The sequence below is a fragment of the Castor canadensis genome, chromosome 14 (genome assembly GCF_047511655.1).
Source record: "Castor canadensis chromosome 14, mCasCan1.hap1v2, whole genome shotgun sequence".
NCBI lineage: Eukaryota > Metazoa > Chordata > Mammalia > Rodentia > Castoridae > Castor > Castor canadensis.
The window spans coordinates 3,523,210-3,595,298 of NC_133399.1; the positions used below are offsets into that span (position 1 = coordinate 3,523,210).

Here is a 72,089-nt window from a genome sequence, read left to right on the forward strand (position 1 = left end):
CTGATTCCACAGTTTAGCTATTCTGAACAGAATGCAATAAACATGGGTAGGCATGTATGGATTCACACTACTTTGTGTCTATGCCCATTAGTGGTATAGTGAGGTGCTAAGGTAGATCTACATTCAGTTACCTAAGGAACTTTCATACTGATTTCCATAGTTGTTGCCAAGATTACATTCCCCCTAACAGTGTGTGAAGATTCCTTTTTGCCCACATCCTTACTAGAATTTACTATTTTATCCTGATGATTGCCACTTTGACTGAGTGAGATGGAATCTCAGGGCAGCTTTGATTTGCATTTACTCTACGGCTAAAGATGTAGAGCACTCCTTCATGTATATTAGCAAATTATATTTCTCCCTCTGCAAACTGTGTTCAATTTGTTTGCCCATTGTTAATTGGATTATTTGTTCTATTGCTGTTTATGTTTTTAAGCTCTTGATATATTCTGGATATAAATCCTTTACAGAATAACTGGTGAATTTTCTATCAAATTCTGAGTTGTCTCTTCATTCTGCCAACTTTTTGTTGCACATAAACATTTGATGTACATAAAACTGCTTTTCTAAACTGATTAGGAAAAACAACTGCCCGTTGTCAAATCTTATGAACAATATGATAATGGCTTGCCTAATAGGCATCAAGGATTTTCAAATCATATTATTCAGGACAGTCTGGTAGAATTATGCACATAAACAGGGGGAAACAGAAAAGGAAAATATCCCTGAAGGAGCAGACAGTTGATTATTGATTTTGCAGGCACTGTAAAGAAAAGGAAATCACAAGCACTTTAAAATAAAGGGCAAAAGCCAGGTATAGTGATTCAGGCCATTAATCCCAACACTCCAGAGGCAGGAAGATTGTGAGTTCCAGGCCAGCATGGGATACATGGCAAGACCCTTTCTCAAATAAACAACTAGTCTGAATTAGAAAAATGCATTAAATCACTACTATTACATGCCCAATAATCAATTTATTATAGATTCAAACATGAAAGAAATCAGAGGCAAATAGTTTTGAATGGAGTATGCAGAATATTTATATATATGTAATATATATATATTATATATATATACATAAATAAGGGAAAGTCATGAAGGAACTGAGAAATTAAAATATTAAAGAAATTAAAAGAAAAAACAGAATGGAGGAAAAAATCTGCAAATCATGCAGAACAAGAGAATTTTTGTGCAGAATAAAAATGTATGAACAAGTTGAGCTTGTTCACACTGCATTCTCAGTTACTGAGGAAGTGGAGGAAAGAAAGACAATGACTTTGAGGCCAGCATGGAAAAAGTTGTTGAGTACTTGTCTCAAAACCTATCGTCAGTATCCAAGAACAAAAACAGGGCAGTGAGGGAGCCATTCTTGCACAGGATGATGATGTGACCATGTTCAGAGTGTGTATCTGTGCCAAAAAAGTCAGTTAGGTCAGGGTGCAGATGGAAATGATGAAGTTAAGTGACCCTAACATCAACAACTGCCTCACCCTTCACCCTGAAGTAGGGACCATGAACTGCAGAATCAATGTAATTGATTCAGCCAAGATGATGACATCATCCTCAGTGAACACAACTCCTGTCTATTCTGTTTGTGCCCCTTACTCTGTGATACATTCCAGAATGAACCACTGGTTTGGATACTTACTGCTCCTGGGTGTAGCTTCATGTTCTCAAATTCATTGGCCATATTTAGAATAACTCTTTTGAATTCTTTAAGATTTCAGCCACTTCACTCTCACTACTACTTGTTACTGTGAATTGTTGAACTTTGGAGGAATCATGTTGCCAGGTGTTTTCATATTTCTTGTGCCTCTCTCATGAGGATTTGTGTATCTGAGACCAAATCATTGGTTGGAAGTTTGAGTCACCTGTTGTCTCTCAGCTCAAATATTCTCAACATTTAGACACAATAGTATAAATAGTATACTATTTATAGTATTTATAGTGCTGAGTGCTACACTCAACACTGGATGGGGATCATGGCTTCTCTTGCTTAGGGCAGTGGGCCTAATCACTAATACTGCTGAAACTAAGGAAAATTAGCTTAAAGTCTTACAGAAGGTTATGTTGTCAAATTCTGAACTGCTTTTGAGGCAGGCTAGACATAGATAACGACTGGGATTCTTAAACATACATTACATTTTTTATTATTTTATTATTCATATGTGCATACAAGGCTTGGGTCATTTCTCCCCCTGCCCCCACCCCCTCCCTTACCACCCACTCCACCTCCTCCTTCTCTCCCCCACGCCCTCAATACCTGGCAGAAACTATTTTGCCCTTATCTCTAATTTTGTTGAAGAAAGAGTATAAGCAATAATAGGAAGGAACAGGGTTTTTGCTGATTGAGATAAGGATAGCTATACAGGGAGTTGACTCACATTAATTTCCTGTGTGTGTGTGTTACCTTCTAAGTTAATTCTTTTTGATCTGACCTTTTCTCTAGTTCCTGGTCCCCTTTTCCTATTGGCCTCAGTTGCTCTTAAGGTATCTGCTTTATAAACATACATTACTTAACATGTCAAATTTCAGACTTAGTGCTCTCTCTCTCTTTCTCTTATATGCAGAGTGATCTGTTACCCTATCCCAGGGAGCACCATAATCCCTCTCTACTCACTGGTTATTGGCAATCAGGAACTGCCCAAATTATTGTCCACACACAGGTAACCACAGTTTGAAATGCCTTGAAATAGAGTGTGCTCTCTGCTTCCATCCCACCTGGCTAGATGTGGACAACATTGCTTATGTAACACCTTTCCTTAACTTTTTGTAAACTCTGTTACCTCCCTAACTACATCCTGAGTTCTGTCTGGAGCTTTCTGATGAGACAAAAAGAATATGGCAATCTCCTAATCAGAAACTACAGGAACCTACAATACTTTCATTACAGAAGCTGCCCTTCTTTGTGTTCTGGGAGATGCTGCCTGTGTGGAGCTTTGTAACCTTGTTGTCTACAGAGGTTACCATCTACTCCACACACACCTGGTTTGTGTGCCCACATACCCCTCAATTTGTGTACCCACATGCCACACAGTTTCTGTACTCACAGGTCCCCAGTTTCTTTCTCAATTTCTTCTTTTCTAAATTTTAAAGTACATTATGAAAATATAGTAATGAAACTTAGGAAGTAGGGAACTGGGGATAATGAAGAATGATGGAGAATGTGAAAATAATTAAGACATATTATAAGCACGTATAGAAATGACACAATGAAACTCTCCTCTACAACTAGTAGAAATTAATGACAATGTAAAAAAACAATTAAAATACCCTAAATTCCTGCATGTACATCACAATGTTGCTGAGTCCTCTAACACGTTTCATTAACATTTTTCCACTTAAAAATCTTCTGTGTCTGTGGGCACTGGTGGCTCATGCATGCAATTGTAGCTACTAGAAAGGTAGAGATTGAGAGTACTGAAGTTCAAGGTCAGTCTGGGAAGAAAATTCATGAGATCGCATTTTAAGCAATAGCTGAGAGCAATACTGTGTTTCTTTCATGCCAGCTAGGTGGAAGACTGAGACCAGGCAGACTGCAGTCCAAATCAGCCCAGGAAAATTTTGCGAACTGCATCTTAACACTAAAGGTCAGTGTTGTTGCACACACTTGTCATCCAGCTAATGCAAGAAGCATAAATAAAAGAATGTGATGTTCAAAATAATCAGAGAACTTAGCTTTGCAGAAAGAGACCTCAAATTACAGAATCTTCAGAAAACATTGAGACTAAACCAGCATGAGGAAGCAGGAAATCAAAGAACAATTACAGCCCAGGAAGTGCTGGGACGCTGAGTCACAGAGTTGGGAGAGAGACAAGTATGACAAATGGAGATGGAGAAGGTGGGGCTTTGACAAGTTTGAGAAATTAAAGGAGCACTAGGAGCTCAAGCAGTTAAGGGCTTGGTGGTTGATAGCCCTGCCCTCCATGGTTACAACAAGCCTTAGTGCATGGAGTTCATTATAGAAATAGCACCAAATTCATGGCTTGCAGAGTGATCAGCCTTCAGGCACAGTTTGGTGGCTTTGGGCCTTGTTACCAGATGAAATTGAGAGCAGTGTGCACAGAACCCAGAGCTCACAGACATCCATCAGCCATATTCCTTTTACAGGGAAGGTCACTGTTGGGAAGTGTCTGAAAGAACTAAGATCTACAGGTAGAAGACCTCTGTCCATAGAAGAAAAGGAATTAAAGAGTATGAACACAACATGCTACATCTCTGCAAAACATTAAAAACAAACCTATAAACATGGGAATAGAAAAAGAGAAGAAATGAAATAAAAAAGCACAGAAAGTATATTCAAGAAAATAATAGAAGAAAACTTCCCAAATCTTGAGAAAGAGATGGCAGGCTAATAGGACTCCAAGCAAGACAAGCACAGAACCACTTGTAATATTCCAGCTAAACTGTTACGCATACAGAATAAGGAAAGAATATTGAAAACTACAATAGAGAAGCGCCAAGTCATCCATAAAGACAAACATGTCTGATAAGACATTGCTCGACAGAAAATTTAAAGCAAGGAGAGCATGGTATATTTCAAGACTTGAAAGAAAATAAGTGATAACCAAGATTAATGCACTCAGAAAATTCATCCTTCATGACTGAAGGAGATATTAAAACTTTTTATGATAAACAAAAACCAAAGGAATTCAAGAACACTACAGCAGCACTGCAAAAGATATTTAAAGGAATCCTGCAAACAGAAGAGGAATATAAATAAATCCATGAAATTTTGGGAAAGAATAAATCTCATTAGATGAACAGAAAGCAAATGAGGAGTAAGGAAGAATAAAACTGTACAAAATCAATAGAATGATAGGAATTACTGCATATTCTTCAATAATAACTGAATGTTAATGGTCTCTATTGTCCATCGAAGACACAGACTGGAGGATTGGTTTAGAAAATAAAACCTGTACATATTTTGCCTACAAGAAATTCAGCTCATTAGCAAAACAAATATAGGCTTAGGGGTAAATGGATGGAAAATGATTTTCCAAACAAACAGAACCAGAGAGCAAGCTTATATAAGTACACTCATCTGACAAAGCAAAACTTCAAAACAAAATAATTAGAAGGAGAAAAGATCACTTCATATTGATAAAGGGAACAGAATTTCATCAGGACTTCATAACTATTGTAAACATATACACACTGAAATTTAGAGCACCCAGTTTCACAAGGCAGATGATATTACCCGACATAACAGATAAATCCCAATACAATACTATTGTGTGACTTTAATATACTACTGTCACCACTAGACAGGTCATACAGAAAAAAAATTCATAAAGAAATTTCAGAAATACTTCTACAGATCAAATGGACTTATATATATCACAAAAATCTCCATCCAGCAGCCAGAGAATGCACACTCTTCAAAGCAGCTGGCAGAACTTTCTCTAAAATAGAAAATATCTTACATTATATAAATACAGTAACAAAAATAAATGCCTTATTTTATCACATCATAGTGGAATAAAACTAGAACTCAATTACAAGAGAACTATAGAAGATATCCAAACATAAGGAGAGTGCATACACTCTGAAATGATCTTTGGTTTATCAAAAGATGAGAGAAAATGAAAAAATTCCTAAAAATCAAATCAATATGGAATCATGATTGGATTCCATGGTGGTGAATAGCTGAGGGCCATACAAACCCTGAGCACCATGATTTCAGAAAAACCCTTCAGAGCAGTAGTAGCAAAGATGGGGTAACTCTGATTTTTTTATCCAACTAAATTACTGTCATCACATAGGATCCACATAGGGTTGAATGACTGACCCTTAAAATAGCCTTTTAAGGCACTTAACAGCTGGGGAAGTCCTGGTATGGGCTGGGACCAGAATAGCTGGTGGTTCACCACTGGAAAGCCATTTTTCCCTTTTATTTTCCTTTTCTTTCTCTCATGTCATGGGAAAAACAAAAACACAATGCAGAGAAATGCAGCTGAGAAAACATTTGGATATGACTTATTATAAATAGACACAGACCTCAGAATCCTGGCTGCCCATGCCTTTCCAGAGCTGACCCAACTCCACCTGAGTGAATCTGCAAGTCCGCCAGGTGAGTACAACACATCACCTGCCCTTGAGGAAACCACATAGTCCAGTGTAGCTGGTGGGCAGGTTGGACCTCCTAGACAAAACTGATTGCCATAAACAGAGGGCAAAATTCAGCTCTGCCAGGTGTGGAGTGGGGCAGGATGCTGAACTGACCTCATCTGACTGGTGGTGGGGTGAAACACTGAGCTTAGCTCACGGAAGTGCGGACAAGGTGAAGTGGTGAGCTGTCTTAGCCTGTTGGGGGTGGGACAGAGGCTGTAGTACTGAACTGTACTTTACTGTACTTTAGACAGTAGTGATGTAGTGACACAGCTGACATCTGGTGAAATCAGCAGCATATTTGAACACCTTAGAGAACCTGAGAGTGAGCTGAAAAGTGATCAATCAAAAAGCTCAATTTGTGCTTACCCTGTGAGAAGAGACTGGCAACTGCTCACAAACCAGCTCCTGGTAGGATGTCCTCAGTGAACCCACCTGCACCAGATGGCCCATCCCATCAAGGAAAGCCTGGTCTCAAAATAACCATGCCAATTCCCCACAAAGCTGTCTGATAGGAAGGGGCAACCATCATTGCCACACAGAACAGCACACCAAAGTTAAGAAAGGACAGAGACACTGCAAGGCCAAAAGTGTCAGATTCTGGATTTGAAATCAGAGGAAAGAATCCAGAACTTTCAGCAAACAGATTTTTTTCCTTTTTTTAATTTAGTGGGATTTTTTGTGTTAAATAATATTATTTTTAATTTTTACTTTCCCCATTTACTTTCCTTTCTCTGTATTTACAATCTCTTGCTACCTATCTCCCTCATCCATTCTGTCTAAATATCAATTTGCTTAGCTCTCTCTTGCCCCACTTAGCATTCTTTTCACTGACATTTTTTATTCTCTTTTCTTCCATTCTCTCCACCTTTCATCTCCTTTTCCTCTTCTCCTCCATCTACCTTTACCCACATTACCCCTACCTCCTCCACACTCATCACTAACGAATTTGCAAATTTTTTATTGCTGCTATACCTCCATACCAGGGAACAGTAACAGCACAGCAGCCTAGCTAATAACTAAGCTAGTCAGAGAACAGAAACCAGTCAATGATAGCAGGTGATTAAAACTCCCTACTAACTAATCAACAACACATGAGCAAAGAACAAAATAGAAACATGGGGAGAAAAAGAAGGCAGGGGAACATGACTTCTCAAAATACTAATAATAACATTATAGAAGTTTTAATAGAGAGTGAAGTAGACAGATCCTCAGTTGCTAACCTCAAAAGAATGATGATAAGAAAGTTCAATGCACTGGAAATGCAGCTTAAAAATAACATGCAAAAACAATTCAATAAATATTAAGAGAACATGGATAAAAAACTGGAGAGGACACGGAAATAACTAAAACTCAGGGAGAATGTCCACAAACTCCAAAGTTAAACTAAGGACACTATTAAAAAAGAGGTATATATAATAAAGAAGACAACACAAGATATAAAAGAGTAGTATAACAAAGATATGGAAATTCTGGAGGAAAAAATTAAACACAAATCCTGGATATAAAAAGTCCAATAAATCAAATTTTAAAAAATAGAGTTTAAAGCCACTCCAGCAGGATGAAACAAGCAGATAACAGAATGTCAGGGCTTAAAGACAAAACAGATATCAAAAAAAAAAAAAAGAAAAAGAATTCTAAGGCAAAAGACTCAAGTACTGCAAAAGGAACATGCAAGAATTTGGCAACTCCATCAAAAGAGCAAACCTGCAAATCATGGGCATTGGAGAAAGGAACCAAGCCAAAGAGATACACAATATATTGACCAAAATAATACCAGGAAATTTTCCAAATCTTGAGACAGTGATGCCCATTCAGGTACAGGAAGTCTCCAGGACATGACCAAAGCAAAACCCCTCCACAACATATTATAGTAAAAACTATTAGTGCAGAGAAAAAGGAAAGAATATTGAAGGCTGTAAGAGGAAAAAATTAAATAACATATAAAGGGAAACCCACCAAAATGAGACCAGATTTCTAAACAAAAACCATGACAGCAAGGGCAGAGAGTGAGGTATTTCAGGCACTGAAAGAAAATAACTTTAGCCCTAGAGTACTGTACCCAGAAAAGTTATCATTTGAAATTGAAGGATGAATAAAAACTTTCCATAACACACAGAAAGTAAAATAATACATGACTACTAAACCACCACTACAGAAGATCCTGAAAGGTATCCTACACAGAGAAGATGAAAACAAACATAGCCATGAAAGGATGGAAATTATTAACTATCAAGGGGAGACCAGATAAGTAATCAGAGGGTAGTATAGAATTAGATACACACACACACACACACACACACACACACACACACACACACCCTTACACAGCAAAAACAACTAAGTGGCAGGAATTACCACATACCTCACGTCATACTACATGAAAAAAGACAGAAAAAGATTGCCTCTAAAATCAGGTGAGACAAGGGTGTCCACTCTCTTGTGTCCCACACAAGCTCATCCTAGAAACCTAACTGGGGATGATGGGAAACACAGAAAGGACAAGAGATGGGAGATGCAGGAGACAAAATATCTACAAAACTGGGGCCAGGTGAGCTGGGCACTCAGATGGAGACACACAACGGCCCCCTCCACCTCCAGTGAGTTTATTACATACAGTGGCAAAATGAGAAGGAGCAACAGTTCTCAGGGGAGGCAGTGTGAATTGTAGTTCTCAGTAAGAGGAGGAACCGGTGACTACTTCTCTCTGAACGTAAACATTTTAGGAAAAACAGCTGTGCTGCATCTTGCCCTTTTTTTGCAGCTGGGGCTGTGCCAAACTCAGCCTGCAGTTTATTTGACAGCAATCTGCTATTGTACTCCACTCTCCCCCTTTTATTATTTCTTAAATGCTCCTGATGACTTTTGTCCCCTAGTCGAATGAGTTGTCTTCACACCATGCAGCATCTGACTGAAAAAACAAGAAAACAGGTGACCAATACCAGAAGGAGTGCTTTAAGCAAGTTAAATGGATTGAAACTCTTGAATTCATCCAGAATAGTTTTTGCAATATTAGCTGGAGAATCAACATTACCATAAGCCTTTTGCATGGCCAATATTTATTGCCTTAGTAGCCATAAGTCTACAGTATTGTTTGCTTTACTTGTAAACTTACAGTCATTATATTGAGGCACCAAATGAGTTCCCATGTGCACCGTATCATCTGTAAAGATAGACACAGGATGGCTCTACAAAGTGATAGGGTACACCATTGGCAAGTTGGGCATGAAATTCTACTATGCATTGCCCTGGACAACACCCAACTGTATTGTAATTATGACCAATACCACCAGCAATGTGGCTGTGGGACTTCCAGCCATTTCCAGGCTACCAGTTATCATTGTTGCCATGTCCATTTGTTTCTTAATTTGACCCCAGGTGGGTGGCTCACTGTCCCATGTCTGTCTCACCATCGGCCATTTCCTTGGCCACCCTATGGTTGATGGAGGAGTCAGCTTCAGTGGCTCCTTGTCCCAGGGTGAGTCTTCCAGTCTCACTTTCCTCATCTTTGGGATCAGGGAGTCCGTAAAGCTTGACAAACTGTGATGGTACCCATGCTGTGTGTTCTGCACCTTCAGGAAAAACACAAGCATGCCCTTGACCCCACATCAGGACAGGACTAGGACCATGCCATTTGACAGTCAACATATTTTTCCAAAGAACCTGAAGCCTCACAATCAGTTCCTTTGGCTGTCAATGCCTTTCAGCATGTGTTAAACCCTGTTCTGAGTAGTTAAAAAAATTAAGGGTAGTAAAGCTTTATGCAATTGGATAGCTGGGGGAAGTACCTCATCTCCCCCTTTTAATTTCTTTAATTGCATTTTGAGAGTGGCATGTGCATGTTCCATTATGGCCTGCCCTTGAGGATTGCAAGGAATACCAGTAGTGTAATGTATCTGATAGGCCTCACAGAAAGGCTGGAAAGCAGTTGAGGTATATGCAAGGACACTGTCTATCTTGAGCTTTTGGGGTTTACCCATGGCAGCAAAGGCAGCCAAACAATGAGCAATGACATGCTTAGTGTCTTCACTAGTGGGCACAGAGGCATAGATATAACCTGAATAAGTGTCCACTGACATATGAACATAGCACTGCTGGCCAAAGGAGGGAACATGAGTGACATCCATCTGCCACAAGATTCCAGGCCAAAGGCTCTGGGGGTTAACACCCTCAGGCATTTGTGGCAAACATGTGACACACTGTTTACATGATTTAATGATTTGTGAAGACTGCTCCCTGGTAAGGTGAAATTGCCTATACAAGACTGAAGCATTTTGATAGTACAAAGCATGACTTAAAGTTGGGAAGCTTCTACAGGTGTGGAAGTTTGCATGGGCAAACCCAAAGCAAGCCCAGAGACTAGGTTATCTGCCCAGGCACTACCATCAGTGAGTGGGCTGGGGAGATTAGAATGTGAGCGTAAATGGCTCACAAAACATGGATAAATGCGAGTTTGCACCAGCCTACACAACTGAAAGAAAAGATTAAATAGCTCTTCACTACTAGTATGGCTGATATAAGCATTTTCAATGTGGTTTAAAACACCTACCACATAGTGACTATCACTGTATAGTTTGATAGGTTGTTGTGGAAAGTCCCTGAGGACCATGACAACAGCATACAGCTCCGCCCTTTGAATGGAGGCAAAAACAGTATGTTCAGCCTTATGGCAATCTTTGGTGTAAAGGCACCAGTACCATGCTCAGAAGCATCAGTGAAAATTGTGACATCCTCCCACAGAGGGGAGGATAGAATAATTTTTGGAAAGACAAACACATGAAGGGAGGAAAACTGTAAAAGTCTTGAATGCGGGAGATGTTCTCTGATCTGTCCTGGAAAATTAGCCTGTGAAACTTCCCTAAGTCTGAAAGTTGCCATAACCAATGCTGTCGATCTTTTGAAAATGGGACAATATTACTGGGCTCATGCCCCAGCAATTCACAAGTGCATCCCTTAGCAATCAGCCTAGCTACCAGCACATGATATGGTATAAGAACTTTACCAGGAGAATGACATAAGTGTAACCATTCCAACACCCCCTGCAATTGCCAGAGTGCTCCTGTTGGCACTGATGGAGAGTGTAAAATCAGTAATTCAACAGGTTGCTTTGGATTCCAGCACTGAAGCTGGGCTGTAATAATTGCTCTCTGTACCTTAACCAATGCCTGTCAGGCATCCTCCATAAGTTCTCAAAGTGAGGAAGGACTAGGGTCACCCTTGAGCAGTTGAAAAGGAGGAAATAAGGTGTCGGTGGTAAGTTTTAGAGAGGTTCTGAGCCAATTGATAGCTCCAAGCAGTTTTTGTAAATCATTTAAAGTTTTTAAGTTATCCTTCCTGATCACTACCTTTTGAGGATGGATCAAGCGTCCATCAATAACTTACCCTAAATATTGAGAGACATTTTTTGTTCCTTTTCCAGGACAATGCACAAATCCCAGGCATCCAGATTCTTTGTAAGATCTGCCAATATTAGTAGAAGTGTAAAATCACTGGGATGATTTATCAGAATATCATATGTAATGAAGGACATAAGCTTCTGGATACTTATGGTGTCTATTGCTGCAGCAACAAATTTCTGACACATAGTGGGAATGTTAGACATGCCTTGGGGCAGCACTGTCCAATGAAATCAGTGCCCAAGGCCCTGATGATTTGGTGATGATAAAGTAAATGCAAATTTTTCTGTCTTTTGAATGGAGAGGAATGGCAAAAAAAAAAATAATCTTTAAGATCAAGAATGCAAAGGCAATAATCTAGTAGAATAGCTGTGGGTGAAGGGAAGCCAGGCTGGAGTGCTTCCATTGGGTGCATTACTCTGTTAATAGTTCTTAAATCCTGTAAGAGCCTCCATCTTCCCAACTTTTTTCTAATCACAAAAATTGGAGTGCTCCAAGGGCTATGAGTAGACTCAATATGCCCTGCCTTTAATTGTTCCTCCACTAGATCTGTGGCTGCAGCCAATTTCTCCCCTGTAAAAGGCCACTGGTCCACCCAGACTGGATCAGTTGAGAGCCAAGTGACCTGGGCTGCCTGTTTGAAAGGGGAGTGTTTAATTTGTTGGACCAGGGCCCCTACTGAAAATGCGGCATGGCCTGATATCCTAGCCCTGTCCTTCCTAGATTCTCTAAAGGCTGTACAGCATGTAACCTACCTTGTTGATGTTTTCCCAATCCTCTACATGTTTCAGCCTTGCTGAAACATTTGGTGAGAGACCATGATATTAGGACCGCAGAGTATAATTCCCATACCCTGTAATATATCTCTTTCTCACAGATTGACCAGAAGATTGTCCAAGACATAAGGAGAAAAAGCACTGAGTGTCCCTCTTTATCCCCTCAATGGATCTGCTGAGCACGCTGGAGTGGGGCATGAGTGGCCCCTACCCCCTGAAGATTGGCAGCAGAGGGTTGGCAAAGCCAACTTTTTGGCCAATGTCTAGCAGCAACTACAGAGACATCAGCACCATTATCTAAAAGTCCCCCAAACCATTGTTCATTTAAGAACTAAGTCATTTCTGGCCTATCTTTTGTTACTTGCTGGATCTAGTAGGAATTATTAGAGGAACTGAATCCTCCATCTCTCCACAGGATGTGAGTTAACACCTTGCCTTTCTTCACATTTGGGAGAATAACCAGCTGAGCTATTTTTATCTCCAGGGATACTGCTACAAAGGCACCTGGTGCCTGGATCATTATCTTAATTTTCCCAGTTTAGTCCTTATTAATCACACCTGGATAAACCTGTAATCCCCTTATAGTTGTGCTACTTTTCCCTAATATTAAACCCACTGCACCCTGGAGCAAAGGGCCACAGACACCCATAGGGATAATTTGCACTCCCAAATCAGGTGTTAACATGTATCAGGAGGTGGGACTGAGGTCCAATCCTGTGCTTTCTTGGGTGGTGTGAATGAGGTGTTCAATGCTGGGTATTGGTGAGGAGCCTGCATAGTAATTGCTCCCACTGTTTGACAGGGCTGGGGCAGATCCCGTTGGAAGTTTCCTTGTCCTATAAGAGGTGGCCCATATATATCTGTTTTGGAGTGACATTAATTTGCCCAATGTTTTACCCTCTGACACCAAGGACATATCCCAGGGGGTCAAGCCCTGGGCCCACTGGGAACGGTCAGTGGCCAGGTTATGGGCCCCAAGATACCTAGCTGTAATCAGGGCTAATTCCAACACTCCCTAGCAAAATGTCCCTCTTTTCCACAGGAAAAACATGTTCCTTGTTTTTCTTTCCCCAGGGAGGAACACTTCCTTAAAGGCAGCAGCTAAAGCTATACCCTGGATGTGACTTGGCCTGACATCTGCAAAAATTCTAATCATTTCCTGCAGAGTAGTTCTTTTTCTGTATGGCTGAAGGGCTGTCTTACAGGCCTTGTCAACACTCTCAAAAGCCAGCTGTTTTACCAGTATGTTTCCGGCTTTGGCATCTGCCACTATCCTGCCTGTTTTGTAGTAGGAGTGCCACAAACTCTTGACATGGCTCATCAGGACCTTGGAGAATGCTAGTTAATTCCAAAGCCTTTTCTCCTTTTGTGGGTAATTCCCACCCTGCCCTTGGGCCTGCAATGGCAATCTGTTGATAATCTTAAAATGGATACTGCAATTGATTATCTATGACTTCAAAAGGTCCTCTTCCCAGTGATATACACTCCATGGGCCAAATTATGGTTTGCCTGCTCCTGACATAACTCTATAAAACTTGTTTTCCACAACAAGTAATCACCTGGAGAGATGCATGCATTAGCCAGGCCCATCCAGTCATCTGGAAGCATGGCAGTATCTCCTACCACACTCTGTAATAGACCCAGCATAAATGGCACTGTAGAGCCATACATTGTACAGGCTTGTTTTACCTCCTTAAAGTATTAAATGGAATCTTTTCGTGAAATCTCTGCTGCATGCCAGGGTTGTTAGGGTCTGGTCTCTCAAGCACAGGGTAAAATTTAAAACCAGCAGTATTCACTCCTTGACAATGAGCTGCCTGCAAGGCAGCCTGCAGGGAACTCTTAGCAAGAGTAGGAGGTCTCTTGGCCCATGGAGGTAACCCCAAATGCATGGTTTCCAGTGCTTGATGGGCCAGAGTGTCCTACTGACCTTCATCATCTAACACTAAATCAGAATCCGAATCATCTTTGAACTGAATTTTAATTTTATGTGAAAACTTATCCTCATAAGGTGGGGCTGATTGTTCAGCAGCTCCACCACCCGCAGCATTTTGTTCCCTCAAGGGACACTGCCTCTTACACTCCTGGATGCCTGATTGTAAGGGGTGAATCCCACATCCCATCTTGAATACCGAAGACGAAAATCTTTATGTGAAGGAGTAGGCCTGAAACAATCTTTAATCATAAACCACAAACCAAAAGTAAAAATGGGCATGCTGTCCAGCCTCTCATCCACATATTGCACCCTCAGCCAATCTTCTACCTTGTTCCATGTTTCTAAATTTACAGTGCCCTCCTCAGGGAAGCACTGACAAGTATCCTGTACAAAATCTAAAAACTGTATAAGCTGAAGTGACCTGACTCTGCTTCCTCTAATCTCAAAAATAAAGGCTTTTAAAGCCTGTATATAGAGCTCTTGGTCCTTAGACTCAGGCTGTCCCATGGCTGTATTCAATTCACTCTCCTCCTCAACTTACTTCTTTTCTATTACATCTCATGCAGGTGCATCTCAGAGACTGTCTCCTTGTCTCAGGCTTCAAGATCCCCCCCTGTCCAGGAATCACCTCTTGCATCCTGCACGAGTTTGTCCTAGAAACTTAACTGGGGGGCAACAGGAGATACAGAAAGGACAAAAGACAGAAGACAAAACACGCACAAAGCTGGGGCCAGGTGGGCTGGATGCTCAGATGGAGACACACAACAGCCCCCTCTACCTCCAGTGAGTTTATTACATACAGTGGCAAAATGAGGTGGAGCAAAAATTCTCAGGGAAGGGAGCAAGACATTGTAATTCTCAGGAACAGGAGAAATGTGAGAACAATTCTGTCTAAACATAAACATCTTAGGAAAAACAGCTGTGCTACATCTTGCCCTTTACTGTGGCTGGGGCTGTGCCAAACGCAGCCAGCAGTTTATTGGGTGTAACTGTGCTCCCTCCCTTCTGCAGCTGGGGTCATGCCAAATTCAGCCTGCAGTTTATTTGACACAGCTCTGCTCATGTACTCCACTCTCCACACTCTCCACTCTTATTCAACATAGTCTTGGAATTCCCAGCCAGAGCAATAACACAGGAAGAAGAAATAAATACAAATAAATACAAATGGGGAAGAAAGTAGATAAACTATTCCTATTTGTAGACAACATCCTACACACAAAAGACCCAAAAAACTCCACCAAAAACTCCTAGACTCCAAAAACAGTTTCAGGATACAAAATCAGACTACAACAATCAGTAGTCTTTCTATACATCAACAATGAACACATTGAGAACAATATAGAGAAATCACTCCACTCACAATAGCCTCAAATAAAATACCTAGGAATAAAGTTAACAAAGGCTATGAAAGAGCTACACAAGGAAAACTATAAACTATTGAAGAAAGAAAACAAATAAGAATACAGAAGATAGAAATATCTCCCATGCTCATGGCTCGGTAGAATTAACATAGTGAAAATGGGTATGTTACAAAAAGAAATCTATATGTTCAATGCAATTCCTATCAAAATTCCAATGATATTCATCACAGAAATTGAAAAATAAATCCTAAAGTTCATCTGAAAGCACAAAAGACCAGGAATAGCCAAGGCAATATTCAGCAAAACTAATAAATGTAGAGGTATAACAACACCTAACATTAAACTATACTACAGTCATAGCAATAAAAATAGCATTGTGCTGGTACAAAAGCAGACAAGAAGACTAGTGGAACAGAATAGAAGACACAGCTATGAATCCACATGACTACACCACCTGATTTTGAAAAAAGTGAAAAAAACATATGAGGGAGAAAAGACAACATCTTTAACAAGTGCTGCTGGGAAAACTGAGTATCTGCATGAAGAAAATGGAAACTAGATCCCTGTTTGTTACCCTGTACAAGAATTAAATCAAGGTGGATTAAGAAAATTAATATTTGACCTGATGCATTAAAGCTACTGTAGGAAAAAGCAGGAAATATACTGGAATTAATAGGCACAGGGCTCAACAAGAAAGAGAAAGGATTGACAAATAGGACAGCAAGAAATTTTTAAAGCTTCTGCACACACAAAAAAGAAATGCTCTTCCTTTCTCTGAAGGGCTCCCCTGACTGTCACATCCAACACCTCAAACCAGAAGGAAGCAGTCAGATTGGTCATCTCCCCTTTTCCACTAACAGTAATTATGTTTACCTCTTCAGAAGTGGGATTGAGAGCGCAAAGTATGGGGCAGGGACTTACTAGGCAGGTTAGGTTATGGAAAGGGGACTTAGTGGAATGTACCCAGAGGCAAGGGAAACAGTGTGTGGAGAACCCATGCACGAATGAACTACAGAACCTGAAACATAAAAAAAAAAAGCATACATAGCAGGTGATTTTAATAAGCCAATGCTATTTGTATACAGTGTGTTACAATTGAGGAGGAAGAATTGTTATAAAAATATCAACCAAAGGAGTAGCAAGTGGCTCAGAATTTCTGAGTGCCTGATGTAGGGGTGTTCTGTCTTTCTTTACTTTAATAAACTTCTTTTAAACCTACCACACACTTGTTGTCTGGGCTAATCATTCCAGGACTGACCCTGGGTGCATATCAGAGGAACTCAAGACCAGTATCAGTAGTCCTCATTATAGCCTCACAATAAGCCACATACTTTAAGGAGGAAGAAACACAAATTAAATACTCTCCTGGCCTCAGGCACTGATCTCTAATCCCCATAATAGTCCACAAACAATAGGTCAAGCATCTTGCCAGAGAGGGCAGAAAAACCCAAAACTGTACAAAATCACTGCTAATTATACATCTCACAGGTTCTCTATCAGAACCTTTGTCTCTATCCCTCGTTTTCTCTTATTACAAAATATTGCCCATGAAACACAACAAGGGGATTGGACTTTGAGCACATGATAAAAGCGAGAGCACACAAGGGAGGGGTGAGGATAGGTAAGACACCTAAAAAATTAGCTAGCATTTGTTGCCCTTAACACAGAGAAACTAAAGCAGATAACTTAAAAGCAACTGAGGCCAATAGGAAAAGGGGACCAGGAACTAGAGAAAAGGTTAGATTAAAAAGAATTAACCTAGAAGGTAACACACACGCACAGGAAATTAATGTGAGTCAACTCCCTGTATAGCTATCCTTATCTCAACCAGCAAAAACCCTTGTTCCTTCCTATTATTGCTTATACTCTCTCTTCAACAAAATTAGAGATAAGGGCAAAATAGTTTCTGCTGGGTATTGAGGGGGTGGGGGGGAGAGGGAGGGGGCAGAGTGGGTGGTAAGGGAGGGGGTGGGGGCAGGGGGGAGAAATGACCCAAGCCTTGTATGCACATATGAATAAAAAAAAATATTGCCCAAAACATTCTATTCTTTTTCAAAATACTTCCTAATGAATAATTTTTTAAAAGTACTAAGCTTGAGAAAGAAATAAAACTTCTTCTATTTTTATCTACGTTGTAGGAGCTATGTGACATCACATATTCAGTAGCAATAAACAAGGAAGCATTGATCACAGAACTTAAGGAGACAAATGTGAGGGGAAATAAAATGGCAGAAATGTCTCTGGAAACAAACAACAGAAAAAGCCATGTGGATATAAAGGGAGAGATGACACAATGTAGTGAACAGTTCTAGGAAAGTGTGCACTCAATTATGGAACTCAACCACAATTTGCTGGTGACACATGTGAAGGAGGACCCAGGGCCACAAGTTCAGTTCACATATTTACTGAGGGAATTGTTACATGTGTAAGGGCTCACCGTGAGGGAGGAGTCCTTGGAAAAAGTGTCACTGAGCAAAAGGAGGTTCTCCTGAAAGCAAGGATGAGAGATCACTGGCAGCGGCCTCCAGGGAGAACTCAGGTTCACAGTAGAGCCTGCCAAGGAAAAGGCAACTACAGCAACCAGACTTGGGAGCTGGGCATTTGACTTCTAGTGACTGGCCAAAAGTAGATAGTAATGGTCACACTGGAGTATCATAGGAGATTAAGAACTGAGGAAGGTCTCTCACCAAAGTGGTGAGAAGGCTGGCAAGGAGAAGCACCCAGGAACAGTCCCTTGATACTGGCATACACTGCTTGAATGCAATGGATGTGGAGAGGAGCAGTCTGATGGTCGAGTCCAATGGTCAGCTACTGTAGTGACAACTGGGGGTAGGTTTCTTGGGCATAGTCTGTCCTGCAGTTTAACAGTTTGGTTGCACCTTTGGGTGTTTATGGGTGTTCCCAGTTTGGATGGGTGTGTGCTCAAGCACTCACTTCATGTGCTGGCACATCTTGACATGAGTGAGTCCATATTGTCCATGTTCATGTCATTGAAGTAGAAGTAGTTTTAGATAAAGGACACAAGAAGGCATACTTAGAGCAAAACATTTAGGGAGAAACCAGAGTCACATGTAGCTGTGGAAGGACAGCAGTTTTTCTTCCTAAATAAGGGAGATGAGAAGAAACATTCCAAAGGCAGATGTCTGAAAAGAGAACATTATGGAGATTCCTCAAAAACCTAGAGATAGAATTGCCATATAATACACTGATACCACTCCTGGGTATCTACCTAAAAGAATGTAAGACAGGATACAGTAGAGACATCTGTACACTGGTGTTCATCACAGCACTATTCACAATAGCCAAGCCCTGGAAACAAGCCAGAAACCCTAAAACTTATGTATGGATCATGAAATTGTGCTACATATACACAATGGGGTATAACTCAGCTGCAAGGAATAATGACATGGACTTTGAAGGTAAATGGATGCAATTGAGGACAACACGTTAAGTGAAGTAAGCCAGGATCTGAAAGACACGTTTCCCCTCGTATGGGGAAGATAGATCCAAAGACAAATGAATATACAAAAACAAGCACAATCATATACAAATTCAAATGTAGAACATGTCTGTAACACTGTAACTGGTCTATGGAACTCAGGGAAAGAGGAAAAGGAAAAGAGAAAGAGAAAATATTAGTAATATCGCATACCATAAATGTAAAGGTAGAGGACAGAAGGATGTGTATTGAAAACTCTTGAAAAACAAGGAGGGAGGGAGGCAAAGGAGTAAGGGATAGTATTTGAATGGATTGAACAGACCATAGTAAAGCACCCCCACAGAGGGCATATATTGAGACACTATTTTGAGCATCAACTTAAGCATTTATCACAAGAATCAGGACTGAAAAATAGGCACAATGTGTGTGCAGGGATACTAGTGTGAAGGGGGTACTAGATGGAAGAAAATTAACGTGAGGGCATATGGTTGATGAACTTTAAATACCTGTATGAAACAGAACTGGATAACCTCTTGCAATTGCTTTAAGTGGGGTGGGGAGGGCATTGTGGGGAAAAGATGATAGAAGCAATGTAAATAATGTACAAGTCTAATCAGAATTGTCACTGTGAATCCCCCATATAATGAATATTTCCTAACAAAAATTTATTAAAATAAATAAATGGAAAAATTTTTTAAAAAGAGGCAGATGTCTAAAGGGATACAATACAGACACTTAAAATGAGAATAAAAACAAACTTTCACAGGACAATTAGATAAAATATAGACCCATAAAGTAGAGAGGCACAGCAAACCTATCCAAGATAAACAAAATGGAGTGTCATTGAAATGAGTTATAGCCACAGAAGGTACATGACAGGTTTCAGAGACAGGATGGGCTAATGAGACCCTCTTGGAATGTCCAGCCTGATAAGGATGGGGGGAAAATTCACCAGATGTCAATTAGACAACTAGAACCACAAAGTCTAGAGTAGAGAGGCATGCCTAAATTGGCCTCTCATGAACTTTAGTTATCACATGGCTTAGCTGTGTCACAAAGTCCCATCCATTAGGGTACTTTGCTACCATTTCAACTAACTTTGTGCTTTTTACAATTAACTCCTGATCTGTGGTAAACTTCCTTTAACTATTACCTGCTTTTCCAGCACGTTCAATTATTGAAGGTGCCAGAAAACCAGCCTGGGTCACAACAATCCAGTCTGTGTCAGTTCTACCTCCCCCAACACCCATCCTAGAGAGGTCAGAATATATGATGTCCATTAGGAATGAGAACGTGTTTTTAAGCCTTTGTAAGAAAACAGAGACATGGGAGATGGAAAATGCTAAAATGTTGCTTACAGTGAAAATTGTTAGGGTCACATACAAAGGTGAGGTTCTGATATTAAAAGTGATGGTGATATGACACAAAATGGACATTCAAAGGCTTATTCCTTGTATAACAGAAGGGTCAGTGATGCTACACCAGGCCAGTCACACATATAGGAAGTTTCTTGAGGTACCAAGGAAAGCATCTGCCCAGGAAACTTAACTGAGGTGAACAGGAAGCTATGGTGAGAAGTCACTCCAAAGGGCAGAGGTGTGCATTTTTAAGTCTCCAGGGAGGACAAAGTCTTTAATTACCTTGTGGGCATACTGGACACAAAGGGAAGGAGGATTAAGTGCTATAATCTGTCACTGTAATGAGAAAATAGTCACATATTTCCACTGCACATTTCTGCCTGAAAACACGTGCTCTTGGGCATCCCGATCAACATCAGAAAAAGCAAGAGACAAAATCAATAAATCTTCCACAGTGAGAGAATTATTATGAAAAGGCAATGCACCAGCTCTGAATTGAAAGCAAAAAGAGGAACACCCAGAAAAGCCTTAACTTCCTTCAAAAAAATCCAAAAAACAAGGGCCTGAAAAACTAAGCTGTAATTAGAGAACCCTAACACCCCACTATCGTCTATGTAAGAAAGAACCAGCACTGTTCCCATTGCTGCCTTTCTAATCTCTAACAAGCAAAAACACATGGGCCAAATGCCCATTTTTTGCCTAAAAATATGGTCAGAATTAGTAAATGCAAACAAACAATTTTGAAGGAAATATTTTAAAAATTGTAAATTCATGTCAGCAAAGAAGAGGAGTCTCAGTCAGTATAGAATACAAATTTGATGTATTTGTATGATGATGGCCAAGCTCAGAGAATTGGAATGAGGCAGATGGCCAATTGTTTATCCACGTCATGTTTCAATTCATCCATTTTCAGGCAAAAAAGAAAAATACCAAAAACTGAACTAGAGTTATTTAATGTAAGAAGAAAGTGGAGTTATATGGCACTTATATTCTTCAAAGGATTGAAGAGAAATGAAAATATTTAGTTCAAGCAGTAGAGTGCATAGTTTGCAAGCAGGAAGCCATGATTTCAAACTCAGTCCCACAAAAGAAATGAAGAAAGGAAAGAAGGATGAAAGGAAGGAATAAAGGAAGGAAGAAGAGAAGGAAGAATGAAAAGCATATTGTGTACAACCAGAGATGTGGATGCTGTGTTTCCCAAAGACAAAAGTAAAACCCCCTTTCCTGGCCTTCAACAGATGTCCCAGCATGATGACAACAGCAATTGCTGAATAGTATTCCCTAAAGTGTATCAGTCCCCAATGATGATCAGAGAAATTCAATGATTGGACTCTAATCCAACAAGCTCTTCTCCCAGTGAGAAAACTGTCCTTTTATACCTTAATATGTATCAGAGACTAAATCACACTTTAGTAACTTTAACATTGTGACCTAAATTAACTGTCCAAAGCAGAAATCCTTTTCCAAGGGGACTACTTAAATGTTGCTTGCAAATCCTGACCTTCACTGATTTTCTCCATAGGCTTACAGTTCAGTCTGACTCCAGGATGACTATCCATCAAACCAAAACAGTGTAGAAAAATACTCCCATGACAAAGAGTTATAACCCCAGAACAGAACTCTCAACCTTATATACACAGAGGTCACCTGTTGTCAATTACACTGCAGCTTTTCACAGGGAACATTCTTTCTCAGATAATTTCACACATTGATTTTTATATATTTATATCAATTAAGGTGTATGCTACATCTAAGAATATGGTGTATATTTGTGAACATTCCATATGATCATAAAGACTGGTTACTCTTCACTTGTTTGTTGATAAATTCTACAGCTGAATTCAGTTGGCTGATAATTTTGAGTAAAAATTTTATATGGGTAGTAATGGGATTTGAACTCAGGACTTCATGCTTGCTAGATAAGGGTTCTACCAAAAGCCCAAAGTTGAATTTTTTCATTACTGATTTTTTCTGCCTTCTTGATCTATTACTTACTGGTGTCTAGAAATGAAATTGTTGGTAGTTGTTTTTCTTTGCAGTACTAGAAGTTTTTGTTGACATATAATTTCTTACATTGTGTAAGTGCATACATACTAATGACTGTTATGACCTTGTGGAGAACTGTGTTATGACCATATGTTCCCAGTATCTCTTGTAATATTAGTTTATTTAATCTTACCTTGGGTGAAATTTAGAAGAATTACAATTTACTTTTCATTAGTGTTGAGTGCACAAATCAATACACTGAAAGTACTGGTGTGTGTTTAAGGTCATATTTTAAGTGTTTGTGCAGAGTTTTAGGTAATAAGGTTGTGTAAGTTTACAATATAAAGCGCATTTTGAAATGTTCATACATATTGCCTGGCCAAATGGAGTTTATATGGATTACCTCACTAATGTCTGAAGGTGAGAATACATAATATCTACTCCATTAGTGATCTGAAGGAGTACAACACATTTTAACTCTACTCACCATGTTATCCAATACATTTCTTCAACTTATTCCTAAGAAAATGAAATTTTTATCTGTTGACCAAAAACTCCACTCATCCACACTGTCCTTGTTTCAAATGGTTGTCTTGTACACAGCACAAGATTTGATCATGGCTTATAATCTACTATGTATTTTCTTTGTTGTATTTATATAATTCAGATTTAAAGGGACTATTGACACAGATGGATATCTAGCACATTTCTAAAGATTTCTATTTGTTTTACTTGTTTTGGTTGATTTAAAACTTTCCATATATTTCTACCTTCTCGTTTTAATTGTGGTCTGTCCATATTCCATTTGGGCTTCCATGTTAGGATACCAAATAAACTGTTTTCCTTTTTTATTTTCATATCCTTTGAAATGCATGTTTATATTTTATATCAATACAATTTTCCTTTGTTGACTTCCATTCCTACGTGTGAATGATATGGAATGAAACAAAGCCTTGTGCCCGGGAGGCAAGCTTTCCATTTTGAGAGAGTCTCACTAAAAAGCCCAGGTCAACATCTAACTCTTGATCTTTCTGCCTCAGCCTCCCCATGAAATTGGTATTGCAAGTATACACTACCTTAAGAGAGTGCTTCCACAAATTTCTTATATGCACTATTAATGATATTTTATGACTGCTACATTATCATATGATGTATGTACTTGCCCTGTACATACATGAAATAATGCAAATGTGAGAAAAAACACAGTCATCCTTAAACTTATAAATATTTTATGGTTTTAACAGGTATACAGGTCTACAAGCATTAAGAGGTATAAGCAGTGTCTAAAAGGGTGAAGAGATATTAAGGTGATAGTACTTTTAAAAATACAGCACGTATAATATTTATCTAAGTGTAAAATAAGACATATAGCCCCAACAAAGAAATTGTGGTAACAATACCTCCTGCTGTCATTCCCAAACTATGCTGATGGAATACAATAAACCTGGATTTTGATAGCACTCAGATATTCCAGTGTAGTTTACAGTATCTTTTACCTCCCAGAATGATGTCCATTTGGATGGTGGATACCTTGACACTTTCATATTTGAACAGCAAATACAAAACCATATTTTTCTCTTTTCTAGAGGTTCACAGACTCTCTTTGTTCAGGACACATTAATGTTGACATTCACTCTTTTGATGCTTATAGGTATACTGTGTGCACTTGCTAATATAAGATTCAGGACTTATTTCAGATAGATGAAGAGGTAAAACTTCACTATCATCTAAATCTTTTTCATTACCTAAATGTAGATCTCCTGCCATATTTTATCTGGCATTGGATACTGTCATTGCTTCCCTGATAGAAAGGCTTCCAGCATTAATGATAGCAAAAGCTGTGGCACATGCTATTGAAACATTAGTTTTATTATTGGTCTCAGCACCATTTGAGCTCCTTTCATCCAAGTCACCAGAGAAAAGAGTATTACTAAAGCTACGGTATGCTCAGAATACAACAGAACTGCTACAATGATCCACAGCAATATGGGTTTTAACTTCTGTTGTCAAATTGTATTAAACCCACACCCTTTATAGATTGAAATAAGATATCTGAAGATTTGCCTTCAATTAGATGAATCACATACAAGCTGTGTAGAGTGCAAACACACAGAATTAATACTCACGAAACACTGTGCTCCTAATACACATTTGGAAATACTAATTTGTGCAAATCTGGTGATTATATGATTTTGAGAAAAGTGAAGTAGTGAAAAAGTTATTAAAATCCTGTTCATGAGATAGAAATGAAAGCAACAAAAAAAAAGTCCATGGTGGCAGGTGACACAGTATACAAGCTAGGGTGTGTGTCCACCTTCTATATGGAAAGTCAGTGTGTAAGTGGTGAGAATGTCCTCATTGATAAATTCATGACCACATTAGGAGCCTCTTTATCTTTGGTCTGCAGCTGCTCAGGTGTACATGAAAGCAGTGGGGGCCCTGCAAACTATCCTACATGAGGCATTGTTGATCATGATTCTCTATACAGTATAACACTAAGTCATCATTGTGCAATGGTTGAGTTTTAAAGCATGTTACATGTGATCTTTAATTCAGACATGACACTTTGTGACCTGAAACTTTTCCTTACTTTTATGCAGAATCATCTATACAGCATTCCTTTAAAATTATTCAAGGATTTAAAAATTACCACTTTATATATGGACTTTTAATTCTGCTTTGTATGGAGTGAGTGATGCAGTATGTACTGGATCCCAATTCAGAAAATGTTGTGACCAAGTACGCAATGTGTGCCCATTATGGGTTTCTCATATGGGTGGAGTGACAGTTCAGCAAATCAACTCTGTTTTCCCCATGGAAACATCAAAGGATGTATTAATGCTTCAAGGTCAATGTCTGGGTACAAGTTGAGATGAGCAACAGACCAATTTTATTATTTTGAGGGATAGTTTTATTTTTTGCAGAGGAGATATGCTTCATTGTCAACACAGGATTTTTAAGTTTGTTTTCTTTTTCCTTTGGAAGTACTGAGGTTTGAATTCAGAGACTCATGCATCATAGGCTGGTACTCTACCACTTTAGCAACACACCCAGCCATATTTGCTTTAGTTTCTTTTTCAGGTTGGGTCTTTCACTTTTTTCAAACATGCCTTGGACCACAATCCTGTTAACTCCCTTCCCCCATGTATATGGAATAATATGCATAAACAATCATACCTGCCTGTGTTTTGAGATAGGATGTCACCAAGTTTTTTCCCATTCTGACCTCAAACCAATAATACTCCCACTTCTGTCTCCGAACCACTGGAAATACAGACATTTGCCACAACTCCTGCAAATTAGAAGTCTTTTGATAATGGTAGCTTGGAACATTTTTTAAATGTCCACAAAGCACAATGTCTATCTTGTTGTCCCCTGTTGTTAGTTACATATGGTTAAACCTTTCTTTTCTGGTAGTAGTAAGGGTGAACACAGATTAGTCCATTTACTAAGTAGGCTCTCTACCATGTGAGACACAATTTAATAAATTTTAAGTTGTAATTAGACCTAATCTGTGATGATGGATTAATCCACTAGTAGAATTTTTTTTTACTATAAAGTTGTTTGAAAACAGTAAAGACTGTGAAATACACTTACAGAAATGTTGGTGATGAACACCTATGTTCATGCACCTGTGGTTCACACATAAACTCATACATACTTGAGAGGCTGAGATAAGGAGGACCATCACTCAATGCCAGCTCTACAAATAGATCATGACACTTTATCTTAGCAATATGGAACCAGAAAATAAGGGCTACCAAAGTGGCTAAAGTGTTTGACTGACTGCCAATAAACATGAGTTACATCGGTAAAGCCAGGGTACTGTCAAAACAAGGACATGTATATGAAAAAGTAAATCAACACAATATCTCAGTAAAAACATGTTTTGTGTTCTGAAATAAAACACAATATAAACAAATAAATGTAAAGAACCTGCAATATGAGGACTTTGGGAAAATACCAAAAATTACCACTTTTCAATGGTACATTAATGAAAATTACTCAAGTGTATAAATTTATACCAAGACAACTGCAACACAATTGATATCAATCACGACTCCAACACAGTTTTAAATCAAAATTAAAATATTTTATCAACTTACCTAAGAGTACCCATTAAACTCGAGTACAATTGCTTTAAAAACAACTTAAAGAAGCTAAGTTCCTTTTATTGAGATGTTGTTTTTTGAAACATGGTGTTGCTACTGTTATCAGCTTCAGCAATCTTTGTATTACAGGTTCCCATGCAGCTGGGCTTATAGGCAGGCACCAGGAAAAGAAGCAGGAAGATATATTTAGAGCAAAAATTAGAAACACATAGTCCTCAAGTCTTTAAGAATGAAACAGACCCCATACACCTCTAGCTAATGCCTGTAGTTCTAGCTGTTCCAGAAGTTGAGATCAGGAGGATTGTGGTTACAGGCCATCCTGATCCAATACTTCATGACAACAAATCTCCAAAACAACAGAGGAAAACGGATTGGAGGTGTGGCTCAATCCTTACAGTCCCTGCTTTGAAAGAATGAAGTTCTCAGTCAACTTTTCTCTCCTTACCATCTTCTATCACATCTGTGGAGGAAATCAAGCTATATAAAGAAACTTCACACTGTTGCTAATAGAACTTTGATAAGATATGGATGCACATGAGTTACAGAGAGTTACTTCAAGCTGCAAAAAGGAAATGGGAATTATCGAAGGCTTACCCTCACTGCTTCCAAACATAGAGCTATTGTACACTGTGATATCTTTCATGCTTTTGTCAAAAATGGTGATAAGAGAAAATGTTTTCACGTGGCTTTCAAATGAAATGTTTGTGACTGTGTGAATTATATCATTTGCTTGAAATACAGTCACCTTCACTAGGCTAACATCTATAGGTTTTCACTCCAGTGTGAGGACTTTCATGATTTGATGGTAGTGGCATGAGAGATTTTCCCACCTGGGTTTCATAAATATAGTTTTTGTCCAGTGCAAGTTGATTCAAATATTTTAACATCACTGGTAGTTAAAATTTTCCCCTCATTGCTTACATCCACAGTCTTACAGTCCAGTATGTGTTCTTTATGTTTTTTTAAGGAGACTGGAATGAAGGAGATCTATCCAACAATGATTATATCCATAAGGGTACTCACCAGTGTGAACTCTGCATTTTTGTTAGGCTAGTAGAAGTTTCCAAAGCTTTCTCATATAGTTTCAATCCATATGTTTTCTTTCCAGTTTGAGTTCTTTCATGTACTTGAACGTTAATTTCTAGAGTGTAGGCTTTTCCACATTATTAATGTCCAAGGGTTTCTCTCCAGTGTGTAGGTTTCCCACATTGCTTACATGCATAGGACTACTCTCCATTGTGGGTTCTTTCATGTCTTTGAAGGTTACGGGAAGAACTGTAGGCTTTCCCACATTGCTTACAAATGTAAGGCTTTTCTCCAGTGTGAGTTCTCTCGTGTGTTTGAAGGTTACCAGCTTGAGTGAAGGCTTTCCCACATTGCTTACATCCATAGGGTTTCTCCCCATTGTGTATTCTTTTGTGTACTTTAAGCCTAGAGATATCAGTGAAGGCTTTTCCACATTTCTCACAACCATAGGGTTTCTCTCCAGTATGTATTCTTTCATGTACTTTAAGTTGAGTTGCTTGAATGAAGGCTTTCCCACATTGCTTACATGCATAGGGCTTCTCTCCAGTGTGAGTTCTTTCATGGCATTGAAGGCTCCGAGAACAACTGTAGGCTTTCCCACATTGTTTACATCCATAAGGTTTCTCTCCTGTGTGAGTTCTCTTGTGTGTTTGAAGGATACCAGCTTGAGTGAAGGCTTTCCCACACTGATTGCACCTATAGGGTTTCTCTCCAGTGTGTATTCTTTCATGTACTTTAAGCTTAGAAACATGAATGAAGGCTTTTCCACATTTCTCACAACCATAGGGTTTCACTCCAGTGTGTATTCTTTCATGAAGTTTAAGTTGAGTTGCTTCAATGAAGGCTTTCCCACACTGTTTGCACACATAGGGTTTCTCTCCAGTGTGAGTTCTTTCATGGCTTTGAAGGTTACGAGAACAAGTATAGGCTTTCCCACATTGCTTACATCCATAAGGTTTCTCTCCAGTGTGAGTTCTTTCATGTTTTTTAAGGTAAGTAGTAAGAGTGAAGGCTTTCCCACATTGCTTACATGCGTATAGTTTTTCTCCAGTGTGAGTTCTTTCATGGATTTGAAGGTTACGAGAACAAGTGTATACTTTCTCACATTGCTTACATCCATAAGATTTCTCTCCAGTGTGAGTTCTCTCATGTGTTTGAAGGGTACCTGCTTCAGTGAAGGCTTTCCCACATTGGTTACATCCATAGGATGTGTCTCCAGGAAGAGTTCTTTCATGAATACAAAGGGTATGAGATTGACTGAAGGCTTTCCCACATGGTGTACATCCATGGGCCTTCATTCCATTGTGTATATTTGCCCAGATAAAAAGAGACTTGGGATCAGTGAAAGTTTTCTCACAATTACATGCATAGCACCTGCATGGTATTAGTCTAAGAAGAATTTCATGGTTTACACTATTCTCTGGAGGCTGTTGAAAGGACTCTTCACTCTGAGTACCTTCTTTATGTTCATACAGTCTCTCTAACACATCCACTCTGTTAAAAATGAGATTACCATAGTTATTCTATTAATGCTTTACTAAGAGAAGTATTGGTGTTGTATCATATAGGATTTAAGAACAAAATGTATTAAAGGTTTTGTTGAAGGTATCGAAGACAGCCATTATCAAAATAGTGGTGTTCATATGTCCTGTCACAGTACTATGATATTTGACAACACCAAATTTGATTTACCACATTCAAATACAGTTACAGCACTCACTCAGATGCTCTGGATCAAAAACATGTTTCATTTTTAAATACATGATATGTAACATAAAGAGATAGGTTGAAACATGTGCCAGTCTACACAAGAAAATCCTCTTAACTTCATAAATACATGATACCCACACCATGTAGCAACTCAACACTATATCATTAATAAGTTTTTGTATGGAGTATTTTCTTAATATTCATTCACTGGAAAGTATCTCTGTGCCTTCAGGACATTATACATGTTATATATATAACATATCTTGCATTTTCTAACTTAGGATGCTAAATCAGTTTTGCAGTTTTAGAGAAAAATTCCCTGATTAATCCAATTTCCTGTTGGACATATTGGCTTTACTTCCTTGGTGTTAAAAATTATCTCACTCGCTACAACATACAATATTCACTGCTTCTCTTGTTTATGACAATTACCTCATATTTCTTCTGAGATTTCTGCAGTCCACTTCAATGTTTTGTTTTTCCTCTTTAGTTGCTAAGTTATAGACATAGAGAAATCATTATTGTTTAATCAACATCAAAGAAAGATTTTTGGAAACCCAGCTCTTTTCATGGTATATTTTGATATATATTTACCAAAATGTTCCCTTTTTATACTCCAAGTGAAGCAGCAACACTGATGAGCAAAAACCGCTCACAGTCAGAATAAGGTAATGATGGTGCATTTACCTATATAGGACAGGTTCCTGAAAGTTTCCAGCATCACTTCTCTGTAGAGTTTCTTTTGAGAAGGATCCAAAAAGGTCCACTCTTCCTCAGAGAAGTTCACTGCAACATCCTCAAGGGTCAGTGGCTCCTAAAATGTCACACACACATTTGCAAGAGTTTGTGTAAGTCACAGCACTGTTGGCAGAAACACTCCTCATAAGAAATTGACATGGTGGTATGTTCTCCATACTTTCACTACATGTATCACGTGTATCTCACTTTCCTTATCCATCTGTTCTTACAGGCACTCACATAGTAATTACCACATCTCACTGGAACTATTTGTCACACTGACAGAAGTACATGATCACAACAATTATGCACTGTACAATATGATTCTAGGACTTCTTAGAAATTCCTACCACTTAGAATGTCTTCAGTTGTCCAGAGGCTGAATAATAAGTTAAATACAAAAGAAACAGATCCATGAATAATGGTATCTGGGAACTGCTCTTGGGATGAACTTCAACAATTTGACTGTGAAAAAGGGACAGAGTTCTGCAGCAATTTATGCCCAAAATACTCTACTGTAAATAAAGAATTAACTCCTGTGAAATCTGTGATTATTTGTGCATTTCTGCAATGCTCATCAGAGAGAGGCAATAGGATGAGAACCCAAAATGCACACCCTCTAGCAAATAAAACTTGATATGACAGATTACATTAACACCTCATTAAATTTTTCCCCCTTAGGGAAAGGAGCACATCCTGTGTGATTGCACCAAGAGAAAACATTTGAAATCTTCTTCCTGATTTCTTACACACCAAAAAAAACAAAACAAAAAAGGAAGAATCTGGCCTTTTACATTAATTAACTGAATGATTTTTATTGGATATCCATGTTTCTTAGTGCCACTATGACAATCATTCATACCCCATTATATAACACCATATAAATCTTGGTATGGTCATCCCACTTCCATTGGATGCTGTAATTACTGAATTTTGTTATTACAGTAAAGATCATTTTCTACACAAAGGTACTTGAATGTATTAATTCCAGTATTAGTTACAGAAGCCAATAGCCCTTTTCTTCATTTATCACATTAACGATTGAATTCACTGTTAACATCATAGAGAATGCTGACTCGTAGACTTGGTTAGTGGATCAACATTACTGAATCCTACTGAATCCTACAACATTAATGATGCTGGTTTTGTTTATGAATCTAATCCTATAGACTATTGTGAAAATGCCTTAGCACTAACTAAAACAGATGCATTCACACTCTTAAAAATCTCTATCAGTATGATGACACTTAATGATTCACCAAACCCATGCATATCATACACTAAAGGCAAGCCCAAAGTTCTTTTTCTTTGCAGTGTTTGTTTCAGCTTTCTACCATTCAAGTGTAACCTCCACCCATAAACTAGGAAGGTATTGACAACCCACATACATTCATTAAATGCACCACAACTTTTAAGTTACATAACCCATCAGGAAATCAAGTCTGGAGTTTCAAATAGTTGATCCCACAGAAGGAAAATCATAAACATAAAAACTAAGCCCTTCTTATTACAATCTTTCTAGGAGTCTATCTTGTCCTTCCCCATGCTTCACAAAACATTGAAACATCTTATCCTATTTTTGAGAATTTTTCTGGCTTATCATGTTTTACAGCAACAGCATTGCATTCCCTACAAGTTATTACTGATTCAACTTTCTTGACAGTTTATCTATGCCACCTGAAATTTCATTGTATATCAATTCATCACTTCAGCCTTTGGTCACACCTTGACTTTGACGTTTTCTTGATGTGATATGACTCCAGTATACATCTCTGCTCATTACTGACAACTCTAGTTTCTTTGTATTACTCAGTTCATTTGACTTCCAACCTACAAACTTTACTTAATCCAAGAGTATAATGAGCCTAAGGTTAACTTTCTACACAAATTCAATGATAACTGTTTTATCAATTTACATTTTGATTGCCTAATTTAAACCATATAGAAAAATGAAGATCATAGTAAAGGTACTTCCATCTGTAAACCAGTATGACTAAAATTTTTCACAAAACTCTTAGTTGCTCATACTTTTCAAACATTTGATCTAGAAATTGCCCTGTGAATGCAATGCTTTTGAGTTTCACAAAAAAGAATTTCCTGCAGTTTTGGGGCAGAAACTTGCTATGTATCCTAAGCAATCCTGAAACTCACTCCATGTTCTCTGGGTCAGCCTCAAACTAAAACTCCTTAGTACTGAAATGGGAGGTTTCTAATCATGCACAGCTATTTTCTTTCTACTTTATTCTTCTTAATGTTTTCATGGTTAACTGCCTTAATAATGCTTCTTCCTGTGCTAATTCTCATTAGTTTATATATTTTTGTAATGAGGTTAATTGTTTTCCACAGTTCTAGTGATTGGGACATTGTACAATACTTTATCCAACAGCACACTATACATAATTCTCAAGATGACATGCAGTATTCACCAATGCAGACCCAACACCACATTCCTATCTAAAATATACTCAATACTGGGAACAATGGCAGAAGCATCAGGATTTCCGGGTAAGAATGGGCTATTTATAAAAACCCTGTCTCGAGAAAAACAAACAGAATGACAAAAAAGTACTCCTTAACTAATCTAAAATGATAGACATCATTGTAGGCATGATTTACAATCACACTGCAGCAGAACTGCAAATCAACAGCAGAAACAGAGTTGGAAAACCTCCTAGGAAAGATTGACACCAACTTTAAAATAACACGTATGAAAGGGAAGACTCAAAATACACTTATATATTTCAAACTACATGAAAATGAATGTGCATACTTTAGGCGTTGTAGGTGTAAAAAACATTGCTCACCATTCCTCATCTTGAAATTGGCTTAGGTGGTACTCTGCATCACCTCAACAGCATATATATTCAGAAACCACCAAAAAGAAGCCAGGGAAAAACAAACAAAAATGCTCCTATTGGTCAGGATATTCTAAGGGTTTTAGTAACTCTATCTCAGAACTTGGGACAAAGAGCAAACACAACTTTATTTTGGTGTCACTGGTATTTGAACTCAGAGCCTTATGCACACTAAGCAGGTGCTCTTACTGCTCCACCACTTCAGCCATCCATCCAACCCGTTTTGTTATAGATTTTTCTGAGATATGGTGTCACAAATTATATTCCCGGGGCTGGTTTTCAACCATCATTCTCCTGATCTCTGACTCTGAGTACCTAGGATTACAGGCATAAGCACAATTTTTTTTAATTGTTGTTCTATGGGTACATTATGGCCTTTAACAAAATTCATACAATCTACTATATATATCATATGTAAATTCACCACTTCCATCATTCTTCTTTGTCTCCCCCTTCCCAGATTCCTGGAAGTTTCAACAGGTCTCATTTACATACCTGTGTACACAATATTTGCACTACATTCACTAACCTACACCCTGTCCCCACATCCTGCCCACTTCCACTGATACCAACTCTCTCTCTCTCACACACACACACACACACAGAGAGAGAGGACTTTTGCCACCCTCCTGTTTTCTACTTTTCTAAAAGAAAAAATAAAAGACTTTAGTTTATTTAAGATAGATATAGAGGGAGTTTCCTTGTGACATTTCCACGCATGTGTACTATGTATTACAAACTGAATTGGTTCATCTCCTCTACATTTCTTCTTCCTATCTTGGTCAATTTCTTATGGTGATTTCAACAGAATTAAAATTCCATATTTATTCATGTATACAGAGTACATCAACCATATTCCTTGTCTTAACTTCCTCTTTTTACCCTCCCCCTCTCACATGTGACCAACCTTTAGTGTGACCTGTTTTTCATAATGCTGCTGTACTTATATTACATGTACAATCCTATGAGAGAAATGAAAAACCACATATAAAACAAAATGTGATTTTTGGCCTTCTGAGCCTAACTTCATTTGCAATGATGGTCTGCACTTCCACCAATTTACCTCAAATGACAAACTTCATTCTTTCTTGCAACACAATGTTAAAAAATATACCACAAACCAAAATATATTCAAAAAATAAAAAACATTCATTTTTCAGGTTTTTTTCTTTGAAATACTGGGGTTTGAAATCAGGGCCTCATGCTTGCTAGGTGGGAGCTCTAGCACTTGAGCCACTCTGACAGCCAAAACCAAACCTTTTGATTTTGGCTTCTCATGAATTGTTCACGAACCTCTGTTTCATCATCCCTCTTCCCTTGAAGATCTCAAAATTATCAACAGTACATTCTTCTCTCTTTCCTTGCTTCTCTACTTTCTGGCTAAAAATAGCCTCCAGTCTGATCAGGTGTAGCTACCTTCCATTTCCTGGGTCCTTGAAACACCTTCCATAATCCATTGCCTCTGTAGAGTTTCATAAACTTCATTCTCCTACATTTCACTGTCTACTACTTTCCCTATCTGTATACTCATTGCTCAGTTCAGAAGCAAGGCCCTTCCCAATAAATGTCACCCTTCAAATTCAGGAACATTTTATAAATTCCAAGTCATTTTGTTTTAGTACAATGTTGTTTTCTTCATACATCCTGGAATGGACTGAACATAGAACCCTGCTTGTATTGGACCATGTTCTCTTGCTAATAGCAAAAAAATACCAGTTTCAGAAAATTTTTAAATGAAGTATATATTTTATTTTTGACTTTTGGGTTGAAGGAATGGGATTTCACTCAAGACTTTGCACTTCCAAAGCAGGTGCTCTAATGCATTAGACACAAATCCAGTCCATTAGAATGGTGGAGAGGGTGAAATTCAAGTTTGACAATATTTGATATACTGTAAGAACATCTGTAAATGCCACAGTGTACTCCTACCCAGCACAACAATAAAACAAATCCAGTTCATTTTGCTCTGGTTGTTTTGGAGATGGTGTGACATGAACATTTGCCTGGCTGGCACAGAAACACCATCTTCCCAATCTCAACCTTCCAAGTAATTAGAATTCCAGGCATGATCCACAGGAACAGGGCCAGGGCCAAGGAAATATATCACATGAAGAATTATAAACCACCAGAATGCAGGAATCCCAGGTATTCGAGACTACTAGAGCACTGAAAAAATGTTCACAACTGTAATGTGGGCTACTCAGGAGGCAGAGGTCAGAAGAATCGATGGTAGAAGCCAGCCCCAAGCAAACAGGTCTGGAGACCATATCTCAAAAACACCAATTAATAAAAGTGCTGGTGGTGTGAGTTAAGTGGTAAGAGCACCTAAATAACAAGCTTGAGGGCCTGCGTTCAAACTCCTGTCCTGCAAAAAAAAAAAAGTCAAATACTGCAATATATCACTCTACCAAGTTCTGAATAAAAGTCAAGATCATATCAACATATGCAAAGAAAACTTAAGATGAGAACAACTAGCATATAGGACTAACATATAGAAGGAACAAACAAAACTGCCTTTCTTTAGTTAGGACATCAATCTGCAAAGAAATTTTTCCTAAACCAACAAAAAAAGTCTTAAATTAACAGTGGATTATAGCAAGATTGCATAAAACAGGCTAAATAAATTAAAGCCCACCATTTTTTTACATAGGCCTCATTGTAAACGTCTACAGCATGAGTAGGAAAAGGAATAATTTCACATAACATGAATAATGGACATCACATGTAAACAACACAAAAAACATAAAAATCTGACAGCAATGCTGTTTGATGCCACACAAAAATGAATTGTTTAGGTCTTTCCAAGATTTGACAAACCACACAAGAAGTAAGCATATATTCATGAAAGATATGACAGTCAACACCATCAACATGTAAATATTGCTGGGCATTGGCGGCTCATGCCTGTAACCCTACCTACTTGGGAGTTTGAGAATGGAAGGATCAAAGTTCAAGGCCAGCAACAGGAAAAAAAGGGAAATAGTTCACAAATATCAACCTTCAAATATTACTAGAGGAAAAAATTGGACTGGAGGCATGGCTCTAGTGGTACAGCACCTGACTTGTAAGCAGGAAGCCCTGAATTCAAACTCCTCTCCCATTTAAAAAAAAGAGAAAGAAAATTTTATCCCTCATCCCCATAGAAATGTGAATGAGTGAGTGAACAAACTGAACTACATCCTTACGTGACATCATATGTGCAACAGAATGAGAAAGGAAACCACAAAACCTTTCCCATATACTATTAATGACATATGAATCACATTATTAACTGGGGAAACTTCACAGATGAATGCAAGTAAAACTCAGAAAGATTCAAATCCTGCATCTCAACATGCCTGCCGAGACCTCATTCCATACTGGAAATTCTCCCTCCTTTAACACATGGAATCGCATCTTGAGTCACTATTAAGTTCTGAAAAATGAAAATGTCTTACTCATAATCCCTTCCTTCAGGAAAATGCTTTCATGAGCCTTTTTCTTAGCCTGACTTCCACAGACTGTATTAACAAAAACAAATTACAGTCTGACTGCAGGAATTCTACATATGCCAAAACAATAGCAAAATCACATTAAAAATGGAATGAAAATATGAGAGTATTAATCCCACAGGTAAAGATAAACCTTAGTCATACTGAGAAATTTCAAATGTTCCAAGGCCAAATGCAATTTTTTTGGCAGTGGTTGGGATTGAACTTGGAGTCTCACATTGGCCAGGCAGGCACTCTACCACTGGAGCCAGTCTGCCAGCCTCATAGAATTTTATAACTGAAACAAAAGTATGAAAACAACTCTATTAAGAACAACTATATATAATATTTTGTTAAAGCACATAATATCTGGAGAGATACGGAGTTTGACATGAATAGTATTAAATATGAAGTTGGAAGTAATAGTTTGAGTGTGCATTCAATTGTTACTATGTGATAACTTCAGACTATATAACCAGAAAATGTTCTTCTGCATGGGGATTCAAAGGATGGTTATACTCTTATTTTATCCTGGCATGAAACAAATATTTAAGAATTCCCCTTGCATCCCAACACATCATCATTCTCTCTACTCAGATTCCCACCAATAAAATTGTGATCTCATACGCAAATAATGAAAAAAAATAAATCTTAACTGCTTAAGTAAAGTGCAACTTAAAAAAAAATTTCTATAAAGGGAACAAAAGGGAATCTTCTGAGGAAAGCAGCCTCTTTCATCCACACTTCAGAAGGAGGTTAAACACATTCCTAAGATTAGAGACCAGTTTTACTGATGCTGCCCCCTCCATCGCAGTTTTTCCCATCTTCTTTCTCTTCCTGTTTCCTCCCCCCTAGAAAGCACAGCCCTGCTCCACCTCACCCTGGAGACACCTGCAGACCTTGTAGTTGGGGCTGTCCCTACTACTGCTACACTCCATTCATTAAAGTCAGGATCTCCTTTCATCTGCATTTAAATTTTGAAAACACCATTTAGATGAGGGCCAAGGACACTACTAATGGTGTCAGAGATGCCGAAATCCTCAAACCCTGAATGTCTTCATGAAGTCTACTATTCCCTGTGTAAGAAAAATGATCTTTTCTATCAAAGTATTTGTTACCCTCTTAGATTACTTAATAATTCCTCAGGTCACCATCTCCGGTGACTTGCATGTTTAAAGGGTCTTTGCTTCTTCTTCTGGATTCCTGTATGCCCTAAGCTATCCCCTAAGTCTCTTAGGCAATCGAGGGAGATTGTGAACCTTTGACCTGGACAAATCCCAGGTGAGGGGCAGGTATGACTCAGTCAGGGATATAAGGAGGAGCCATTGTCAGCCATTTCGTGCATGAGTATTTGCTTAGTGGGAGTGAGCACATGCCTTGTCGAGATTTTTTGTCTCTTGTGTGTCTGCTTTTGGCACAAGAGGGTTATTAATTCCAACAATCTGGGGTTCCATCAGGGATATTACATTCCATCTGGGAAAGGAGAGCCTCTGGCCCTTCCCCTGGGAGACGCAACCTGTTGCTTAGCTGCAGTAGCCCAGAGGTTCAGTTGACAGTGGCAACTTCCTGGATCTGTGAATGAACTTGGACTCCAGAATTTCTTGACAACTTGGGTAAAAGAGCTCTGAAGGCAAGAACGGTGGCAATCACATGAATTTTGTGCACAAACATCACAGGGGTGACAAAGTAATGACTTGGTGGTTGGGATATTGGGGCTGTGTGATGTGTGAATCAGATGTGTTGGGTGACACGTGGCAAAAGTGGAGTCCTTGATCCATAGTTCCGAGGTGACCTCATACTATTTAAGCAGATTATATTTTTAAATCTAGTCCAGGTAAGGAGCTTATACTGACCCACAGGCTACCAAAAGGTGCCTCAAGCTCCCATGAAGGAGGTGGGTGGAGATGAACAAAGCAGAAAAAGAATCAGAGTGCAAGAAACCTTCAAGGCAAATGGGGGGGGGGGGTTAAGTTCCTGACAGAGCACAGTCAACCAGAAGGGAGAAATGGGAAATAAAGGCAGCAAAGAGGGGGACCAGAAAACAAAGGCCCAGGATAAAGTGCCCTCTGGGAGTCCCCTAGGGAAGATGTGAAAATACTGGGATGATAGACCCCATGCTATAGGGAAAAAGAAACAAAGAATGGCTAAATACTGTTGTTTTATCTGGACCTAAGAACCATCTTAAAGCCTTTGGTTTTATGGCCAAAATTTGGGTCTGATGAGGACTTGGTCTGTCAACTATTAATTGATCACGTTAACGATAACAGCTCAGTCACTCAAGAGGAGATGGAATATGCCCTCTGTTGGAGACAGAGTCCTGTAGTCCTGTTTCCACTTAAAGAAAAGAAAAAAAGACAAAATGAAAACAAAAAACCCCAAACCCCTTCTAATTGGGATTTACTCTCCTCTCTTTTCCCCCTTATAATCCCACTGCTCCCCCGGTTCAGGTGCCAGAGATGTCCCCCCTACCATGCTGCCAACCCAGGCTTTTGCCTCTTCACCTCCTCCTCCCTAACCCTTCCACCTCCACCCCCTTTCAACTCCTTGCCCTCCAGGCATCCTCCTCTCCACCTCCTCCTCCTCCTAACTCTTCCACCTCCACCCAACTTCAACTCCCTGAACTAAACTTCTTACCTGAAACCCGTCCCTACCACAACTCCAAAAGGACTTAGAGCAGTGGTGTCAGGACACTGAGAATCTACCTTTTCCTCAGTCCCAAGGGGAAAGACCATACTCTCTCTTTCCTCTAAGGAAGGTCCCCCTCAGAAGGGGTGAAATTGGGTTCATAAATGCCAATCTTACCAGCTCCGAGGTCTGAAACTTTTAAATGGAGTTGTGACACCTTCTCAAGGATCCCTTCAGGGTTTCAGAACAGGTTGATCAATTTTTGGGACCACAGATATATACTTGGGTTAAGTTAATGTCTATTTTGAGAATTCTCTTCTTAGGGGACGAAAGAGCCATGATCTGAAGAGCAGCAATTGCCATCTGGGAATGTGAACATCCCCCAGGACACAATGTCCCAGTGGCTGATGTTAAGTTTCTTAACCAAGATCTCCAATGGGATAACAACACCCCAGGGCACCAAGAAAATATGAGGGACTTAAGAGATTTAACAATGAGGGGAACCCAGGAATCAGTGCCATGGTCACAAAACCTCTCTAAAGACTTTAATGTCCAACAAGGAAAGGATGAGGGACTGACTGAGTTCATGAGCTACCTTAAAGACCAGATGAGAAAGTAAGCAGGGATAGACTTAGAAGACCCTTTAGGACAGGGAATGTTAAAATTTCACTTTGTTACAATCAGCTGACCAGATATAGCAAGAAAATTACAAAAACTAGAAAACTGGAAAAATAGATCCATAGAGGAATTATTAGGAGAGGCACAAAAGATATATGTAAGGAGAGAGAAGGAAAAACAAAAACAAAAAAGCAAAGATTATGTTATCCACTATGGAGCAGATTAATAGAGGAAGGTCATATCAGTACCCTATCAGACAGCAGGTTGATAGAGAAAGGCCATACCAATATCCTATTGGACCTTAACTGGCCTGGTCTCCCTAATAGAGGTATAAGAGACCAGAAATCAGAAGATGAAACAAAGAAGAGGGGGAAATAAGTGCTTTAAATGTGGGGAGACTGGATACTTTAAGACAGAATGTCCAGAATGGGAAAGAAAGTGTAGGGAAACTGTACCCTTAATGACCTTTGATGATGAATAGGGAAGTCAGGAGCTCTTTTTTGAAGGGTCCTACTCAGAGCCCTTGATAAATTTAGAAGTAGGACCACAACATGATATTGTCACCTTCCTGACTGACCCAGGCGCTTCCAGATCCTCACTCTGTCTTCTGCCCAGGGACTTAATCTATTCCCCAGAGAGGATACTAATTTCTGGGGTAAAGAGAGAAAGCTTTTCAATTAAAATATTACAAGAAACAAATGTTTATTTCCAAGACAGGACCACTAAGGTACAATTCCTCCTAGTCCCTGAGGCAGGTACCAACCTGTTTGGAAGAGATCTAATGACCCGATTAGGACTCACTTTACATGTAAAAAGGGATAAAATACAAGCTTCCCTAAATCTGCTTACTCCATGGGCCAAAGAACAAATTAAGCCAATAGTCTGTGCTAGAGACAGGAACAGAGGCGGCCTTCAGGTTACACCTATCAAAGTTCAATTAAAGAAGACCAGGGAGGTTGTCAGGAGAAAACAATAACCTGTTCCTATAGAGGGGAGGATAGGTATGAAGTCAGTTATTGAGGGACTGATACAAGATGGGCTCCTTGAAACTTGCATATTTCCTTCAGTACCCCAAGCCTCCCAGTCAAAAAGACAGATGGGTCTTACAGGTTAGTTCAAGACCTTAGAGCTGTCAATCAAGTAGTATGAGCTAAATACCCAGTAGTCCTGAACCCCTCCACTCTTCTCAGCAAAATTCCACATAACTATGAATGGTTTAGTGTAACAGACTTAAAGGATTCATTTTGTGCCTGCCCATTAGATGCAAACAGTTGGGACATATTTGCCTTTGAGTGGGAGAACCCCCACTCAGGATGCAAGCAATGGTACAGGTGGACTGTCCTTCCCCAGGGATTTGCTGACTCCCCTCACCTCTTTGGTCTGATTTTTAGAACAAGTCTTAGAAAAGTTCATGTTAGATTCCCCATATGTGCCTACTCCAATATGTGGATTTACTTTTGCAGGGGATAATCAGGAAGAAGTGATCAACACCACCATTAGCTTTATAAATATCCTGGGAAGCTGGGGACTTCGTATTTCAAAGAATAAGTTACAGCTTGCTGAGACTGAAGTATACAGGTTGCTGAGACTGAAGTAAAATATCTGGGACATTTAATCAGTAAGGGCCAATGAAGGATTGGTCTAGAAAGAATAGAAGGAATTATTGGTCTCCCTCTCCCAGGAACAAAACAAGAATTGAGAAAGTTCCTTGGCTTAGTGGGATGCTACCACTTGTGGATAGATTCATATGCCCTTAAAACTAAATCTTTATATCTCAAATTGACCCAAGAGGGCCCAGAGCCCCTCCTTTGGATCCACAAGGAGAAAGAACAAGTATATTACCTAAAGTAAGCCCTTATCATAGCTCTGGTGCTAGCACTGCCCTCTCTTCAACAGCCCTTTCACCCCTTTGTGAATGTAAATAAGGAAGGTGCCCTTGGGTGCTAACCCATAAACATGGGGACCAACATCAACATGTGGCCTTCTTATCTAAGTTCCTGGATCCCATCACGAGGTTGGCCTGAGTGTATTCAAGCAGTTGCAGCTGCAGGCCACTGAACCGAAAAAAGTAGAGAAATCACCTTTGGGGGAAATCTAATTGTTACCTCTCCCCATCAAGTTAGGACAATCTTAAACCAGAAGGTGGGTAGATGGCTGACAGATTTCAGGACCCTATAGTATGAGGCTACCTTGCTAGAAAAGGATGACCTAACTTTAACTACTGGTGAAGCCCTAAATCCAGGTACTTTCATGGCAGGAGGGCAGGAGGGAGGAGCCCCCAAACATTAGATATTATTGAATATCAAATGAAAGTGAGGCCAGAGCTCAGGGAAACTCCTTTCCAGACTGGGTTCCATTTCTTTGTGGATGGATCTTCTTGGGTAATTGAGGGGAAAAGGCATAACGGATATTCTATAGTAGACGGCGAGGCCATGACTATAACAGAATCAGGCCAACTCCATAACAATTAGTCGGCACAGACTTGTGAATTGTTTGCCCTAAATCAGGCCTTAAAACACCTAAAGGACAAAGAAGGGACCATATACACTGATTCAAAATATGCATTTGGTGTGGTTCACACCTTTGGAAAAATCTGGATGGAATGGGACTTAATCAATAGCAAGGGTCAAGACTTGGTACATGGAGAATTAATTCAACAAATATGAGACAGACTAAAATTACATGAAGAAATAGCCATAGTCCATGCACCAGCAAACCAAAAGGGGGTAAGCTTTGAGAATAGGGAAATTCTTTTGCAGAAGAGATAGCAAAACAGGCTGCTTTTACCTCTGAGGCCCCAGTCTTTTGTCTCATTCTGCACCTCCCTACACCTCATGTCACCCCTATCTTTACCCCATCCAAGGAAGAACTAAAAAAACTTTAACAGTCAGGACTGAACAGGGAAAATGGGTTCTCCTCGATGGGAGGGAAATGATCTCAAAGCCACTAATGAGAGAACTCCTTACTTATCTCCATTAGGGGAGCCACTGGGGACCCTAAGCCATATATGATGCAGTTTTGTGAGCCTATGGGTGTACAGGGATCTATACACTAGTCAAATTATCAGAACAATGTCTTACTTGTCAAAAGATTAACAAGCAAGCTCTCAGACAGAGACCAGCTAGGGGTAGAAACCCCAGGTTGCTACCTTTCCAAAGCATATGGGTAGATTACACTGAAATGCCCAAAATAGGTCATCTTAAATACCTCTTGGTTATTGTAGACTATTTCACTCACTGGGTTGAGGCCATCCCTCTCCCAGAGGCCATTGCTACAAATGTAATTTGGGTTATTACTAGAAAACATAATCCCAAGGTTTGGGGTTATAGAAAATATAGACTCAGACAGGGGGAGTCATTTCAACATCAACATCCTTAAGGAACTTATTAAGGCTCTACAGAGCAAATGGGAATATTATACTCCCTGGCATCCACATTCCTCAGGGAGAGTTGAAAGAATGAATCACTCTTAAAAACCAAATCACTAAATTATTCTTAGAGACCAGATAACCTTAGACTAAATATCTTCCCATAGCACTACTCAGAATTAGGACGGCCCCTCGGAAGGACACTGTCCTCTCCTCCTATTAAATACTTTATGGGCTTCCTTACCTTAGCTCTGTTACTGATTTACCTTCCTTTGAAACAAAAGACTATTTTCTCAGAAATTATATATTTGGATTATCCTCTACTTTACTTTGACTTAGGAAAAGAGGATTGTTAGCACAGGCTCCCACACCAGCCTAGCGATCATGTGCTGGTCCAGACTTGGAAAGAAAATAAGCTTCAGCCAGCTTGGCAAGGACACTTCCTGTTCTGCTGACCACAGAGACAGCCCTCCGGACCACAGAGTGGGGGTGGACTCATCACACATGGATAAAGAAGGCACACCCACCTGACCATAAGGAACAGCGGTACTGTCACATCCAGGCAACACCAAAGTGATTTTAAAAAGACTTTAGTGAAAATATTCTTTCTCTTTCATTTGGGAAATGGTATGCTTATTATTAATGTAACTCAGAGTACCTTTCCCTTAACTGTTGAATTTGATGCATGTCAGGTCCTTTCTTGTGGAGACCTTACATCCCAACTTCAACTCCAAGGATACTCCCTTTATATGTGTCCCATCCCGGGACCCACAGGGAAGCCTGGTATCTGTCTAGAGTGGATGGATGTGGGGTGGAACACTGGATATAAAGGATACACTTCTCCCTTTTTATGAAAATGCTAAGGGCTGGACTGATCCCAGGGCACTGGAAAGACTGATTTCCACCATACATAATAATGGACAGTCTTTTAACTGACTACAGAAGAAATTACAGCTGTTGCAGACACACCCCTCTCCTACTTGTAAAGATAAAAAAATGCAACCCACTTAGATTAGTCATAGAAAACCTTTGGAGTATGACACAGAACCATCTATATTTCATAGATATGGGTTGGGGACAGATGGCTCAGAGACAGACCGGTTAGGTGTCTTTGAGCTCCCTCTAACTCTCAACCCCTCCCAGGTGACACCCAGTTCTACCTCCACTTTAACATTACCTTCATGTTTGTACAAAAATCAAACTCAGGTAACCTTAGAAGTCAAGGACCTAAGACAAACTGTGGCTACTGAAATTGGGTACAGGTATACAAATGCTTGGATGAAATGGATAAAATATTCAGTCTGTACATTAAATAAGACTGATTGCTATGTTTATAGTACTGGGAGACCAGAGTCTCAGGTGGTCCCGTTTTCATTAGGATGGTCCTCAGATCCAGATGGAATGTATCACATGTGGGCTCTGTTTCAGGATGCCAAGGCTTGGGGTAACGAATCCTGCTGGATGCTATAACTACTGTTCCCAGAGGTCAGAGGTCCTGGGGGTCAGTCCCCAAGGACTAGTAGGTCACCCACCATAGATGTCTATTATACCCCATATCTCACCAGACAGGGATGATTGACAACTGTGGGAAACCTGACAGGATGCAGTGAAACCCAGTCTTTCAACAGCCTCGAAAACCAGTCCACACTCTTGGTGGGCAGAGCCAGTGTCTGGTGGTACTACAGAGGACCATTACTTGAGACACTCCCAGGCAACTGGGCAGGCACCTATGCTCTGGTGCAGTTAGTAATCCCTTTTATCCTATCATTTAGATCCCCAGCCCATGCCACAACATCTAGGAAAAGGAGAGACAAAGACATGATATTGACTAAAAAGGGAGGAGTTTGTGTAATGATTGCAGTTTCATGTTGCACATATATACCAAATAATACAGTTCCTGATGAAACTACTACTAAAACCCTACAGGCATCAACTACCCTATCTAAGGAGTTAGCTGAAAACTCAGGTATAAATGATCCCTTCACTGACTTAATGGAAAAATCATTTGGAAGATGGAAGGGCTGGATGACCTCAATCTTAACTTCCTTGATTGTAGTGGCTGGAGTTTTAATTTTAGTAGGATGCTGCATAAGTCCATGTGTCTGAGTAGTAATACAGTGGTTAACTGAGAAAACCCTCACCAAACAATCACCCCAGCCTTACCAAAATAACTTCTTTTTATTAGAAATGCAGGAACACAAGAGCCAACAACTCCTAAATGAGTTTGAAGAAAAGAATTTAAATTGAAAACACAGGGGAAATTGTAATAAAAATGATAATTTCTGTCAAAGTATTTGTTATCCTCTTAGATTACTTAAAAATTCCTCAGGTCACCGTCTTGGGTGACTTGCATGTTTAAAGGATCCTTGCTTCTTCTTCCGGATTCCTGTATGACTCCATTGCCCACCAAATGTATGCCCTAACCCGTCCCTCAAGCCTCTTAGCCAATCGGGAAAGATTGTGAACCTTTGACCTGGACAAATCCCTGGTGAGGGGCAGCTATGACTGAGTCAGGGATATAAGGAGGAACCACTGTCAGCCATTTTGTGCTTGCGTGTTTGCTTAGTGGGAGTGAGCACATGCGTGCACCCTCTTGATAAAGAGGAATTGACTTGTCAAGATTTTCTGTCTCTTGTGTGTCTGTTTTTGGCACTGGAGGGTTATTAATTCCAACACCTGTAAACCCTAAATTAAACAAACAAATGGGGAAAACAGTTATTGGGACTCAGGGGCCAGGTGACTGTCAAATCTTAGCAGTTGCAGAGCCCTTTTCAATTGCAAATTCCTTGTAAAAACTCAGTGTACACTCTGCAGAAATCCCAGGCAGTTTAGCCATACTGAGTCCCACAGAGACCACCCTTTGTGATTTAAAAAAGCAGCTGGAAACAGGAGATCTGTCTCTCCTTCCCACTGGCAGGGAACACCACTGCTTTTGCAATGCTTTCCCCTTTACCTTTAATTAAATTTATAATCCCCTCACTTCATCTCTCTGTGATGTTTGGATTCTGTCTACCTGAAATATCTTCTGACCTGGGTTTGCAGAGACTGCACCCGTCGGGCAACACAAACACACATGCACCCCCTTCCCAGTGCCTTGGGCAATGCAGGATTACTGAATTTACGGATTCATTCCATCCCTCAGGAGCACTGGGCTGGGGCCTGGCCCTGGATTGAAGTCCCTGCTAGCAAACACTTATTGTATTAAACAATTTACTCCTGTTATATATATGATTACTTGGACATTTCTTAATTGCTCATCAGAGAGAGGCTAAAGGATGAGAACCCAAAATACATACCCACTGACAAATAAAATTTGATATGAAAGATTATGTTTAATATCTCTTTAAAAAATATTTTTTCTTGGGGAAAGGGACACCCCCTCTGTGATTCCACCAAGAGACAACACTAGGAATCTTCTATCTGATTCCCTAAGGACCAAAAAACAAAACAAAAAAGGAAGAACCTGAGCTTTTACATTAATTTAGTGAAGGATTTTTTTTTTTTGGATCTCCCTAACTCATAGCGCTATTATATCAATCATTGACACCCCATTACATAACTATGCATAAATCTCAGTATGGGCATCCCACTTTCAGTGGGTGCTGTGATTACTGAACTTTGGTATTACAGAAAAGCTCATTTTCTACACAAAGGTACTAGAAACTATTAATTGCAGTAGTAGTTATAGAAACCAACAGTTCCTTTCTTCACTTCTGCAATTAACCATTGAATTAACTGTCAACATCATAGAGGACACTGACTAATGTACTTGGGTTTTGGATCAAAGTATTTTCAACATCACTCAGTCCTACAATTGTGCTGGCTTTGTTTAGGAACTGAATTGTATAGACATTCTTGAAAAGGCTGTAGCACTAACTAAAACCAATGCACTCACACTCTTAAAAAGTCTCTACAAACATGATGACACTTAGTAACCCACCAAACCCATGTATATCACAGTGAATGCAAGCCCTTGATCTTGAACAAAAGACCTTTCTGCCACAATACTGATAACTGATATAGTCATACTATTTCACTTTAACTCAATAACTCTCCTATCTTTAGCTTTACTGAACAACTAACTGAAAATATACCAAGGTATGCAAAATATATTATAAGTTTGAACATTTCAAGACCACCATACAGGTAATGTCCAAAAAGGATTATGGTATGGAATAGTTTAATTTATCACCTCCAAAGATTTCTTTTCTGTTGCAGTGTTTGTTTCTGCTTTCCACCATTCAAGTGTAGCCTCCACCCATAAACTACGAAGGTACTGACCACCCACAGACATTCACTCACTCAATGCCCTATAACTTCCATTACTTAACCCATCCAAACAGTTGATCCCACTGAAGTGTAATAGAAGGAAATCATAAACATAAAAACATTAAAACATTAAAATATCCCAGAAGTCTACCTTGTACTTCCCCATGCTTCACAAAACTTTGAAACATCTTTCATTATTTTTTAGAATTTTTCTGGCTTACCATGTTTACAGCAATACCACTGAATTGACTGTAAGTCATTATTCATTCAACTTCCATGACAGTTTTTCTATGCCATCTGAAATTCATCACTTCAGCCTTTGGTCACTACTTGACTCTGGCATCTTCTTGCTGTAGTATGACTCTTTCCACACACCTTTGTTTATTGCTGAGGATCCTAGGCTCTTAGTATATCAGTTCATTTGACTTCCAGTCAAATCCAAAAGAAAACAATAAGCCTAATGTTAACTTTATACACAAATCTATTGCTATTTTATGAAGTAAATAGCAAAGGGATTTCAGTCTATAAACCAGGATGACTAAAATTCTTCACAAAATTCTTAGTTGCTCATATTTTTCAAACATTTGATCTAGAAATTGCCCTCTGAATGCAATTTCATTTAGTTTCAAAATAAGCATTTATTGCAATTTTGGGCAGAGACTTGCTATGTATCCTAAGCCATCCTGAAACTCACTCCATGTTCTGGGTCAGCCTCAAACTAATGAGTGCTCAAACTCCCTACTGCCAAAATGGGAGGCTTGTAATACCATGCCCAGGTATCTCCTTTCTCCTTAATTCATCTTAATGTTTTCATGGTTAACTGACTTAACAATGCTGGTTTCTGTCCTAATTCCCATTTGTTTACGTATTTATAAGATTAGGTTTATTGTTTCCACAGTTCTTGTGATTGAGACACTGCAGGATATTTTATCTTACTTCTCAAGATTACATGCAATATTCACCAATACAGACGCAAGACCACGTTCCTACTTAAAATAAACACAGTACTGGGAGTAATGGCAAGAGAATCAGGAGTTCCAGGCATGAATGGGCTGTTTATATGAACCCTATACCATGAAAAATAAACAGAGCAAGAAAAAAGCACTTGTTAAATAATCTAAAGGAATAGACATACTATTAGGCTTGATTTCAAATCATACTGCAGCAGAACTGCAAATCAATAGCATAACAGAGTTGGAAAGCCTCCCAGGAATACATTGCTATCAACTTTAAAATAACACATGTATCAAAGGGAAGACTCAAGATACACTTATGTATTTCAAAGTACATGAAAATGAATGCACATACTTTTGTTGCTGTGGGTGTGGTTTTTTGTTTTTATACTTTTTTTTAAATGTTTTTATTATATTGGAGAAAGACAAATTATTGTATGTTTTTTTGGTGTTTATTTTTGTTTTAAAAACAGATTTTGCACATTTTGTATTCTGTCCTCCTGCCTCACCCAACTTGATGCAATCAACATATATTAATATCATTTCTGGGATGTATAAAAAAGCAGTTCTTAAGGAGAAATGTAAAGCAATGAGTGCATAAACTAGGAAGAAATATCTCAGAGCAAAATTCTGGCTTTTACCTTTAGAAATTCATACAAATGTGAGAAAAATTTTAACTGCTTACATAAACTATTTTGTTGGAAGTGATTCTAAAGTAGAGGGAAAAGAGAAGCCACCCAGGGAATCTGCCTGTTTTACCCACAGTTCAAGATAAGGTTAAACACACTGTTATGCTTAGAGACCTGTGTCTCTGTGCAGATGCAATACATGGCACCTCACTCCTACAAGACAGTGAGAGAAACCTGAACTATCAGGAAATTTCACTCTGAGACCTTGACACACACTTGTATCTCCACCTTCCACCATGAAACAACTCTCTTCTCCATGGATTCAGATATGACTATTGTCACATACTCATCCAGGATCATTTCCAAGTTCTGACCTATCCCTTTTTTGTTGTGCTATCACTCTCACATAAACGTGTGGTGTTTACTGAACACCAGCACTAATACGTATCTCATATTTCAATTTTGATACAACCTATATTTAGTGAAGGTGCCAAAGACCAGAAGCCAGTTCACCACATTGGCTCCATTGGAACTAATGCTAGTCCAAACCATGTAGCAAACATTGCTCACCACTGCTTATCTTGAAGTTGTCTGGGGGTGGTACTCTACATCATTTCAACAGCATATATATTCACATACTACCTAAAAGAAGCCAGGGATAAACAACCAAAGATGCTCCTATTGGTCAGGATATTCTAAAGGTTTTAATAACTCTGTCTCAGGACCTGGGACAAAGAGCAAACACAATTTTATTTAGGCAGCAGTGGGATTTGAATTCAGGGCCTCATGCTCACTAGACAGGTGTCTTACTGCTTCACTCTTCTTTTTGTTATGGGTTTTTGAGATATGGCATCAAGAATTATTTGCCTAGGGCTGGTTTTCACCAATGATTCTCCTGATCTCTGACTCCAAGCTACTAGTGCCCAGTGAATTGTTTTTTGTTGTTGTGCTGTTGGTTCATTGTAGCACTTACAAAACTTCCTACAATATACCAAATATATTGTCCGTGAATTCACAACTTCCATCATTTTCTTTTTTCCCCTTTCCCACATTCCTGGAAATATCAACAGGTCTCATTTTGATATTTACATACATGTGTACACAATATTTGTACTATATTCACCATCCTATACCCTTTCCCCACATACTCTCACCTTCCACACAAATGCACAGGACTTTTTTTACACTCCTGTTTCCCAATTTTCTAAAAGAGAAATGACATTTTTGTTCAGTTAAGATAGCTATACAGGGAGTTTCCTTGTGACATGTCCATGTATATGCACTATACATCAAATTGGTTCATCTCTATTTTTCTTCCTTCTACCTTACGCCGTTTCTTATGGTGAGTTCAACACATTTAAAAATTCCATATTCAAGTGTGCTAGGCAGGTGTTCTACCAGTTAAGCAGGTCCACCAACCCTATTTTTGTTGTGTATTTTCAGGATAATGTCTCCCAATCTATTTTCCCTGGCTGGAATTGAACCCTCATCTTCCTGATCTCTGCCTCCTCTGTAGCTAGCATTACAGGAATGAGGCACTAGCACCCAGCATACAAGCAAATAAAAATTATGAAAGAAAAAATTAATAATTGTTAACAGGGATGAGGTTGTAGCTCAAGTCCTACAGTGCTTACTTATCATGCATGTGGCACTGGTTTCAATCCTCAGTACCTGAGAAAAACTCCTGAACAAATAGTATCAAACACCATACATTAATGTACGACTAGAACCACACAGGCTAGTAGGATTTCTAGGAACTAAAGAATAACAGAACATTGAAAAATCAATCAGTGTCACCCTTAACCTCTAAGTTAATAAACAAACCTCATAAGATCATATCAACAAATGCAGAGAAAATATAAGATGAGAACAATGAATGAAAAATACTGAACTGAGTAGAACTAATAAAAACTGTACTAGCTCACTGAAGATGTCACTATATACATGGAAAATCACCCAAAAGCAACATAGAAGTCAGAATTCAAAAGGAACATAGCAAGGTTGGACAAAAGTGATTTAACATAGGAATATGTTATCTTTTTACAATAGAAGTCACAATAAACTAGAATCTAATTAAAAGCACAAGACCACTTACATAGCAAATCACATAAAATGAAAAACATAACATCACAAGTAATCAACACAACAAAGATTTTTTAAACAAAATGCTGTTTTAGACAAGATGCAAATAAATGATTATATATTCGCATAGTATCCAAATTTCCCACTAACTGTGAATTTATCCATGTATGTAAGCAACAAGAATTTTTTGCAAATTTTCTATAACAGTATATGGAATAGTGGCACTTGGGGCCCAAATCAAGAATAGTCAATGTGCTGGCATAGTGCTTGAGGAGGAAGAGTATCTTCCTAGCAAGCTTGATGCCCTGATTTCAAAGTCTAGTACTGCCCAACAAAAAATATTAAAACTAACAGTTGACAACATGGCAAAGTAAACTGTTAACCCATATTCCAGGGAATACGTAAGTGATCAGACTGAAGTGCAGCCATCACAAAAGCTTTTCCTAATACTATTAGTACAAGAGTGGCAGTATTTACACATTCAAACTCATAGGAGACAAATGCAAGTAACCCTCTACTTTGAGATTAATGAACAGTTAACATTATGAAGAATGTACATATAAAGCCCATCTGTAAAGAACGGGCAATGAGAGAGACACACCAGATGTGTTCAGGACTTCCCTGTTCACCTGCATGGAGATTCAAAGGATGGTTATACTCTTACTATCTTGGTATGAAAGAAATATTTAAGAATTCCCCTTATGTCCTAAGACTTCCTCATTCTATCCACTAAGGTTCTCATCCATAATATTGTGATCTTACACTCAAATCATGGCAAAAATAATTCATACCTGCTTAAGTAAACTTTGATTTTATACAAAAATGTTTCTATAAAGGGAAAAAAAGGGAAGCCAGTGGGGGAAGCACCCTATTCACCCACAGTTCAGGAAGGAGGTTAAACACATTCCTGATATTAGAGACCACTGTAACCGATACTGCCCCCCTCCATCGCCCTCCTCTCCCATCTTCTTTCTACACCTCTGTGCTCCTTGTACAGCCCTGCTTTGCCTCACTCTGGAGACACCTGCAGACCTTGCAGTTGGGGCAATTCTGCTACTGTGACCCTCCTTTATTAAGGTCAGGATTTCCCTCCACCTGCATTGAATTTCTGAAAACACTGTTTAGACACAAGCGAAGGACATCGCCATTTTGTCAGAAGGCAAAGCCTTCTCAGTTACCTTCACAAAGTCTGGGAACTCTGAATTAGGCAGGCTACCAAACAGAGTAAATAGTTAATGGGACTCAGGTGCCATGTGACTTTCCCTGATGACAACTATCAAATCTTAGAAGCTGCAGACCCCTTATCAATTGCAAATTCCTTGTAAAAAGTCAATGAACACAATGAGGAACCTCCCACCCCTGTTTATCCCTAGTCAATCCCACAGAGACAACCCTTGTGATTCCAAAAAGCAGATAGAAACACAAGAGTTATATCTCCTTCCTCCCGGTAAGGGACCACCGCTTTTGCAATGCCGTCCCCTTTACCTTTAATGAACGTTATTATCCCCTCACTTCATCTCCGTGTCCTGCCTGGGTCTGTCCACGTGGAACATCTGACCAGTTTGCAGAAACTGCACCCATCCAGCAACACAAACGCACGTGCACTACTTCCCAGTGCATTGGGCCACGTAGGATCGCTGTGACTTTAGGGATTTATTCCAGCCCTCAGGAGCACTGGGCTGGGGGCCTGACTTTGGGTTAAAGTCCCTGCTTGCAAACACTTAGCCGATGCGGGGCAATCAGCTCTGCCGAGGACACTGCAGGACACGGGGACCCCAACGACCACAGCTCCTCCGGTGCAGGACTCACGACCTCCGCCACCGCAGGCTGGGAAAACGCGGGTCGGGCGCCGCGCTGTCCTCAGGGCTCCAGGTCTGGGCCTGGCCATTGTCGCCTGCACATAAAGGACAGGACGCCAGGGTTCATCTGCCCACCCCACCCCCATCCCAGGACAGAGGGGCAGAGTGACAAGCGGCACCAGCGACTCCGGCCACAGACCCCAGAGCTGCGCTGGGAAGGCCGGGTCTGCAGCAGCCATTTCAGGATGCTTGTCACCTCCTCATACTCCCCGGGCTGGGACACCGCTCACAAACTCACCATGTCAGGCTTTTGCAGTGATTTGAGTTCTGCTACAATCCTGGTGCCACGCACAGGTCACAGCAGTAGAGAAACTGAGTCACACAGAGTTGCTCTCAGCAGCACAGCGTGTTCCAGAAAATGGCGGAGCCAGGAAGGCATTTCCTGTGTTAAACAGAGTGTCCTGCTTGGATGGCCTCTGATTGGTCAGTTCTTACAGATCCCGCCCTCCAGCACTTCTCATTGGCTAGTGATCCAGGACGCAGCCACTGCTGGCTGAGCAGAGAAAGCAGCACCTGCCTACCTGGCAGAGTGCCAGGGCAAAATAGGAATTTAAGTAAAAACTGGTAATTTCTGGCAGCCTCCTTCAAAGCAGGATCATTTCTAGGCCTTTCATCTATGCTATTTTACTTGTAACACATGCCAGCATTTATTTATTCCCATTCTTATAGATGAGGAAATGCAGGATCAGAGAAGTTGACCAATTTGCCCCAAAGAAAGCACCAAGTATGCAGTTGGAATGGAGTTTATTTCTAGATTTGGTTCCAGAGGTTCTTTTAGTTAAGAAATATTACCTTCTCCGGGCGCCGGTGGCTCATGCCTGTAATCCTAGCTACTCAGGAGGCAGTGATATGGAGGATCACAGTACAAAGCCAGCCCAGCCAAATAATTCATGAGACCCTATCTCAAAAAAACCCATGGCAAAAAAGACCTGGGAGAGTGGCTGAGTTCTGAGTTCAAACCACAGTACCATAAACACACATGCACACACACACACACACACACACACACACGTATTTCTCATTCTTCATGATCCTGCTTATAAGAGACCCTCAGGTTGCTTTTGTTGAAATGCATGGACTTCTTACTTGAGCCCACAAATTAACTAAAAACAGGAAAAGCTTCATGCCCGTAATGCTACCTACAGAGGAGGCAGAGATCAAGAAGATGAGAAGATGAGAGTTCGAATCCAGCCTGGGCAAATAGATTGGGAGACACTATCCTGAAAAACCCAACACAAAACAGATTGATGGCCCTGCTCAACTGGTAGAACACCTGCCTAACAATCATTTGGTCCTGAATTCAAACCCATTGCTGCCAAAAAAAAAAAAAGGGTAGAATATATGAAAGAACGCTTTCCACAACAAGCAAACACACAAAAAACAGACATCTATGGTTCATCCAATACAATAAAAATATGGGAAAATAAAATAAATCCACCCACAGTGGATCCTGCATGGTCCAACTCACTGGGAAGGCAGTGCACACGCGTTTGTGTTGCCTGATGGGTGCAGTCTCTGCAAACTGTGGTTAGAAAGTTTGCCATGTGGATAGAATCCAGACCAGACCGGAAAGGGACATGAAGTGAGGGGCTATTAAAGTTCATTAAAGGTAAAGGTGGAGGCATTGCTAAAGCAGTGGTGGTCCCTGGCAGCAACAAAAGAGACAGCTTTTGTGTTTCCATCTGCTTTTTACAATAAAAAGAATCGTGTGGGAAAGACTGACCAGGGATAAACTGCCTGGGGGGTTCTGCAGAGTGTCCATTGACATTTACAAGGAATTTGCAATTGTAAAGGGCTCTGCAACTGCTCAGATTTCACAACTGCCATCAGGAAAAATCATGTGGCACCTGAGTACCAATAACTGTTTTCCCTATTTGCTTGTCTATGTAATTCAGGGTTCACAGGGAAGGGGAGACCTTGTGAAGGCATTGAGAGTTTGACAGTTTTTCCATCTCTGACATCATTGGTAGTCTCCTTGGCTTGTGTCTAGACAGTGTTTTCAAAATTTAAATGCAGTTGGAGGCAGATCTTGACCTTAATGAAAGGAGGGTTCCAGTAGCAGGACAGCCCCAACTGCAAGGTCTGCGGGTGTCTCCAGGGTGAGGCAGAGTGGAGCTGTGCTTTCTAGGGGGAAGCAAATAGGAGGAGATAGAAGAAAGAAGAGGATGATGATGGATGGGGCAGCATCAGTAACAGTGGTTTCTAATCTTAAGAAACTGTTTAACCTTCTCCTGAACTGTGGGTGAAGCAGCCTGCTTTCCTCAGTGGCTTCCTTTTTGTCCCTTTGTAGAACCTTTTTTTTTTTTCTAAAAATTACACCTTACTTAGGAAGTTAAGTGTTAGGAAAAATGCCGCTTACAAAGAAAGCTCACGAGAAAAGTTTCACGTCCATAGAGCAAAGTTTAATGGCAGGCCCAAACAGCCAGGCTGGCAGTTGGGGAGTGGGAGTGGGTATATGGTGCAGCAGTGATCTGGGCCAGGCATGACTTTTATAGAAGGGGGAGGTTAAGGAAGTTAGTGCATGTGGGGTAGTCTCTGGTAGGGATGGGGCTGTCTTAGAGCATGGGAATTTCTGTTAAGGGGCGGGGCTGCCATTTTGCTGCCAATTCACAAAATGGTGACATTATTACTCTATCATTCCCCCATTTTTTCTTTAATAATAATGAGGATGGGGGCTGAGGATCAGGAATTGGGATGAAGCATCAGTCTCTTTAGCTGCTTCCTGCTGGCAGGGGGTGTTGTATCGGGCAGGATCCTCAGGCTCCTCTGGTATCCTGGTAGGTTGATATCCCTGGAGGTACAACTGGTTAAACTTTTGATTAGCAGTAGCAGACATGTAGTATGATACAAGGGAGGGAGCTTAAGAATAGAAGAGCAAGAAACATAGGCATAAGGATGGGCATTAGCCAGGAGAACCACTGTGAAATGTTGTTCCCTAGACAATTTTAAGGGTCCTCCAATTCCCTTCTCCATTTTTTTAACTGTTTCTTGAGAGGTGCCACCACTGGGGGATCCCATTGAGCTTGACAGCAGTGGGTGTCATGAGAATGACCAGATAAGAGCTGGTCCACTGAGGTCCCAATGGAGAGGGTAGAAGATCCTTTAGGAGAACAAGATCCCCTGGTTTAACAGAAATTGTTATAGGATGGGGCAGGATCTGGTCTGCATGCTCTCTGAGAAGTTCCCTGAGAAGGCTAAGATAAGGTAGATAGTCAGCCAGAGGAGCAGAGTCTGTTGGATTCAAGTTTATTAGAAGGAGCATAAAAGGTGTCTGCTAAAGGACTGCATATCTAGGGATACAGATTCTGCAAAATCCTGTAACTCCCAAGAAAGCTCTAAGCTGCCTTATGGTATGGGAGGAAGGGAAACAGAAGATTGGATTGATACATTCATGACTCAGGAAGTGAGTCTGTCCCTTTAAGGCCACACCTAGGTAAGTGACCTGTGGGAGGCAGCGGCTGTCAGGATTTAGGTTAAATGTAACATTTTTGGATAAAAGAGAACTCTAGCTCATTTTTTATATAACTTTGTAAATGTTTTATATAACTTTGTAAATGTTTTATATAACTTTGTTCCATATTTAGATAAAGTATAGACACTACACTGTTACAAGGTGATCATTTAAGACACATAAGCAAATATGTAAATAAACTGATTTAGTAGTACTTAAAGCTTGACAAGATCAGCAGAAAATACAAATAATTGCTTTGATCGAATCTTTCTCTGTAATGGTTTTTTGTAGATGTTACTCAGAGCAGAACAATATTAAGATAACCTTGTTATTTTATATACATAGAGGATTTGATTTTAGTTTGACATGACCCTAAAAATCTTTTAGGCAACTCTTAGATTATACTCAACTTTAACTTTATTATACATTGAAGCTTTTTATTATACACTTTTAAAACTTATTCAGACCTTTATATAACATACTAAACCCTTTGATGGCTTGTCTTTATCCCTCCTGTTTGAAACAATCTTTAGGACAAATCCTTCTTTACAAAATCCTTTCTCATCCAAAAACATTCCTTTTTCCTTTAACTTCCCAAAAAAATCATTCACTACCTATCTATATCCTTTCCAGTTATTTCCTTTGTAACTTGTATTTTAAAATTAACTTTTATAAGAGTTTTAAATTTATTATAGGGGCTGGGGCAACTAATTAGTAGCCCTTGTTTTTTAAGGAATTTATGATAGGCATAAGGTCTTATTGTTCCTCAGAGTGGCTTGAGGGGATATTGTTTTGGGTGTGGAAATTGTGACAGATTTTTGAGTTTTATTTGAACAGGGTAGGCCATCCAGGCTCACCCTACACTCATCTCATCAGTCCACATTGTGGAATCTATTTGTTTCTGAAGGAGGGGGCAGCAGAAATAGCTGCCTGAGGGGAGGAGAATTTAAGTTTTTAGTTGAGATAGTAAATCCTGTCCCAGCAGGGACATTGGAGTTTTAGGTACTATGAGGAGTGACAGAAGAGGAGATCTCCCCAAGAACAGGCCAGAGGCTGGGTAAAATAGCACTCTAGGGGCTTGCCAGATATGCCTGGAATGATAACCTTGTCATTGGACTGGGGACTGGGAGAGGAAGGTAAAACAGAGAAATGAGCTCCACTGTGTAGCCATAAAATGATCTTTTGTTTTTCTGCCATATTGGCTACAATGAGACTCCTCAACACTGGTACCAAGAAGTGGAGCATGGACAGGAGGCTGGGACCCATCAATCCATAGGAGGTGGCATCTTGCCTTCCATCTGGAGACAGGAGCACTTAGACCTCCAGTGGTTACTTTTGCAGAGAGGGCAGGGTCCTGGTTGGGGGCAGGGCTGTCTCCTGGGCTGTCCCCCCTTAAGCATTCTCTGCAGAAATGCCCCTCCTGTCCACCGTGGTAGCAAATTTGAGATGCAGGCCCCAGTCTGGTGGGGGCAGCAATGAGGTCATGTCTCTTAGTACAGATATGGCTAGTTGTATTAGTTGATTCAATGACTTTTCTCCTTCAGCCACAGACTGAGTTTTCTACAAATATCTGGGGCTGACTGTTAGAAATTTATCTTTGAGGAAAACCTCTCTCCCCTGTGACTCTGGGTCCACTGTGGTATGCTTTCTGATTACATCCTTAAGATGCTGAAGAAAGGTAAGGGGATTTTCTTTAGGACATTGCTGTAGAGTAAAGTTGTTATTTTACATTGATATCTGACACTCTGGAGAGGAGGTCTCTGAATTGTTCTGGGCCTCAGTTTCCTCACTTGAAGAATGAGGGATCTGGTCTAGGTTAAACTACTTTCTTCTACTATGAGATGGCTGAAGTGACATTAATGTCATTTTAAAATTTATTTATTTTTGATTTAGCATTGATCAGGAATTGAACCCAGGGTTTTGTCATTGATAAGGGGCATTCCTGGTCCTCCTTTCCCATGTTTATCATGTGGCTTACGAAGAATGGTCAGCGTTTGAGTATCTAGATAACAATTGTGGAGCCAATCTGGGTGGTCTCGGAGATAACAGAAAATTTGTATTAGGGACCTCAGTTTATTTCACCCCCCCTTTTACAGAAAAGGTCTAATTGGAGTATTGTATTTTAAGGAACCCTGTGAAGGCCACTTCTATTGATTACCTAAGGCATACTGAGGCCAGGCCTCAGTATAAAGCTTGTAACATTTTTTAAAACATTTTAATATATAGGCCAGAAGACTGGAAGGGGAAGATCCCATCTAGAAAGAACAAAGCCCTAGGATCCTGTCTTTTAGCTAACAGCAGGCAGCCTCTTTAATAAAGGCTATATTTTTGACAAAGGAATAAATTGCCTGTAAAGTTAGTGAATGGCATTCAGAGGGCATCCCAGGCCAATAACAGTACCATATGGGACAACTAGTGTTAATATTTGGAGGGAAAGATTTCTGTTGAGGCTGAAAATAGAGAAAATTTTAAATGAGAAGTTTATTACAGTAGTGCTTTATTTTGGGGATTATAAACTTGAGTTAAAAATTGGCTTACAAGGGCTGGGTCTGGTGCCCTGAGGTGTGAGGTAGGGCTGGGAGCAGGGTGTGTGCAAGGCATGGACATCCTCCACACACACCTGGGACAAGTGAGCCTGACTGTCTAGGCCTGTAGCTTGTTGCCTCTCCCCCCTTCCTGTGCACTCTGCATGCATTTATTCTAGGGGAAGTTGTGGCAGGCTGCAGCCACCACCTTGTTCATCTGGTGGCCTAGGATGTGTGTTGGGTTGGCCTATGGATTCTCTTAGCTATGGCAGGCATTCCTGCTGTGCACAAGCACACCTATTTGTTTTCCCTCCTCCCCTAGTAGGGGCATAGTTAGGGCATTAGCATGGCAGCTATAGTTTTTTGTAAGCGCTTTTTGTAAAGCAGCTGATGTAAAGTTACTTTAGACTGAGAGGCCTGGCAAACTAGTTGGAATAACTTAAGTCATAAGATGCCATGTTAGAAGTTTTTCATGGGAGGCAGGGTCCCAGTAAGCCCAGGGAGGGGAAGGCAGGCAGAGACAAAGGACATGAAGTAAGACCATGGGGGAAGCAGAAAAGGTGTCCTGACATCTTAGGTAAGGGAAGGGAAGGCAGAGCCTGGAGGCATGACACACGCCTGAGGGATTAACCATCACCTGTGTCTCTAGGTTGCTCCCATTGACTGGTACTGGAACACTTTCAGCAACATGAAACCCCCATTCTCCAGTCACATTGGTTTGGTAATCCCAATTAGGCTCTTCAGTAGGGATTGCTGTAGCCCCTACAGGATGGCTGGGGGTGGTGCAATGGATCTTATCTGCATGTGTCCTAGCCACATCTCAGACTCTTTGTCTCTCCTCTGGAAGGAGGGTGGAGGAAATAATGAGACAGATGTAATGTCAAGTAAGGTCATAGGATTGAGCCAAGTATTGGAGCGCTTTAACATAAGAATCTGGGTTAATGGTGAAAGAGCCAAGGTGCTTCTTTATCTGAGAGAGGTCAGCAAGGAAAAAGGGGACATGGACCCTCACAATGTCTTCCGCTCCAGCCATTTCCCAGGGAGGGTAGATGGAAACTGGCTGACTGGGTGGTCCGTGAGAGAGAGTGTGTGTGGGGGCTCATGGGTCCTGTGGTTCTGGGTGGGCAGAAGGATGGGTGGAAGGGCAGGCAGAAGGAGAAGCAGGGGAAAGGGTGGAAGGAGGGGCAGGGGAAAGTGGTGGGGGTTAAGGCAGAAGGAGGGGTGGGGGTAGATGGTTGAACAATGGAAGCCCGTCTCTGATAAGGTGGAAGCTTGTTAGCAGGGTGGAAAGAAGGGAAAGTTTTAGAGTGTGGACGGTGTTTGGAAGAGGATTTGGTTGGTTTCAAGACTGGTTTAGAGGCTAATAGAACCTGTGTAGGGGGAAAGGAAGTACAGAGGGAGGGTTTGGTGTGGAGGTAGGGAAAGGATTGGATGTAGGAAAGTTCCTTCCATTTACCAGCATGCTCAAAGATATTGTATAAATCCCTTAAAATATTGGGATTGAAAGTGTCATTAAGTGGCCATTTGGAGGCATTGTCTAATGGATATTAAGGCCAGGCCTGATTACAGAGAAAAATGAGCTTTTGTGGCTTAAGATCAGGCGTTAAGTGGAGGCGCCTAAGGTTGGCCAGGAGACGTCCCAATGAGGCGTTTGAAGGAATTTGGGACGGTCCAACTCCCATGGTGAGGCCTGACCTGAGGAGAGATATGGTGGGTGTCCCCGAAATATCAGGTCCTCAGGAGAGAGAGAGATATGTGGAACACCTAGAGGGAACATCTTCACCATGGGGGTCCACAGTCCCTAGTGGGGAACCCAATTCCCAGGGATGGGAGTGAGCTGAGACCTAGCACTAGGATTTTGAGAAAATGAGAGAGAGATCATGGCTCTGCATGCAAGAAGGACTCATTGAGAGAGAGGACCTTGAGGGAAGATTGGCTGGTAGTGGATGGCAATTGGAGGCATGCTGGGGCAGAGGAATTTCCCTGTGAGCTAGTGAGGGAGCAGTGCTATCTATGATCAGGGTTCCAGCAAAGGCGCTCTGATCCTGGAGGAAGTGAATGGGAGTACAGAGAAAGAGTGGGATGGGATGGGGGAGGCCAGGAGAGCTAAGTCAGTGCCAGGAGTGAAGGGTTGGGGAGGCCTGGAGAGCAAGGTCAGTGCCAGGAGTGCACCCTGATCTGAGCCACAGCACCAAATGTTAGGAAAAACACTGCTCACAAAGAAAGCTCATGAGAAAAGTCTTACATCCATAGAGCAAAATTTAATGGCAGACCCAAACTGCCAGGCTGGCTGGGGAAAAGATGGCACAGCAGTGATTCTGGGCCAGGCATGGCTTCATAGAAGGGGGAGTTTAAGGAAGTTAGTGCATGTGGGGTAGTCTCTGGTAGGGGTGGGGCTGTCTTAGAGTGTGGGAATTTATTTAAACGTGGGGCTGTCCTTGGCAGTTTCTCAAGTGAGGTCTGAGGATAAAATGACCACCGATTTATAAATGGTGACATTATTGTTCTATCATTAAGAATTAGTTTTTTCATTATTTGAATATAACATCACAATTTTACTGGTGGGAACCTGAGTTGATGAGGTATTGGGATACAGGGGGAAATCTTAAATCATAAATATTGGTTTCATGCCAAGATTAAATAAGAGTGTAACAATCCTTTGAATCTCCATGCAGGTGAACAATGAGGGTCCTGACCACCTCTGGTGTGTCTCTCTCATCTCTGCTAGTTTTCTACAGAGGGGCTTTTTTTGGTAACTCTTCATAATCTTACTATCTGTGAAGCTTGAGGCAGAGTTTTCCTTGCATTTGTCTCCTCTGAGTTTTCAATGTGTTAACAATTTATCAATATTGATACTGTTTTATTATTTATTTATTTTTAATTTTTGTGTTGCTAGGACTTGAATTCAGGGTCTTGTCCTTGCTAGGCAGGTATTCTACTTCTTGAGCCACACCCCCAACCCAACTGATTTTTAAAAAAACAGCTTTTGCTTTTGTTGATTTCCTGTATTTTTTTTCTGTCACTGCTATTTGAATTTGAGGTTTTGTACATGCAAATCCACTGTTCTGTCACTTGCTCAATACCTCCCGTCCATTTGCTATGATTGTATTGTAGATGAGTGTTAAAATCTTGTTGCCTGGGGTGTAAATATTTTTTATGTGAACCAACTGTGCCCATCTGATTTCCTGCTTGTAATTTCATTAATATATTTTGTAGAGCAGTACTGGTTTTGAACTCAAGGCCACACACCTGCTATGCAGTCACCCTAACACCTGAGTTCTTCTCCAGACCTTTTATTTGTGTTGGTTATTTTTTAGATAGGATCTGGTGAACTCTTTGCCCAGGCTGGCCTCAAAACATAACACTCCTGATCTCTATCTCTTGAGTAGCTAGAATTACAGAAGTGAGCCACTGGCCCCCAGCTGTATTTATTCTTAACTGGTATGCTTTGATCCCCTTTTCATTGTCATTTCTCTACTTGAAATATATTAATCATAGTTAGCAGAAAACTTACATAAAGTATGTTAGGGTTATATATTCTAAATTTATCAAATATTTAGCTACAATTGAATGCAGACTCAGATTTTACTTCCTACTTCACATTTAATACTATTCATGTCAAACTTCATATCTCTCTAAATATTATGTCCATTAACAAAATATTATACATAATTGCTTTTAATACATTTGTTTTCATATTTTTGTTGAAATTATAAAATTCTCCAGGAATGGCAGAGTGACTCAAGTAGTAGATGCCTGCTTAAAAAGTGTGAGGCCTGAGTTCAATCTCAACCAGAGCCAAAGAAAATTGCATTTGACCTTGGAACATATGAAGTTTCTGTATATGACTAAAGTTTGTTTTTACCTGTGGGATTAATACTCTCACATTTTCATGCTATTTTAATGTCATTTTTCTGCTGTTTTGGTATACATAGAGTTCCCTGAGTTAGAATGTAATTTCTATTTGTTAATAAAGTTTGTGAAAGTCAGGCTAAGAGAAATACTCATCAAAGCATTTTCCTGAAGAAAGGGATTATGAATACATAAGCCCCAAAATAAAACACTACTGTAATAAACTTCTCATTTAAAATTTTCTCTATTTTCAGCCTCAACAGAAATCTTTCCCTCCAAATATTAACACTAGTTGTCCCATATGGTACTGTTATTGGCCTGGGATGCCCTCTGAATGCCATTCACTAACTTTACAGGCAATTTATTCCTTTGTCAAAAATATAGCCTTTATTAAAGAGGCTGCCTGCTGTTAGCTAAAAGACAGGATCCTAGTGCTTTGTTCTTTCTAGATGGGATCTTCCCCTTCCACTCTTCTCAAACCCCCAAGTAGATAAGGTCATGCCACCAATGCCCGGCAATATTTATATGCTCATGGTTTTGACTGTTATTCTTCATTTATCCTCAGGTTCTAAAGTACAATTCTTATATGAACACCTCAAATCAAATTTACTGTGCACTAACAGCACAACAATGCACTGGCACTAGTGACTCATGCCTTTAATCCTAGCAACTCTGGAGTCAGAGATCAGGAGAATCATTGTTGAAAATCATGCCTTGGCAAATAAATTGAGACACCATATCTCAAAAAAAACCATAACAAAAAGAAGCAGTGGAATAGTAAGGTACCTTCCTAGTGAGCATGAGGCTCTGAGTTCAAATCCCACTGCCACCAAAATAAAATTGTGTTTGCTCTTTGTCCCAGGTTCTGGGACAGAGTTATTAAAACCTTTAGAATATCCTGACCAATAGGAGCATCTTTGGTTGTTTATCCCTGGCTTCTCTTTGGTGGTATCTGAATATATATGCTGCTGAAGTGATGCAGAGTACCAGCCAAGACAACTTCAAGATGAGGAATGGTGGGCAATGTTGGCTACATGTATGGGACTGGCATCTGCAATGGAGGCCGTGTGATGGGACTGGCTTCTGGTCTTTGGCAGCTTCACTAAATATAGATTGTATCAGAATTGAAATGTGAGATACCTGTTAGTGTTGGAGAATTTGCTGGTGTTCAGAGAACACCACACGTTTATGTGAGAGTGATAGCACAATAAAAAAGGCACAGGTCAGAACATTGAAACGATCTTGGATAAGTATGTGACACCTCTGAATCCATGGAGACGGGAGTTGTTTCATGGTGGAAGGCGGAGAGACAAATGTGTGTTGAGGTCTCAGAGTGAAATATTCTGATAGTTCAGATTTCTCTCACTGCCTTCCTAGAGTAAGGTGCAATGTACCGTGTCTGCACAGAGACAGAAGTCTCTAAGCATAGGAATGTGTTTAACCTTATCTTGAACTGTGAGTAAAACAGGCAGATTCCCTGAGTGGATTCTCTTTTTTCCCCATTTTAGAATCATTTCCTACAAAACACCAGTTTATGTAAGCAGTTAAAAATTTTCTCACATTTGTATGAATTTCTAATGGCAAAAGCTAGAATTTTTAATTGAGATATTTCTTCCTAGTGTATACACTCATTGCTTAACATTTCTCCTTAAGAGCTGCTTTTTATACATGCCAGAAATGATGTTAAAATGTATGATAACTGCAACAGGTTGGGTGAAGCAGGAGGACTGGAAGTTCTAGGCCAGAATACAATATGTGTAATCTTTTTCCAAAACAAAAATAAAGACACCAAAACCCACACTCACAGCAACTGATGTCTTTCTCTAATATAATAAAAACATTAGAAAGTAAAAAATATAAAAACAAGAAACCATACCCACAACAACAGAAGTATGTGCATTCATTTTTATGTACTTTGAAATACGTAAGTGTATTTTGAGTTTTACCTTTGATACACCTGTTATTTTAAAGTTGATAACAGTCTATTCCTAGGTGGTTTTCCAATTGTGATTCTGCTTTTGATTTGCAGTTCTACTCCAATTTGATTGGAAATCATGCTTAATAAGATTTTTATTCCTTTATATTATTTCAGGAGTTCTTTTTTCTGGTTCTATTTATTTTTTTATGAGATAGGTTCCTATAAACAACCCATTCTTGCCTGGAACTCCTGATTCTCTTGCCTTTACTCCCAGTATTGTGTGTATTTTAGGTAGGAATATTGTATGTTATCTTGAGAAGTTGGATAAAATATCCTGAAGTTGGATAAAATATTCTGCAGTGTCACAATCAAAAGAACTGTGGAAACAACAAACCTCATTATAAAAATACATAAATGAGAATTAGGACAGAAACCATCATTGTTAAGGCAGTTATCCAGGCAAACATTAAGATGAATAAAGGAGAAAAAAGATAACCTGGGCATGCTATTACAAGCCTCCCATTTTTGCAGTTGAGAGTTTGAGCATTCATTAGTTTGAGGCTGACCCAGAACATGGAGTGAGTTTCAGGATGGCTTAGGATACATAGCAAGTCTCTTCCCTAAACTGCAGAAAATGCTTATTTTGAAACTCAAAGGAACTGCATTCATAGGGCAATTTCTAGATCAAATGTTCAAAAAGTATGAGCAACTAAGAATTTTGTGAAGAATTTTAGTCATCCTGGTTTATAGACCGAAATCCCTTTGCTATGGACTTCATTTTTCTGTATGTTTTAATTATGACAATCAAAATGCAAAGTAATAAATAAAATAGTTAGCATTGGATTTGTGGAGAAAGTCAACATTAGGCTCATTATTCTCTTTTGGATTTAAGTAAAGATAGTTGATTGGAAGTCTAATGGACTGATTAATATAAAGACCCTAGGAACCTCAGCAATGAGCAAACATGTAGGAAGAAGACATACTACATCAAGAAGACATCAAAGTCACGCAGTGACCAAAGGCTGAAGTGATGAATTTCAGATGTCATAGAAAAACTGTCATGAAAGTAGAGTCAATAATGACTTACAGTCAATTCAATGCTATTGCTGTAAAACATGGTAGAACCTGTTCTGCCCTTATCTCTAATTTTGTTGAAGAGAAGACATAAGCAATAAAAAGAAAGACAAAGCATTTTTGCTAGTTGAGATAAGGATAGCTAAACAGAGAGATTCCTAGCATTGCTTCCATGCACAAATGCCTTACAGCCCAAGTTGTTTTTCATGAGTTCCTGACCCCCTTCCCATATTGATCTCTGTTGCTTTAAGGTTTCTGTATTAGTTCCTCTGCAGTGGGGACATCAAACACTTTCATGTTTTGGGTTTCTTACCTATCCCCATACCTCCCATATATGCTCTCCCTTTAGCATGTGACAAAAGTCCAACAACATTGCTGTATTTGCCCTAGATCTAAAGTCTGCTTGTAAGGGAGAACATATGATTTTTAGTCTTCTCAGGCTGACTAACCTTGCTCAGAATGATGTTCTCCAGTTCCATCCATTTACTTGAAAATAATAAGATTTCATTCTTCTTTATGGCTGAGTAAAACTCCATTGTGTATAAGTACCACATTTTATGAATCCATTCATCAGTAGTAGAGTATCTTGGCTGTTCCCATACTTTGGCTATTGTGAATAGCACTGCAATAAACATGGGTGTGCAGGTGCCTCTGGAGTAAACTGTGTTGCATTCCTTTGTGTATATCCCCAGAGGTGGGATTCCTGGATCATATGGCAGATCTATGTTTAGATTTTTGAGACACTTCCATATATTTTCCTAGAGTGGTTGCACCAGCTTGCATTCCCACCAGTAGTGGATTAGGGTTCCTTTTGCCCCACATCCTCACCAACACATGTTTGTTGGTGGTGTTTTTGATGATGGCTATTCTAACAGGGATGAGGTGGAATCCTGGTTTAGTTTTGATTTGCATTTCCTTTATGTCCAGAGATGGTGAGAATTTTTTCATGTGTTTTTTGTCCATTTGAATTTCTTCTTTTGAAAAAGTTCTGTTTAGGTCAGTTGCCCATTTCTTTATTTGTTCATTGATTTGGGGGGACTTTAGTTTTTTGAGCTCCCTATATATTCTGGTTATCAGTCCTTTGTCTGATGTATAGCTGGCAAATATTTTCTTCCACTCTGTGGGTGGTTACCTTCAGCTTAGAGACCATTTCTTTGTTGTGAAGAAGCTTTTTAGTTTCATGAAGTCCCATTTGTCCATCCTTTCTCTTAGTTGCTGAGATGCTGGGGTTTTATTGAAGAAGTCCTTGCCAATACCTATGACTTCCAGAGTGTTTCCTGCTCTTTCCTGTACCAACTTCAGAGTTTCGTGTCAGATATTAAGGTCCTTGGTTCATTTTGAGTTGATACTAGTACAGGGTGAAAAACATGTATCTAGTTTCAGGTTTTTACAGACAGATAACCACTTATCCCAACAACATTTGTGAAGAGGGTGTCTTTCTCCATCATATATTTTTAGCTCCTCTGTCAAAAATAAGGTGGGCACAGTTGTGTGGATTCATATCAGTGTCCTCTACTTTGTTCCATTGGTCTTCATGTCTGTTCTTGTGCCAGTACAATGTTACTTTTATTGCTATTGCTTTGTAATATAGTTTGAAGTCGGGTATTGTGATACTGCCAGCATTGCTCTTTTTGCTGAGTATTACCTTGGCTATTCGCAGTCTCTTGTATTTCCTAATGAATTTTAGGGTAGATTTTTCAATCTCTGTGATGAATATCTTTGGGATTTTGATAGGAATTGCATTAAACATGTGGACTGCTTTTGGTAGTATAGCCATTTTTACTCTACCAATCCATGAGCACAGGAGATCTTTCCACTTTCTGTAGTCTTCCTCCATCTCTTTCTTCAGGGATTTATAGTTCTCTTCACAGATGTCATTCACATCCTTTGCTAAGTTTACTCCTACGTATTTGATTTTTTTGAAGCTATTATAAATGGAATTGTTTCCATATAATCTTTCTCAATTTGATCGTTGTTGTATATAAAAGTTAATAATTTTTATAAGTTGATTTTTGGATCCTTCCACCTTGCTGTAGGAGTTTATGGTGTCTAGGAGTCTTTGGGTAGAGTTTTTTGTGTCTTTGAGGTACAGGATCACATCATCTGCAAATAGGGATATTTTGACAGTTGTATTCTTTTTATTTCTACTTCTTGCCTAATTGGTCTGGATAGACATTCTAGGACTATGTTCAATAGGAGTGAGGATAGTGGGAACCCTTGTCTTGTTACTGATTTTAGGGAAAATGGCTTCAGTTTTTCACCATTAAGTATGATGTTGGCTGTAGGTTTGTCATATATAGCCTTTACAATGTTGAGGTAATTTCCTTGTATTCCTAGTTTTCTTAGAGCTTTTATCATGAAGTGGTGTTGGATCTTCTTCAAGGATTTTTCTGCATCTATTGAGATGATCAAGTGGCTTTTCTCTTTGCTTTTATTAATATGCTGTATTAAATTTGTAGATTTGCATATGTTGAACCACCCCTGCAACCCTGGGATAAAGATGACTTTGTTGTGGTGAATGATCTTTCTAATGCGTTATTGGATTCGATTTGCCATTATCTTATTGAAGATTTTTACATTGATATTCATTAAGGTGATTGGTCTATAGATCTCCTTTTTGGAGGTGGCTTTCTCTGATTTTTGGATGAGTGTAATACTGGCTTCATAAAATGAGATAGGCAGTGTTCCCTCCTTTTCTATTTCATGGAACAGTTTAAGGAGGGTTGGTGTTAGCTCTTCTTTAAACGTCTAATAGAATTCAGTAGAAAATCCATCAGGTCCTGGACTTTTCTTTTTGGGAGAATCTTTATTTCTGCTTCAACTTCATTTTGTGATATATATCTATTCAGGTGATTGATATAATTTTGCTTGGTCATAAGTGTCTAGAAATCTGTCCATTTCTTCTAGATATTCAAATTTATTTGAATATAGGTTCTCAAAGTAGTCTCTTATGATTTCTTGGATTTCCATGGTGTTTGTTGTTATCTCCCCTTTTACATTTCTGACTTTACTGATTTGGGTTTTTTCTCTCCTCATTTTGTCAAGTTTACCAGGGGTCTATCAATCTTATTTATTTTTTCAGAACCTGCTTTTTGTTTCATTGATTCTTTGTGGTTTTTTTTGTTAGTTTCTATTTCTTTAGTATTAGCCCTTATTTTTATTATTTCTCTCCTTCTGCTTGTTTTGGGATTTGCTTCTTCTTGTTTTTCTAGGAGTTTGAGATGTAGCATTAGGTCATTTATTTGAGATTTTTCTGTCCTTTTAATATATGCACTCATGGCTATAAACTTTTCTCTTAGGACTGCCTTTACTGTGTCCCACAGTTTCCGGTAGATCATGTTTTCATTTTCATTGACTTCTAGGAACATTTTAATTTTCTCTTTTATTTCATCAATGACCCATTGATCATTGAGAAATGTGTTCTTCAGCTTCTGATTGTTTGCATGTTTTTTAACCTTATTTTTGCTGTTGAGTTCTAGTTTTAATGCATTGTGATCAGATAGAATGCATGTGATTATTTCTATTTTCTTATATTTGCTGAGGCTTGCTTTGTGCCATAAGATATGATCTGTTTTGGAGAAGGTTCCATGGGCTGCTGAGAAGAATGTATATTGTGCAGAAGTTGGATGAAATATTCCATTTGATCTGACTCTAGATTTAGTTCTAAAATTTATTGATATTTCATTTGGATGACCTATCTATTGGAGGTAGGGGATATTAAGATCTTCCACTACCGCTGTGTTGGAGTCTATATATGTTTTTAGGTCCTTCAGAGTATGTTTGATGAAATTGGGTGCATTGACATTGGGTGCATATAGGTTTATAATTGTTATTTCCTTTCAGTGTATTTCACCTTTTATTAGTATGGCATGTCCTTCTTTATTTCATTTGATCTATGTAAGTTTGAAGTCTACTTTGTCCTAGGTAAGTATTGCTACTCCTGCCTGTTTTGGGGGGCCATTAGCTTGGTAAATCTTCTTCCAGCCTTTCATGCTAAGCCATTGCTTGTTTTTGTTGATGATATGCATCTCCTGTAAGCAACAGATTGTTGGATCTTCTTTTTCAATCCAGTTTGCCAAATGGTGTCTTTGATGGGGAAATTAATCCATTAACATTCAGCATTAGTATTGGCAGGTATGTGGTGATTCTTGTCATTTAGTTGTTTTTGTTGTTTAAGGGTATGATTGTTTGCAGATGAATCAATGTTACTTTACTTTCTTGCCTTTTCTTCTGTGGTTTGATACTGCCTGTCCTCTCATGTTTTGTTTGCTTTCATTTTCTGAGTATAGAATTCCTTGAAGAATCTTTTGTGGTGGCTTGGCTTGGTGGTCATACATTGTTTTAGTTTCTGCTTATCATGGAAGACTTTTATTGCTCTATGTATTTTGAATGATAGTTTTGCTGGGTAGAGTATCCTAGGGTTGAAGTTAATTTCATTCAGTGCCCAGACTACCTTCACTACATGTACTTCTTGCTTTAAGGTTTCCATTGAGAAATCTGCTGTGATTTTGATGGGTTTACCTTTGCATGTTATTTGTTTTTTCTCTTACAGCCTTCAATATTCTTTCTCTATTCTCTGTGCATGTTATTTTAAAGATAATATGTCATGGGGTAGTTCTATTATAGTCAAGTCTGTTGGGTGTCTGGAGGCTTCCTGTACCTGAATGGGCAGAGTTTTCTCTAGATTTGGGAGATTTTCAGTTATTATTTTGTTGAATATATTACTAATTCTTTTTGCTTGCACCTCTTCACCTTCTTCAATGCCCATGATTCTCAGGTTTGGTCTTTTGATGGAGTTAGTGAGTTCTTGAATATTCTTTCACAGGTCTTGAGTTCTTTGACTAATAGCTCTTCAGTTTTTGCTTTAATTTCCATTTCATCTTCAAGTTCTGAGATTCTGTCTTCTTCTTATTCCAGTCTGCTGGAGTGGCTTTCCATTGTGTTTTATATTTTTGTTTCATTCTTTTTTCTGAGGTTTTCCATATCATGAATCACTTCCTCTTTAATATTGTCAATTTACATCTTTAATTCATTTATTTCTCTATTTATAGTGCTCCTGTTTCACTTTGGTGTTTATTTAGGGCTCCTATGAGTTCACATATTTGTTTCTGTGTCTTCTCTTTTTTGTTAATTTTTATTTTTTTATTATTCATATGTGCATACAATGCTTAGGTCATTTCTCTCCCCTGACCCCTCCCTTTCCTCCCACCCCCTCGATACCCGGCAGAAACTATTTTGCCCTTATCTCTAACTTTGTTGAAGAGAGAGTATAAGCAATAATAGGACAGAAAAAGGGTTTTTGCTAGTTGAGATAAGGATAGCTATACAGGGAGTTGACTCACATTAATTTCCTGTGCCTGTGTGTTACCTTCTAGGTTAATTCTTTTTGATTTAACCTTTTCTCTAGTTCCTGGTCCCCTTCTCCTATTGGCCTCAGTTGCTTTTAAGGTATCTGCGTCTGCATTCAGGGCAACAAAAACTAGCTAATTTTTTAGTTGTCTTACCTATCCTCAGAACTCCCTAGTGTGCACTCACTTTTATCTTGTGATCAAAGTTCAATCCCCTTGTTGTGTTTGCCCTTGATGTAATGTCCGCAATGAGGGAGAACATATGATTTTTGGTCTTTTGGGCCAGGCTAACCTCACTCAGAATGATGTTCTCCAATTCCATCCATTTACCAGCAAATGATAACATTTCATTCTTCTTCAGGGCTGCATAAAATTCCATTGTGTATAGATACCACATTTTCTTGATCCATTCATAAGTAGTGGGACATCTTGGCTGTTTCCATAACTTGGCTATTGTGAATACTGCTGCAATAAACATGGGTGTGCAGGTGCCTCTGTACTAACCTGTGTCACATACTTTTGGGTATATCCAACAGTGGTATTGTTGGATCAAATGGTGAATCAATGTTTAGCTTTTTAAGTAGCCTCCAAATTTTTTTCCAGAGTGGTTGTACTAGTTTACACTCCCACCAACAGTGTAAGAGGGTTCCTTTTCCCCCCGTATCCTCGCCAACACCTGTTGTTGGCAGTGTTGCTAATGATGGCTATTCTAACGGGAGTGAGGTGGAATCTTAGCGTGGTTTTAATTTGAATTTCCTTTATTGCTAGAGATGGTGAGCATTTTTTCATGTGTTTTTTGGCCATGTGAACTTCTTCTTTTGAGAAAGTTCTGCTTACTTCACTTGCCCATTTCTTTATTGGTTCATTAGTTTTGGGAGAATTTAGTTTTTTAAGTTCCCTATATATTCTGGTTATCAGTCCTTTGTCTGATGTGTAGCTGGCAAATATTTTCTTCCACTGTGGGTGTTCTCTTTAGAGACCATTTCTTTTGATGAGCAGAAGCTTTTTAGTTTTATGAGGTCCCATTTATCTATGCTATCTCTTAGTTGCTGTACTGCTGGGGTTCCATTGAGAAAGTTCTTACTTATACCTACTAACTCCAGAGTATTTCCTACTCTTTCCTGTGTCAACTTTAGAGTTTGTGGTCTGATATTAAGATCCTTGATCCATTTTGAGTTAATACTGGTATAGGGTGATATACATGGATCTAGTTTCAGTTTTTTGCAGACCGCTAACCAGTTTTCT

General features: G+C 39.5%; 1 protein-coding gene across 1 annotated transcript; it reads right to left on the reverse strand.

Annotated features, from left to right (window-relative positions):
• Nucleotides 1–17,789: 17,789 nt before the first annotated feature.
• LOC109680400 (uncharacterized) lies at nt 17,790–53,055 on the reverse strand. Its single transcript, XM_074053685.1, has 4 exons — nt 52,915–53,055; nt 29,899–30,025; nt 29,644–29,704; nt 17,790–28,995 (listed from the first exon to the last, which is right to left on the reverse strand). The coding sequence occupies exons 1-4, from the start codon at nt 52,915–52,917 to the stop codon at nt 27,702–27,704; spliced, it is 1,485 nt and encodes a 494-aa protein (XP_073909786.1). The 5' UTR covers nt 52,918–53,055; the 3' UTR covers nt 17,790–27,701.
• Nucleotides 53,056–72,089: the final 19,034 nt, after the last annotated feature.

What these genes read in the sequence shown, in the direction of transcription:
- LOC109680400 (XM_074053685.1), bottom strand. An exon ending in CAGGAACCTGTCCTATATAG is followed by an intron (nt 29,705 to 29,898) that starts GTAAATGCACCA and finishes TCTATAACTTAG; the next exon opens with CAACTAAAGAGGAAAAACAA. An exon ending in AATCTCAGAAGAAATATGAG is followed by an intron (nt 28,996 to 29,643) that starts GTAATTGTCATA and finishes CATTTTTAACAG; the next exon opens with AGTGGATGTGTTAGAGAGAC.